This window comes from Zingiber officinale, chromosome 6B, assembly GCF_018446385.1.
Source record: "Zingiber officinale cultivar Zhangliang chromosome 6B, Zo_v1.1, whole genome shotgun sequence".
In the NCBI taxonomy this organism is placed as follows: Eukaryota; Viridiplantae; Streptophyta; class Magnoliopsida; order Zingiberales; family Zingiberaceae; genus Zingiber; species Zingiber officinale.
In genome coordinates, this window is record NC_055996.1 from 107694532 (window position 1) to 107766620 (window position 72089).

General features: G+C 36.9%; 4 protein-coding genes across 30 annotated transcripts; all 4 read left to right on the forward strand.

The window, feature by feature from the left end:
- Nucleotides 1–23547: 23547 nt before the first annotated feature.
- On the forward strand, nt 23548–29284 carry LOC121988770 (KH domain-containing protein At4g18375-like). Of its 4 annotated transcripts, none has more exons than XR_006114098.1 (8): nt 23548–23694; nt 24180–24801; nt 25265–25684; nt 25790–26047; nt 26136–26405; nt 26534–26602; nt 28689–28758; nt 28910–29284. XR_006114098.1 is itself a non-coding variant. In XM_042542381.1 (8 exons), the coding sequence occupies exons 2-7, from the start codon at nt 24220–24222 to the stop codon at nt 28732–28734; spliced, it is 1635 nt and encodes a 544-aa protein (XP_042398315.1). In that variant the 5' UTR covers nt 23548–23694; nt 24180–24219; the 3' UTR covers nt 28735–28758; nt 28910–29284. The 4 variants fall into 4 exon arrangements, 2 of the variants coding, with proteins under 2 accessions (XP_042398315.1, XP_042398316.1); XR_006114099.1 differs by having other exon boundaries at nt 28915–29284; XM_042542381.1 differs by having other exon boundaries at nt 26544–26602.
- Nucleotides 29285–31373: 2089 nt separating this feature from the next.
- On the forward strand, nt 31374–33540 carry LOC121988776 (peroxidase A2-like). 2 transcript variants are annotated; one of them, XM_042542429.1, is made up of 5 exons: nt 31374–32231; nt 32319–32501; nt 32666–32828; nt 32916–33055; nt 33128–33540. In XM_042542429.1, exons 1-5 carry the CDS (start codon nt 31827–31829, stop codon nt 33344–33346), a joined length of 1110 nt encoding a protein of 369 aa, XP_042398363.1. In that variant the 5' UTR covers nt 31374–31826; the 3' UTR covers nt 33347–33540. The 2 variants fall into 2 exon arrangements, with proteins under 2 accessions (XP_042398363.1, XP_042398362.1); XM_042542428.1 differs by having other exon boundaries at nt 31378–32231; nt 32916–33540.
- A 912-nt stretch (nt 33541–34452) lies between these two features.
- LOC121988772 (tropomyosin-like) lies at nt 34453–42280 on the forward strand. 23 transcript variants are annotated; one of them, XR_006114101.1, is made up of 7 exons: nt 34453–35118; nt 35221–35267; nt 36570–36711; nt 36893–36903; nt 38658–38695; nt 38774–38894; nt 40111–42280. XR_006114101.1 is itself a non-coding variant. In XM_042542418.1 (6 exons), exons 2-6 carry the CDS (start codon nt 36474–36476, stop codon nt 40171–40173), a joined length of 378 nt encoding a protein of 125 aa, XP_042398352.1. In that variant the 5' UTR covers nt 34453–35650; nt 36396–36473; the 3' UTR covers nt 40174–42280. The 23 variants fall into 23 exon arrangements, 22 of the variants coding, with proteins under 22 accessions (XP_042398352.1, XP_042398355.1, XP_042398356.1 ...); XM_042542418.1 differs by lacking the exon at nt 36893–36903 and adding an exon at nt 36396–36487 and having other exon boundaries at nt 34453–35650; XM_042542421.1 differs by lacking the exon at nt 36893–36903 and adding an exon at nt 35475–35650 and having other exon boundaries at nt 34453–35267.
- A 10411-nt stretch (nt 42281–52691) lies between these two features.
- LOC121991342 (pectinesterase inhibitor-like) lies at nt 52692–53213 on the forward strand. Its single transcript, XM_042545354.1, has one exon. It carries the CDS (start codon nt 52692–52694, stop codon nt 53211–53213), a length of 522 nt encoding a protein of 173 aa, XP_042401288.1.
- The last annotated feature ends 18876 nt before the right edge of the window (nt 53214–72089 follow it).

The following is a 72089-nucleotide window of genomic DNA, read 5'->3' on the forward strand; positions in this document are numbered from 1 at the left end:
GAGTCAATGCCTCAAGGGGAAGAAGATGGTCAAGGCTCAAGGAGGCATTAGTCAAGGGGGAGCCTCCAAGGTAAAGAAGAAGGTAACATTTATTGAGCCTACTCCTTTACATTATGGTAAAAAGCATGATAGTTCTAATTTTTATCATTTTAATGCGATTTACCATAAGAATAGGAAGCATGAGGGCTTTAAGGAAAAGCATGTGGCCCTACATGCCAAAACTACTACACCTAAGGCTAGGAATGTAGGTAAAAGTCTAGGCAAGAACTCTAAGGATTGTAGCTACAAGCCTAGAAACAAAAATGCTCATGGACTTAATGGAAAACCAAAAACTAAGGACTTAGTGATGGAAAATCAAGTCTTGAGGTCAAGACTTGATAAAATGGAAAAGACCCTAAGAAGGATGGAAAATATCTTATTAGGCCAAAATGAGCATAGCCTAGGTCTAGGAGCACAAAGGTCATCCAATGGTCATAGAGGTTTGGGATACAAACCCAAAGCTAAAAAGGATGTGCCTAGTTATCATAGGGTTCCATATAGCTATGGAACAAACCCTAAGTCTAGAGGTCAAGTCCAAGATACAAGGGAAGATATCCCTAGAAGTATCTTTGCAACCAAAGTGACTAAGACTTCTAAGAAGTCTAAGAAAGTCACTAACAAGGTCACAAGAGAGGCTATCCCTAGAGTTGACCTAGAAAATGTGACCAAGGCTTCTAAGAAGCTCAACAAGGTTACTAGGAAGGTATCTAGGGAAGTTATCCCTAGTGAGTACCTAGAGCATCCAAGGAGCACCAATAGGTGTTGGGTTCCTAGGAGCATCTTCTCTACCCCATAGATGGGTTAGAGAGTGTCAACTCTGATTAGAAGGGTAGTTAACCCAACTTTGAGGAAATTGACACTCAAGGAGCATTTTCAAGGTTTTTTGTTAACCTTTGAAAATGAAATGAAATTATTATTTACTCCTTGAAAGAGTAAAATGTGCCTAATGGTGGAAAATTGATTTTATCTTAAAAAGGCATAAATTGGGAAAACCTAGAGAAATCCCAAGTTGGGATTTTGGTATTCTCTTATAAATTTTAAGGCACTCCGGGCCTTGATTTATGTGATTACTCTTGAGGAAAAATGGAATATGCCAACATTTGAGGATAAGCTTAATTTCAAGTGGCATAAATTAATCAAGAGAATTAGAAATGCCCATTTAGGTTTTGGCACTCTCTTGAAGCACTTTGGGCAATCTAGGGTTTAAGTTTTAGGATTAGCTAAGATTAACGATACTTAGATAGGTAATCTAGGTATATTTTATTTATGCTAAACCTTGCCATGATTGTTTGCTCATAATATGCCATGACATCATATTTTATCTTATTTGTATTTTGCATTCATGACTTATCATGAAAAATACAAAAATACCATGTCATGCCATACATACATCATGTAATTATAGGATATTTTCTTTTGAAAATTATTTCTTTTTGATGTATGCCATAACATTATCATGCATTAAGTTTAATTCCTTGTAATTAAGGACAAAAGGCATTTAACAACACTTATTAACAAGTGACATCCTAGGTGGGTGTCTAATATCTCCAAAATGCCTAGATAGATATGCATGATCCCTAGATTAGGGCAAAAACCAAAATCTACATCTCACAAAGACCTATAAGATGACTTGTATGTGTTTTTAGTACACATTAGATACAAGTGAGATGTTATGATGATGAACAAAACTCAAGATGTTGATTTAGTGCATTCTTTTGAGTTTTAGGTTCATCAAAACACATAGTTATGTATTTTCCCATCATTGGGAAAGCTAATGTACGAGTCATGTGCATTATGCCCAAGGAACATGATGGGATATTGGTTTTGAAAATGTTTTTAAAATGTTTTAGGAAAACCTTGGTGAAGACTATCTTTTGATAGTAATCACCATTGAATAGTTGGACACAAACTTGAAGAAAACGCTAAAGTTTTTGCAAGTTTTCAAGTTTGTGTCAATCTTTGAAAATATGAAGTATTTTCATAGAAAACTATTTTTCCATGATTAAGTATGCCCTAAATAATGTCTACACGAAATTTCATGATTTTTGAATTTTTGTAGAATTTTCTAGGGGTTTCTGAAGTTGGCTGAATTTGAAATTCAGCAACTATCAGAGGCTCCGATCGATCCATGGATCGATTGGAGTGCCTGAATCGATCCGTGGATCGATTCAGAAGGCAACTCTTGCGAGCAGAAGCTCGCTGGATCGATCAGCCGATCGATCCACACATCTGAATCGATCAGTGGATCGATTCAAATAGGTTGAATCGATTGGAACCCAACTCCAATCGATCCAGGACGCTGATTTTGGCTGGGAAGGTCTGATTTCAGCACTCTAAACCTATTTTAGTCTAGGTAACCATTCCAAACCCCTAAAAATATATTTGTATACATAAAACGGGTGTTTTCGTGTGGAAAACAAGGATGAATTGGTTAAGGAAGGCTAAGTTGAAGTTTAGGTTGAGGTTTGTTTCAAATTTTGAATATTTGAACCTCAAAACTTCTAAATTTGGGTTTCCTAAAGGTTTAGGGATTCCAAGTCATTGTTGGTGCAATGACAGAAGTTACCACCATGTCTTTAGGGGGAGGGACTCTTTAAAGGCATGAAAATTATTTTTCATGAACCTTGGAAGGTGGTTAACCTTCTTTAAAGAAAATGCTCATGGATGAGCTTTTGAACTTAAAATGAGGAGTGGATATCCTCATTATTTCAAGTGGGAACTCAAGAGGTTAGAAAATGCTCAAGGTTGGGTATTTGTCTACATTGAGGAAGAAGTTAAGGATAAATGAAGGGTATGGGACCTTCATTATCGTGTTGATCACGACGAGTGATGTTGTGAACAACGATGAGCAACTCTTCAGGGGGAGAGTCGTTAACAAATGGATTTGTTGATGTGTACCCAAAATTGGGGCATGGGTTGATGTGTGCCCAAAGATGGGTTGATGTGTGCCAATAGGGGGAGAATGAAAAGACGTGTGAAAGGGAGTAAGTTAGGCTTTCATTATCTAAGAGGGAGTTTTCCCTCTTAGGGGGAGAATGAAAAGCTTAACTTATGCTTTCATTACCTAGTGGCATGAAGAATGAGGCAATGGGATTAGCCTAACTTACATGTGGCATTGTAAGTGTTATTGTGGTATTGTCAAACATCAAAAAGGGGGAGATTGTTGGTGCAACATCCCTCAGGTCAAGGTTGACCAAGCTGAGTCTTGGTTTGGGTTTAGATGTTTGACAATAAGATATTGATTGAAGAAGAGTCAAGTAGGTCAAGGATGACCGGATACTTGACTGGGAAGTCCTAACTGGGATGTTAGGCAGGAGGAAAATCCTGGTGAGTGAAGCCAGGTGAAAGACCTAGTGAGTGAAGCTAGGCAATTGGGAAGTCTTAGTGAGTGAAGCTAGGCAGGAGAAAAATCCTGGTGAGTGAAGCCAGGTGAAAGACCTAGTGAGTGAAGCTAGGCAATTGGGAAAGTCCTGGTGAGTGAAGCCAGGCAAGAGAAATCCAGATGGGTCAAGGTTGACCAGACATCTGGTGAGAGTCCAAGTAGGTCAAAGGGATTGACCGGATACTTGGCACGAGGAAGAAAAGTCCAAGTAGGTCTTAGGGAGTGACCGGATACTTGGCAAGAAGAGAAAAGTCCAAGTGGGTCAAAGGGATTGACCAGACACTTGGTGAGAGAGTCCTAGCTGGCCAAGGGTGACCGGATGCTAGGTCTTATGTACCAACAAGTCATGCTTGACTAGATGTTGGTTTAGGGGGCTTTGAGCTTGGTTTTGGGCAAAAACCAAGGTTTGGATTGATCCGTGGATTGATCCAGCAGGTTTGGATTGATCCGTGGATTGATCCAGCAGGTTTGGATTGATCCGTGGATTGATCCAGCAGGTTTGGATTGATCCGTGGATCGATCCAGCAGGTTTGGATCGATCCGTGGATCGATCCACCGATCGATCCGGTGAGTCCCTGCGAACAGAACCTCTCTGGATCGATCCGTGGATCGATCCAGAGGTCCCAATCGATCAGTGGATCGATTGGGATGCTGCTGCTTCGCCCGATAAGTGCTGGATCGATCCATGGATCGATCCAGAAGTTGTTCCAGAGCACAGAGGCGCTCTGGATCGATCCGTGGATCGATCCAAAGCCTCCCCAATCGATTGGGAGCAATCCAATCGATTGGGATTCGACCGTTGGCGTCGTTTATAGCTGTTGGCGTGCGATTTCTTCACCGATTCATTCCAGATTCAACACAGCTCCTCCCCAGCACTCTCTAAGCTCCTCACCGCCAGTTCTTGAAGGTTCTTGGAGGTTCATCCAAGTCAAGAGGCGAGTTGCAACGAGAAGAAGAAGAAGCTAGGGTTTTTACTGCATTTCTTGTAAGCTTTTGCTTATTCTTTACTACCCTTTCTTCTTCTTGTACTGAGAGTCTTGTAGGGCTTCTCCGCCCTCGGTAGTTACCGAAAAGGAGTGTTTTCATAGTGGAGGGTGCGTGCGTGGTGTGGATCCTTGGATTAGTCATCTCCGTTGGAGGTGGATACCAAGTAAACTCCTAGTGTTAGCGTGTTTGTGTTTGTTTATGTATTTTCCGCTGCGCATTCTTGAAGAAACAAGCAACACCGAGCAACGAGCACGCGACGAGCTATTCACCCCCCCTCTAGCTACTTTTGGTCCTAACAGGTTTAACATGACAATCCTTATGAGCTCCTCTTGGGAACATTATCAACCTAGATTACTAGGACACAGTTTTCTTTTATAATCAACAACACACACTATAAGTAATATCATTTCCCAACTTATCGGCCATATTGATTTAACGAGCTAAATCTCACCCTTTGATAAGTCAAAGAAATAAATACTAAATATATGTGTTTATTATTATATTAGGATTAAGAGCACACACTTCCATAATAACTAAAGTCTTGTTCTTTTATTAAGTCAGTATAAAAAGAACTTACCTTAAATAGTCCTGCTCAATACACTCAGAGTGTACTAGTGTAATTTTATAGTTAAGATAAACTAATATCAAATTACACTATGACTATTCCAATGGTTTGTTCCTTTCCATCTTAGTCATGAGCAACTATTTATAATTTATAAAGAACTGATAACATGATATTCTGTGTGTGACACCACACACCATGTTATCTATAATATAAATTAATTGAACAACTATACTTAACAAATAAATGTAGGTATTTGACCATTGTGATTCTTTATTTCTAAATAAATGTTTATACAAAAACTAGGCTTTTAGTATACACTCTAACATTAGGGGAAGTTTTCATGATGAAAACAAGGATGGATTGGTCAAGGAAGACTAAGTAGAGGTTTAGGTTGAGGTTTGGTTTCAATATTGAATTTTTGAACCTCAAAACTTCAAAATTTTGGTTTCCTAAAGGTTTAGGGATTCCAAGTCATTGTTGGTGCAATGACAGAAGTTACGTACATGTCTTTAGGGGGAGTTACTCTTTAAGGACATGAAAATCTATTTTTCATACACCTTGGAAGGTGGTTAACCTTCTTTAGTGAAAATGCTCAAGGTTGGACATTTGAATATAATGGAGAGTGGATATCTTCATTATTCAAGTGGTGTATGCTCACTGATGAGCATTTGATAACAATGAAGGGTATGAGACCTTCATTTGAATCGTGTGTGAATATACCAAGTGGTACATGCTCAAGGATGAGCGTTAAGAATAATGAAGGGTATGAAACCTTCGTTATTGTGTTGTGAACAACGAGTGAAGTTGTAAACAATGTTGGGTAACTCTTCAGGGGGAGAGTTTTTGATGTGTGTCAATAGAGGAGAATGTGTGGTTAAGTTAGACCTTCATTACCTAAAGAGGGAGTTTGCCCTCTAGGAAAGGGGGAGAATGAAGGAAACCCTCAGTCATACATTGACATGAAGGAAGTTGAGGCTATGAGATTAACCTAACTTAAAGGAGATATTGTCAAACATCAAAAAGGGGGAGATTGTTGGTGCAATATTCCCTAGGTCAAGGTTGACCTGGTTGATTGAGCTTGAATTGGGTCAAGCTCGAGTCTTGATATTTGGATTTCGATGTTTGACAATACATGGAGACAAGACATGGAGATTGCAGGTGCAATTGTTCATGTGGGGAGATTGTAAAGAAGAGTTAAGTAGGTCAAGGTTGACTGGATACTTGATTGAAAAATCCTGGTAAGTGAAGCCAGGTGAAAGTCCTAACTGGGAGGTTAGGTAGACTAGAAAGTCCTGGTGAGTGAAGCCAGGCAGTTGTGGAAAATCCTAGTGAGTAAAGCTAGGCAGAAGAAAGTCCTGGTGAGTGAAGCCAGGCGGTTGTGGAAAGTCCTAGTGAGTGAAGCTAGGCAGTAAGGAAAGTCCTGGTGAGTGAAGCCAGGCAGATGAGAAGTCCTAGTGAGTGAATCTAGGCAAAAGGGAAGTCCTGGTGAGTGAAGCCAGGCACGAAAAATCTAGGTGGATCAAGGTTGATTGGACACCTGGTGGAGATAAGTCCAAGTGGGTCAAGGATGACCGGACACTTGGCACGAGGAGAAAAATCCAAGTGGGTCAAAGGGATCGACCGAACACTTGGTGAGGGAGTCCTAGCAGGTCGAAGGTGACCGGATGCTAGGCATGATGTACCAACAGGTCATGGTTGACCGGATGCTAGGCATGATGTACCAACAGGTCATGATTGACCGGATGTTGGTTTAGGGGACTTTGGACTTGGTTTTGAGCAAAAACAAGGGGCTGGATCGATCAGCTGATCGATTGGCTCATGCCTAATCGATCAGCTGATCGATTGGGTGAGTCCCCTCGACAAAGGCTTCCCCAATCGATCAGCCGATCGATTGGGGAGAATTCCCGATCGCACAGAAAGCTCGATTGGGAGCTGCGATTTCGCGGAATAAGCCCTGGATCGATCGGTCGATCGATCCAGGCAATTCCAGAGAGCAAAGAGGTGCTCTGGATCAATCGGTCGATCGATCCAAAGCCTCCCCAATCGATTGGGAGCAATCCAATCGATTGGGATTCGACCGTTGGCGTCGTATTTAGCTGTTGACGAGCGTTTCTCTCTGTAGATCTCTCGGCTTTCTTCTCCAGCGACAACAGCGACCACAGAGCTTCTCCACAGTCACTCTCACGCCAGATCTTGAAGGTTCATGGAGGCATTTCCAAGTCAAGAGGCGAATCTACAACAAGAAGAAGAAGCTAGGGTTAGGGTTTATTATGTAAACCGTGTAAGCTTTCCCTTGTATTTGTTTCTTGTTGTATTGAGAGTATTGTAGGGCTTCTCCGCCTTCAGTAGTTACCGTAAAGGAGCGTTTTCATAGTGGAGGGTGCGTGAGTGTGTGGATCCTTGGATTAGTCACCTCTTCTTGAGGTGGATACCAAGTAAATCCCTTGTGTTAGCGTTGTGTGTTTGTTTTCTTGTATTTTCGCTGCACATCATCAAAGAAACAAAGCAATGACAAGCACGAGATTACGCCGAGCTATTCACCCCCCCTCTAGCTACATTTTCGGTCCCAACAATTTTTGTTAGTACCCCAAGGTTGTTTTGATGTGATCAAACAAGTTAAGTTAGGTCTTGTAGTGTTTAACCTTGTGTCTAAGTGTACAGGAACTTAGGAGGATACGGAGTCAAGCAAAAGACGCAGCTAGCGAGAAGGACGGCACGGGAGAGAGCCGACGGGCTCGGTGCGTCTGAGGGACGAGGTGCTGCGGAAGAGTACATAGGCGGACGAGAAGGAGGTGCGCGGTGTTTCCGAGGGACGAGAAGCCAGAGGGGAAGGTTGCTCGAGAAGGTCGGAAGTTAGGTTCGGGTGATCCCTATTCCGGATGGCCGAAATCACCAAACGAGCAGAACCGGAGCAGAAAATTCGGACTTAAGCAAGCGGAGCAGAAGATAGAGGCCCGGAGAGAAAGTCAACAAAATGTTGACTTCCCCCTTTCGGGGCACCTGGAACCCTTCCAGGCACCCGAAATATAAGTTTTAGTCATTTCGACATGGTCTTTGATTGTTGCGTCGGGGATAAGTTTTTATCCCACTCTAAGCACATGGAACCCTTCCAGGCGCCCTGACCAAGGTTATAAATACAGCCTTGGTCCAAGAAGCTAAAAACAATAAGCATTCTTGCAACAACACTTGTACGCTTCCAGGTATTCATTTAGCTTTCTATTTTTTTGCGATCATTGCTGTAAAGAGGCTTCTTCGCCTGAAGGAGATATTAGTGCACTCTACTTTCTTGAATTAAAAACTTTCCCGGTTGTAACCAAGTAAAAACTTCTATGCTTTTGTCTTTTTTGTTTCCTTATCATTTTTATGCAAGTGTTTGTCTAAGTTATAAGTCGAGGAAGGTATTTTTGTTTGATTTTGTGCAGGGGTTATTCACCCCCCCTCCTCCCTCCCCCCTAGCCGGCCACCATCAGTCCTAAATCTGCAGATCTGTTTGATTCCTCTGAAAAAGTCAAAATATACAATAGACGACACTATTTGATTCCATGTAGGCTCAGAAATCTGCTGGACCTGAAATGATTGCAATCTGAGGTATTCAGCCGATGAGTGAGTTTTGATCAAAATCCACTGATGGACCTAGACAGATCTGTTTGAACTCATTTCAGGTTCTGTGGATCTTTAAGACTGTAAGGAGTCCAACAGACCCACGTTTGAACTCCGAAGGTGTTGAAATGCTATCAGAAAAATAATCTAAACCTTGACTCCCGTAGGCCTGATATGAATCATATCCGACCCACGTTGAGTCTGATATGGAAAAATATCAGACCGAACATGTGTTAGAGTGTATACTAAAAGCCTAGTACATTATATCATAAGTCGTTGGTAAGTCCTGATGCTGATGTTGCAATACATTTGACATCGAAGTCAAAATGTAACACCACGCCATCTCATTTGCCTTTACCCATTTCTTATGATACTCAATCTCCTCTTCACTAGAATTACTATTAGGTGCATCAGGGCAAACCTCTGTTAGTACAAACTTATAACTTTCAGCAGTTAGGACAATATCTAGGTTTCTTTTCCAATCTATGTAGTTTGGACCAATAAGTTTGTTCTCTTTCAGTATAATGGCCAGTGGGTGAAAGTTATCCTAAGAATCACAAAATAAACTTTGGTCAGGACTCTAAATTTAAAATAATATTGATTTCTCAAACAATACTATTTAAATTTACCAACACCTCTAAACACCGGGAATATTGCAAGCCACGTTAGTGTGGACGTATACAAATTCAACATTTGTAAGAGAAGGTTTTACCCATTAATTTTATTATCTTGTCATCCTAACTATATGACAAATAAAATTAATAGTTGGTATCCCTTTGGTCACACAAATAATAGCAGTGACTCCGTTGGGAAGGATACTATTAAATGTGTCTAAGTGTATATCATTACTTGATACTAAGTTCATTAAATAGAATTATGCCCCTTCAGTTGGAGAAGATCACACACATCCTAAATAATTTCCTATAACCATCCATAAAGGAAGTTTGATTTAGTGATCCGCAAACAAACTCATCTGTTGTGGAGGGAGACACTCAAAGTCAGCATGCAAGCTTGTCGTATCACTTACAAACCAGTAATGGAGACCGTGGAATTAATATACTTAATCCCTCTCCCACTTGTAGGACCGTTGTGACCGGCTAGAAGGGGGGTTAAATAGCCCTGAGGAAATAAAAGCAAAAACACCCTCCTCGAACTTTAAACTAGCACTTGCAGAATAATAAAATAAACAGAAAATAACAAATGACGAGGCATCGGATTTGACATGGTTACAACCGGGGAGGTTGTTAATCCAAGGATGATGATGACACTATTATCTCTTTCAGGCGGAGAATCCTCTTTTACAGCAGTGTAGGCACAAAAAGACAGAAGCTTATCTAAACAGTGGAAGCATACAAGTGTTGTTTACAATTTCTTAAATTGATTTCAAAGGTTCTGGACCTAGGATATATTTATAGCCTTGGTTGGGGCGCCCTGGGGGGGGGGATAAATTTTATCCCCCAACGTTCAGATCGAGATTTGACTCAATCTGGTCAAAGTTCAATCTCTGAGCGCCCGGAAGGGTTCCGGGCGCCCCGGACTGCTCCGGGCGCCTCGGACTGCTCCGGGCGCCTCGGACTGCTCCGGGCGCCTCGGACCCTAAGTCAACTCCGGTTGACTTTTTTTGCCTCGGTTGGGTGATCTCTGCCATCCGGAAAAGGGCTCACCTGAACCCAACTTCCAGTCTTCTCGAGCGGGCTTCCCTTCGGCTTCTCGTCCCTCGGAATCGCCGCGTGTTTCCTTCTCGTCCGCCGGCGTACTCATCTGCAGTCTTCGTCCCTCGGACGCACTGCGTGCCGCCCTTCTCGCTAACTGCGTCTCTTGCTCCCCGAGTAATCTTCCGCTCCGGCTTTCGCCCCTTGGAACCACTGCACGTTTCCTTCTCGTCCGCCGGTGTACTCTTTCGCAGCACCTCGTCCCTTGGACTGTCGTCCTTCTCGCTACCTACGTCTTTCGCTCGACTACCTGTGTTTCTAAGCTCCTGCACACTTAGACATAAGGTTAGAAACACACAGGACCTAACTTAACTTGTTGTTTACACCAAAATAACCTTGGGGTTCCAACAATCTCTTCCTTTTTTGTGTGAGCAACCCAAGTTAAAATAGGGTAAGAATAGACATAAAATAAATTTAACTAAATTTGTAATTAAGTGCAAAAAATAAAACAAGTTAAATTTTGGTCTATCTCCCCTTAGACTTATACTTTTCCTTCTCCCCCTTTGATCACATAAAAAATGGGGTTCAAGAAAAAATCTAAGGATAAAAACTTAGAAATTTTGAGTTTCTTTAAAAAATTTGCAATAATAAGTAGTCTCTTTAAAAAAAATTTTAAATAAGAGTTAAAAAAAATTTAAGTGAAATTATAAGAAAAAAAATTCTAACTTAGACAGTTTTGCAAAAAAAAAAATTCTAAAAACTTTAAGCAGAAATTTTTCAATTTCATAATAACCTTTAACTTAAAACATATCTTCTGAGAATTTTTCTAAGTATTAAAGAAAATTTTCTAAGAGAAAAATATAAAAAAAAAATCTAAGTTTAAAAAATATTTTTGAAAAAAGATTTTCTTAAATCTTTAAAACAATTTCTAAGTACTTAAATTTCTAAGTCAATTTTATGTAAAAGTATTTTTCTAAAAAAAATTTTGAAAAAATGTTTGAAAAAACTTTGAAAGCATTAATTAATTCTAATTTTAATGCTTTGACAGAAAGTTAATTAAACATTTATTTCAATATTTTGGCTTTCAGGTCATGGCGAGGCACTAGGCCTTCTTGGTTATTGGAGCAACAACCACTTCCTTAGACAAAGCCTCATAGAGAAATTCATTGTTTAATTTTCTCACTGAAAAACGCTAATTTTAATTTTAAAACTTAGACTATGCAAGATTTAGGAACCCAATAAAGGTTCCAGCCTACTAGATTGATTAAAAATTTCTTAGGGACATATTTTCTAGAGATATTCCTAATTTGTCCCTGGTGATATCTATAATACCAATTCAAATTTTTAAATCTTCTAAAATTAGATGAGCATGCATAGTTTTTCAAGTTGTCTATTTGAATTTTCAAATCTTTATTTTCTAATTTCAGTTTTTCATTTTCCAATTTTGATTTATCTAATTTTTCTAACGGGTAGGATTTAGCTAAAATTATTTTTAAATTTTTTATTTCTTTTTCTAATTTACAACAGTCTTTAGTTAAAAACTTAACAAACTTAAAAAGTTTGTTGGGAGGAAGAGAACGTACTGACTTACCTTGTCGAGTTCGTTGTCTGTGTCTCCCCCTGAACTGCTGCTTTCTTCTGACGAAGCTCCCCCTTCATCGATGCTCTCGATGCTCATCTCGGAAGAGCTTGAATCGCAGTCGTCGTCTTGATGACTCGCCATCAGTGCGAGCCCGGAGAATGCCTCGACTTCCGATTCGGACGACTTATCGTCCCACGTCGCCTTTAGGGCCTTTCGCTTTTGGATAGGCTTCTCACCCTTCTCCTTGTTCTTCAGCTTGGGGCAGTTGTCCTTGACATGCCCTTCTTCATCGCAGTGGTAGCAGCGGATCGTCCTTTTCTTCTTCCCCCTGCGGATGGTTAGTAGATCTAGATTTACAATGTTTCTTGAATATTCTTACCATCATTACCATTTCCTCGTCGTCGAGAGAAGATTCCTACTCAGATTCGTCTCTCGAAGCTTTGAGGGCGATGTTGTTCTTGGGCTCCTTCATTCCTGCACATCTTGACTCATGCACTTGCACTTCAAATGTTGAAAAGAATTCTTCTAACGAAATTTTTTCTAAATCTTTAGAAATGTAAAAGGCATCTACTAATTATGCCCATTTGGTATTTCTAGGAAAGGAATTCAGTGTGTACCTGAGCGAATCTCGGTTACTTACCTTTTCTCCGAGATTCGAAAGTCCGGTAATAATTTCTTTTATTCTCGAGTGCAGATGCGCGACTGACTCGTCTTCCCCAAGTCGCAGGTTGTTGAGCTGATTGCAAAGTAGATCTCTTATGGCAAGCTTGGCTTCGAACGTCCCTTCGTGCAACTCGAGGAACTTCTCCCAAAGTTCCTTTGCCGAGTCATAGTGCCAGATCCTGTTGACTTCTTGAGGTGGAAGAATGCTTAACAGATGGTATTCTGCTTTGCCGTTCACCACGAATTCAGCCTGCTCCTTTTTTGTCCATTGACATTTTTCCTTACCTTCTGGAGCTACAAAGCCAAATTTCATTGTTAAAGTTAATTCAAAGTCTGTTGTAAAAAATACCTGCATCAGATTCTTCCAGGTAGCGAAGTCCCCTTCGTATTTCGGCGGGTGGATGCTTGGTCTGACCATCTTGTTGCTTCGTTCGGTGGTTAGTCCTCATGAAGCGCCTTGGCTCTAATACCACTTGTAGGATCGTTGCGGACGACTAAAAGGGGGGGTTGAATAGTCCTGAGGAAATAAAAGCAAAAACACCCTCCTCGAACTTTAAACTAACACTTGCAGAATAATAAAATAAATAGAAAATAACAAAAGACGAGGCACCAGATTTGACTTGGTTACAACCGGGGAGGTTGTTAATCCAAGGATGATGATCGCACTATTATCTCTTTCAGGAGAAGAAGCCTCTTTTACAGCAGTGCAGGCACAAAAAGACAAAAGCTTATCTAAACAGTGGAAGCGCACAAGTGTTGTTTACAATTTCTGAAATTGATTTCAAAGCTTCTGGACCAAGGCTATATCTATAGCCTTGGTCGGGGCGCTTGGAAGGGTTATGAGCGCCCTGGGAGGGTAAATTTTATCCCCCAACATTCAGATCGAGATTTGACTCGATCTGGTCAAAGTTCAATCTCCGGGCGCCCGGAAGGGTTCTGGGCGCCCCGGGTTGGTCCGGGCACCCCGGGCTGGTCCGGGCGCCCCGGACCCTAAGTCAACTCCGGTTGACTTTTTTTTACCTCGGTTGGGTGATCTCTGCCATCCGGAAAAGGACTCACTCGAACCCAACTTCCGGTCTTCTCGAGCGGGCTTCCCTCTGGCTTCTCGTCCCTCGGAATCGCCGCGTGTTTCCTTCTCATCCGCCGGCGTACTCATCCGCAGTTTTCGTCCCTCGGACGCACCGCGTGCCGTCCTTCTCGCTAGTTACGTCTCTTGCTCCCCGAGCAATCTTCCGCTTCGACTTTCGCCCCTTGGAACCACCGCATGCTTCCTTCTCGTCCGCCGGTGTACTCTTCCGCAACACCTCGTCCCTCGGACTACCGTCCTTCTCGCTAGCTGTGTCTTCCGCTCGACTACCTGTGTTCCTAAGCTCCTGCACACTTAAACACAAGGTTAGAAACACACAGGACCTAACTTAACTTGTTGTTTACACCAAAACAACCTTAGGGTTCCAACACCACTTAGTTATTTAATGTGAGGAATTTTAACCTAGCAAACATACATCACACACATAACAGTAAATAAAAGCAATAAATATGAAAATTAATTTTCTAACTATTATGACATTTTCCATCACTGTCCTTCGCGTGCTGCCTGCCTTAAGGTTCATGTCGTCGGGTCCATCGAGCTTCCTTTTCCGCTGTGCCTCTGGTCCTCAAATAACACCACGCCTTGCAAAGATACGATCCACAACAAAAATAAAATTTTTACATATATCGATCCTATATTCCACAAGGGAATGTACATCAAGTCTAGATCGAACATAAATGTAAAATCCTAGGGCTAATATAGCTCCTACTATATCAGTTAAATACAATCATGCACACACAATAATATGCCCTTGACATGTCCAAGGGTCCAATCACACACAATATCTATAAGCCATAATAGTTGGAGCCTACAACCACAGAGTTAGCACATCCTACTATTATCCTGCCTAAATTATATATGACATGTGCATAATTAAACTGAAAATCAAACACACAGAGGCAACCCCTAGCTCTGATACCAATTGTTGGTTGATCTTAGGAAGATCGTATCGGTTCCACTGTACAAAAATTTTATACAAGTGTCGAACCTTTCATAACAACCTATTGTGTTCTTTAGAAATTAAATTAGGAATCACAAACGGAACTTAACATTATTGATTCCAAATTAACTTATCTGTTCTTAATGGTTTAGACTTGGATCGCAAACGATGCTTAACATTATTGATCAAAATCCACCTATGTTATAAATTCAATTAAATATTAATTTCAAAAATCGACTTCCAGGTTAAAGATGGCGAGGCACTAGGCCTTCTTGGATATGGGAGCAACCACCACTTCCTAGATAAAGCCTTTTAATGAAATCTAATATTTAATTTCCTTATATAACTCTAGGTTTAACCAAAAAGAACAATCGAATCACAAATTTGGAAAACAAAAAAAAAAAAAACAAACTCGAATCATAAATTCGAAACCTAGAATTATATGCCTCTTGTGTTTGGAATTCATACAAAGAAAAACTAGTATGATGCGGAAAATAATTACTAGTTATACCTTTCTTTGTAAGCAACAACCTCTTGATCTTCTACCGTATTCCTCTTCTTATCTCGGACGTTGTGTGGGCAACGAACTACCGAGATGAGAACCACCCAAGTCCTTCTTTCTTCTTCACCAAGTTCCGGCCACCAAAACTCCTCCAAGGATGTAGAGGTTCGGCCACCACCACCAAGCTCTAAGGGATGCAAGAAACTCCTTCCTCCTCTTCTTCTCCAAGTAGGATCCGACCACCACAAGATTCTCCTTGAGAGTGATGAGGTTCAGCCACCAAAAAGAAGAGAAGAAGAGAAGAGGATGGCCGGCCACACCAATGAAGAAAAGAGAGAAAAATAGAATAGAGTTGTTACCGATGAAGGCACCCCTACCCCCTCTTTTATAATCCTTGGTCTTGGCAAATAAAGAAAAATTAAATAAAATCTTCCTTATTTTCTTTGCCATGAAAAGAAAATTTTAATTGATTAAAATCAATTTCCTTTTCTTAAATATCATGGCCGGCCACCTCATTGCTCCAAGCAAGGAAAGTTTTAACACAAAATTAAAACTTCCAAATTTGTTTCCGGAAATTTTAAAATAAAAATTTCTCTAATAATTTTTTCCTTCATGGTTGGTTATAAAAGGAATTTTATAAATTAAAATCTCTCTATTAAAACATGTGGATGTTTTTCAAAAAGGAAAGTTATCTTTTAAAATTAAAATCTTCCTCTCAATCTACAAATAAGGAAAGATATCAAATTTTTTCTTAATCTTTTGTAGAAACTTATAAAAGGAAATATATAATTTTAAAACTTTCTTTTTAAATCATGAACATGGTTATAAAAAAGAAAAGTTCTATCAAAAATTTAAAATCTTCCTTTTAACTACAAATAAGGAAAGATATCAAATCTTTCACTTAATTTTTTGTAGAAAACTATAAAAGGAAAGATTTAAATTTTAAACTCTCTCTTTTAAAACCATGATATTCACATAAGAAAAGAATTTAAAAAATTAAAATCCTTTTAATATGATGTGGTCGGCCACACCAAGCTTGAGTTCAAGCTAGGGCCGGTCACACCACTTAACTCATCCTCTTTACTTAGCCGACCCAAACTTGAGTTCCAAGCTTGCTTGGTCAGCCCCCTTTAGGATGGGTATAAAGGTGGGTAAGAAGTGGGTATGTGGTAGGTATAAATCTCTATATACAAGAGGCTACGATAGGGACCGAGAGGAGGAATTGGTTTTGGTCTCCCGATGAAATTAAGCTTCCCGTGTTCGCCCCGAATACCCAACTTAATTTCATCAATAATAATTCATACCACTAAAGAATTATTATTAAACTACCGCACCAATCCCAAATTACATTTTGGGCTCCTTCTTATTATGAGTGTGTTAGTCTCCCTGTGTTTAAGATGTCGAATGTCCAATAATTAAATGAGTTACTTACAACTCTCTTTAATTAATATCTTAGTCCAAGAGTAGTACCACTCAGCCTTATCGTCATGTCGGACTAAGTCCACTTGCAGAGTTTAACATGACAATCCTTATGAGCTCCTCTTGGGGACGTTATCAACCTAGATTACTAGGACACAGTTTCCTTCTGTAATCAACAACACACACTATAAATAATATCATTTCCCAACTTATCAGGCCTATTGATTTATCGAGCTAAATCTCACCTTTTGATAAGTCAAAGAAATAAATATTAAATATATGTGCTTGTTATTATATTAGAATTAAGAGCACACACTTCTAAAATAACTAAGGTCTTGTTCTTTTATTAAGTCAGTATAAAAAGAACTTACCTTAAATGGTCATGCTTAATACAATTAGAGTGTACTAGTGTAATTTATTAGCCAAGATAAACTAATACCTAATTACACTATGACTATTCCAATGATTTATTCATTTCCATCTTAGTTGCGAGCTATTGTTTATAATTTATAAAAAACCGATAACATGATCTTCTGTGTGTGACACCACACATCATGTCATCTACAATATAAATTAATTGAACAACTACACTTAGCATATAAATGTAGACATTTGACCAATATGATTCTTATTTCTAAAATAAATGTTTACAAAAGCTAGACTTTTAATATACACTCTAACACCCTATAGGTGGACTTAGTTCGACATGACAATAAGGTTGAGTGATACTACTCTTGGAGCTAGACGTTAATTATGTGAGTGCCAGTAACTCATTTAATTAATGGACATTCGATATCTTAAACACAGGGAGACTAACACACTCATGATAAGAAGGAGCCCAAAATGTAATTTAGGATTGGTGCGGTAGTTCAATAATAACTCTTTAGTGGTATGAGTTATTATTGATGAACTTGAGTTGGGTGTTCAGGGCGAACACGGGGAGCTCAAGTTCATCGGGAGACTATAATCAATTCCTCCTCTCGGTCCCTATTGTACCCTCTTATATAATGCCTTATATCCACCCAAAGCCTAGCCTCTTAGCTCATGCTAGGGGTCGGCCCCTATCCTTGCTTGGAGCCCAAGCAAGGGGCCAGCCAAGCCAAGCTTGGAGCTAAGGCTAGGGCCGACCAAGCCTTGCTTGGTGCTCAAGCAAGGGGTCGACCAATTGTGAAAGGGAAGAGGGATTTTATTAAAAATAAAATTTTGATAAAATCTCTCCTTTTATGTTTTTATCCATATGGTTTTAAAAGAGAGTTTTTAATTTTAAGATCTTTCCTTTTATAGATTTTCTACAAAGAATTAAAAGAGAGATTAGATATCTTTCCTTATTTGTAGATATATCTATAATGTTAAGAGAAAGATTTTAATTTTTAAGAAAACTTTCTTTTTTTTGTAACCATGATATAAAAGGAATTTTATTTTTAAATATTATCTTTTATAGATATCCATAAAAGGATTTAAAAGAGAGAGATTTTAATTTATAAAATATTTCTTTTATAGCTAACCACAAAAGAGATTTTTAAAAGAGATATTTTAATTTTTGTTTAAAATCTTTCCTTATTTGTTTAAACATGGTGTGACCGGTCATAGAGAGGAATAAAAGGAAGATTTATTTTTTGTTATAAAACTTTCTGTTGGAACCTTGACGCCCGCTAGAGGGGGGGTGAATAGCGTCTTACCCAAATCGTCGCTTCCTACACTTGTTAGTGCACAGCGGAAACAAAAATACTAACAAACAAAAGGAAAGCTAGCCCTAGGAAACAATAATCAAGAAGCAAACCCAATGACACATTGTATAACGTGGTTCGGAGATGAAGCTCCTACTCCACGGCTGTCCATAAGGTGGACGATCCCAATCCGTCGGTGAATGACTCCCTGGAAAATCTCCGGCTAGCACGTGTAGCTCCTTGTGGGTGGAGAAACTTCGCCACAACCTTGTACAAACACGCTAGATCACTTGGGCACTAGGAGACTCTAATTAGGGTTAACCACCACTAATTTCGTCAACTTTAACCAAGCTTTCAGTGCTTAGTTATATAAGCTACGGTTTGGAAAACCCCGCCTACCAATCGACTGCCAAAACATACAGTCGACTGCCCTTCGTGGAAATTTGACCGTTGCAGCCCAACGGCTCGATACCAGCCCTCTGTTCGCTCCCGACTGATAAAACCACCAGTCGACTGCTACAGTACTGCTACAGTAAACCCTAATTCTAGGATTTTACCCCGAGTACATTAACTCAGCACTCGTTCTCGCCCGACCAACCTAGATCTAGCCTTCTAGCCTCCTCCATCAGCCTTGCGTCCCTCGGATGCCTCCCCATCCTTCACGTCTTGCCTTCTGGAGCTTCCATCGGCCTTGTCATTATTGTCGGGTCTTCATTTGCCAAGAGGTCGCACCTCCGGGACTTCGTCCATTGCCAAGTCACACTTAGACTTACGTTGCCAAGACTACATGCTTGGACTTATACCGCCAAGACTCATCCTTGGACTTTCCTCCTTTGCCAAGATCACACTTGGACTTTTCTTGTTCTACCTGTATCCTGCACACTCATAATGCATATCAAATATAACAATAAACCTAACTTAAACTTTTACCCAAACATCAAAACCTAGGGTACCCATGTTGCTCCAACACTTTCCTTTTTTGGATTCACCAAGGATTATAAAAGATAGGGAGGGGGTGCCTTCATGAGACATACAACCTATTCTATTGTTTCTCTCTTCCATCCTTGGTGGCCGGCCCTTCCTCTTCTCTTTCTCTTCTTCTTTGTGGCCGGCGGCTTCATCTCTTGTGGAGCTTTTGGTGGCCGGTTGCTTGAAGGTGAAGAAGTAGAGAAAGGAGGCATTATTTTCTAGCATCCCTTGGAGCATTGTGGCGGTGGCCGAAACTTGGAAGCAAGGAAGGCTTTGGTGGATTTCTTCTTGGTAGATCGTCGCTCACACGACGTCCAAGAGAAGGAGAGGAATACAATAGAAGATCAAGAGATTTTTGTTAACAAAGAAAGGTATAACTAGTTGTCTTGTTCCGCATCATACTAGTTTTCTTTGTACGGATTTTGAATTACCAAACACAAGAGGCTAATGATTCTAGGCAATTGAATTTATGTTTCGATTTTGTGTTTCTTTTTTTTCGATCTTGTGATTCGATTGTTCTTAATGGTTAAACCTATGGTTACTATAAGGAAATTAAATATTGAATTTCGTTGAAAGACTTTGTCTAGGAAATGGTGGATGATCTCATACCCAAGAAGGCCTAGTGTCTCGCCATGTTTAACTTGGAAGCCGATCTTTGAAATAAATATTTAATCAACTTTGTAACATGGGTGTATTCGGATCAATAATGTTAAGCATCATTTGTGATCCAAGTTAAAACTTCTAAGAACAGATAAGTTGAATTTGGAATCAATAATGTTAAGTTCTGTTTGCGATTCCAAATTTAATTTCTAAAGCACACAATAGATTGTTAGGTTGTTAAGTTCTGTACAAAATTTTTGTACAGGGGAACCAGTACGATATTCCGAGTAGCAACTAACAACATGGACTTGAGATGAATGAGTTTTACTTTAGCTGATATTTTTGATAAAATTTTAACACCTTAGGAGAAGCCGAAATATACATCATTGAACTTCTTGCAATCTCAAAAATTCATAAGACCTAAAATGGTTGCAATTTGAGGTCTCTAGGTCGATCAGTAGATTTTGACAAAAAAATCCACTAATGGACCTAAGCAGGTCCAATTTGACTCATTTCATGTCTTGTGAATTTCTAAGGCTGCAAGGAGTCCAACAATACATCCATTGTATATTTTGACTTCTCCATAGATATTAAAATATTATCAAAAAATCAATTAAACCTTAACCCCCGTGAGCTTGGTATGAAAAAATATCAGGCATGACGTGGGCTTGATATGAATAAGTTTTACTTTAGTTGATTTTTTTGCTAAAATTTTAACACATCCAAAGAAGCCGAAATATGTAATGGACTGTACCATTGGATTCCTTGCAAGTTGCAACCTCAAAAATTCATAGGACCCACAATGGTTACAATTTGAGGTCTCTTTGTCGATAAGTAGATTTTGACGAAAACCCACTGATGGACCAAGATAGGTCCAATTGGACCATTTTCAGGTCCTGTGAATTTTTGAGGTTATAAGGAGTCTAATGGTATCGTCTATTGTATATTTTGGCTTTCTGGAGGTGTTAAAATGTTATCAGAAAAATTAGCTAAACCTTAACCCCCATGAGCTTGATATAAATTATATCAAGCTCATGCTGGGCCTGATGATATTTATATCAGGCCCAACATAGGCTTAAGGTGGATTTGATATAAATGAGTTTTACTTTAGCTAATTTTTTTTGATAAAATTTTAATACTTCAGAGAAATCAAAATATGCAATGGATAACACTATTAGACTCTTTACACCTTAAAAATCCACAGAACCTAAAATGATTAAAATCTGAGGTCTATAGGTTGATTAATAGGTTTTGACGAAAATCTACTGATGGACCTTGACATGTCCGATTGGACCCATTTCAAGTTTTGTGTATTTTTAAGGTCACAAGGAATCCAACGGTACCATCTATTATATATTTCAACTTCTTTGAAGATGTTAAAATTTATCATAAAAATCAGTTAAATCCTAACCCCCATGGGTCAACTTCTCCGAAGGTATTTTCTTTCTTTTCTCCAAAGGGGTTACATTTTTCGACCATAATTGGTTGTGATCCTTCTCTAGGTTCACCGTCCCTTCCGGATTATAGTTTGGGTCGGGGTGGGTAGCCGGATGTCACTCGGAGGCCACCCCTAACTCGACACTAGACTACCTGGCCACTTGCCCACTGTCAGTGTCCCGATTCAAACTATAATCTGGGGAGGATAATAAATTCAGAAAAAAAATAACAATTAATTACGATCAAATTGTGAGTATCATCTTACTATACTTATAAGTAGTCCATTTTTTAATCTATTTTTTTCTTGTCAAGAGGATTTATCCTCCTGATATTGAATTAAATGTATATATGCATTAAAAAAAAAACAAGAAGGAAAGAGAAGAGAAATTGGGAAAAACAAATAACAGAGAGAAATGATGGAGAGGTAGAATACTAAGAGTCCTTTGATAAATAGATATGCTTTTTGATCCATTCACAAATCTCAGTGCGCCATTGATAAATTGTAATTTTTACTGACAGAAGGATAGAGTTTTAATTTAGTTCTCTTGTTTGCAATATTACCTTCGCTAATTTCTTAATAAATGTATTATAACTACTGTTCGAAGACATTAAGAAAAAGATTTGGATATTTTCTGAAATGACAAATAGGCCCTTAAATGTACTTTTGTAAAAACATCTAGATATTTAATGCAATATTAAATAGATACTTTAATGATTTTGCAAACAAGGTCCAGATATTATTTGAAATTGTAAATACACCGTTCTAAAGTACTTTTATAAAAGGTCCGGGCGTTTGTTTGCAAAAACATCTGAATAGTTTCACAAAAACATCTGGATATTTTTGAAATCACAAATAGACACTTAAATGCATTGTAGCAAAAAAGTTTGGATATTTTCTGAAATTTCAAATAGACCATTTATTGTGCTTTTGCAAAAAGGGACTAAAATTTTCTAGAATCACATAGGCACTCTAATATAATTTTATAAAAAACTTAGATACAAATGTAGAGATATTTTTATAAATATGGTAGAAAGCACGTGAAATTAGGACAGGATCACGGCAATGGGAGCTCCGGGAGCCCAAGGACTTTATTTTTAACTCTTCCAATCTAGTCAACTTAGCAGTTGACTTTAAACTAATTTCATAATTTATTTTTTTTATATAATTTGAAAATAGACTGTGGAAGATTTGAGTGAGTATAATCATCTTAATATTAAAAAAAACCTTTATTTTTTAATTTTTTTATTAATTGTTTTTATTTTTTTGTTAAAAAATAGAATGTAAAAATATAATTTAGTCTTTAATATTATTCCATGTTATAGGTTTAAATTTTTTAAAAATGTAATTATATATAATGTAAAATATAAAAGAGATGAAAAATATATATAATAAAAATATGAACTCATATAATAAAAGATTATTTTAATAGTAGAGAGATATATGAGATTTTTTATTTTTGGCATGATGCTAATATTGAGGAGTGAGATTGAGAAAGCTAAGAACTCTTGATGCTCTTAGGGCATCTACCATGATTAAATCTCTGAATTAGATTCTTTTAACTACCATATCAATATCACATCAAAAATATAAAAACATATTATTTTTCCTACAATAAAAAAATCTCCCTATAACTTTTTTAAGTCCCACGTAACAAATTATATACCACCCTATATTACAAATCCAGTTCAGATCTCCTGATCTATAATTTCTGATCCTCTCTTGGTTTCTATACACATCAGATGCTATTTTTTTATTGAATTTATTCAAAAAAAAAAGTGAATATTTAAAATGCCCCAATTTCATACCTAAATTATGATTTATTATTATTTTTTTACCTTATAACTGTATTTAATGAGATTTTTTTTTTCTTTTTCAGAGATCAAAGTGGGGAAAAATCCTCATTAAATACATTTCTATGGTAAAAAATACTAAAAAAAAATCATAATTTACATACGGAATTGATGTATTTTAGATTTTTAAAAGGACTAAGAATTATAGACCAAAAAATCTAAACTAAATAAATAATAATATAATATTACTTTATCATTAATTATGAATTCCATTTCAAGAGATAAAGCACAGATTTAAATTTTTATTACTATTCTTAAACTCAACTTCAAACCTCACCTTTACCGTCATTCAAACTTTTTTATTAAACTTTTTTAATTTTATAAACTGACGACCTTCCATCGTAGATACTCATAATTTTACTGATAGGTTTGTCGATACACCTGCCAGCGTCAACGATCTCTGAATGGAATTGCACGCATTACTTTGTATGATGTACATGATTGAATCCGCACATCGAAACCGAATTTCAATTTTCATCTCTTTTCTGATGCAGCAAACAGGATTTTCAATGACATTATTGCAGAAAATGTGGACCCCTTCTGCTTGCTGCTATTCTTCAAGCAGTTATAGGATAGCTCCGTGTTTGGTGTCTCGGCTAATTTTCGAGAACAGCAGTTAATGGGAGATTTACGGGCCCGCTCTTTCGTTATAAATAAACGAGGTCTGCTTCAGTTAAAGGAATCGTCCGCCACGCGCTAGGGTTTCCGCAGTGCCCAAGGATTTCCTCAGAGCCAAGCAAGATCTTGGGGTACGGATCCTCTCTCTCTCAAATTTCCTCCCTAATTTTATAAGATGCTTTCATTCTTTGATATCCTCGTGATCTCTTTTTTGTCATTCTTTCGCACAAATTCGAATCACTTCGGTGTTGGATCTAGGGATTTTTATGTTGGTGACAAAGGTGATTATTGAGGCTTTTTGCATGCGCCGTTAGTATTGATTGATTGGCTAATTGATCTCAGTTGGTCTGCCAGGAAAGATGAATATTTCTTCTGTGATAGTTCTGTTCGTCAAGACATTGGGTTAATTTAGTAACTTATTTGCAGCAATTAAATTGATCCCCTCGCCGCTGCTATTTTCGTAGCTTGTTGTCTATATGAGATTGGATTAAATTTTACTATCTATCCGCACCTTCTCCGGCTTTCTGACATTTTGTATGCCAAAAATTTCCATTACCCATTTTTTCCATTAGATTGGCGGCACTTTCATGTTATTTGATATGAGGTTATTTTACAGTGACACTTTTCCTAGAAGATAAAAACTCAATTTAAAAGCAATGGCTGGACGCAGAAACAATAATGGGAAAAGATCTTACTCTCACTCTGATCATTCTGAAAATGGAGGAAGCAAGAGAAGAAATCCCGGTGATGAAAGAGACACCTACATTCCTGGGCATGAGGATACTGTTTTCCGTTATTTATGTCCAGGAAAGAAAATAGGAAGCATCATTGGGAGAGGTGGCGAGATTGTGAAGCAACTGAGATCTGATACACAAGCTAAGATTAGAATTGGGGAGACTGTACGTGGTTGTGATGAGCGTGTCATTGCCATTTTTAGCACAAGGGAGGAAACCAATATATTTGAAGATAGTGATGACAAAATGTGTCCTGCTCAAGATGCTCTATTCAAGGTCCATGAGCGACTTGTTACTGATGAGGTAGTGGCCGAAGAAGATAGTGATGGAGATAGTCCTCAAGTTACTGCTCGACTTCTTGTGCCTTCTGATCAGATTGGTAGTATCATTGGGAAAGGAGGACAAATCATTCAAGGAATTCGTAGCGATACTGGTGCTCAAGTCCGCATTCTTAAGAATGATCGCCTCCCAGCTTGTGCCATTAGTGGTGATGAGCTACTCCAGGTATTCAAATCAGCCTATCATTTCAACTGTAAGCATTTAATCATGACATGGTTGCCTAAGATGTACTATCCACTTTAGGTAAGAATGATGATTAGGATGTTCTTGCTTCTTAATCATAGAGCTTTCCTATGTGTTATATAGTTCTGTTTTTCAGGGAGCTTTTTATTTATCATGGTGGTCGGCAGTAGATGTTCATTTGTCAACTGTGTACTGGTTTCCGTATGCCACTGCCATCCTCAAATGCTATATTTATAAACTAACTTTGGATGCTTTTCAGCATTGTCGAGTCCTCTTATAAATGTTTTCTCCATGCCTGTGTGATGCAATAGTATTTTTTTAATAATCGGTTACATAGGTTATTTGTTCTCCTCCTTGATTAAAGCACATAAAAAGCTGTGAGCCAGTATGTATGATGAATTTGAGTTAAGTTTAAGCTTATGTACTTTATCTTGTTTGGAAACAGATCAGTGGAGAAGCATCAGTTGTGAAGAAGGCTCTTCTTCAAGTTTCATCACGTCTCCATGATAATCCATCTCGTTCACACCACCTTCTATTTGCCGGTTCACCATCAGTGTTCCCTGGTGCTAGTCAGTTTGGAGTCTCAAGCAATGCTGGCCCATTAATTGGTATTGGCCCCTTGGTAGGCTCTTATAGAGGTTATAAAGGAGAAGCACCTGTAGATTGGCTTTACCCACCTTCAAGAGATGAAGGTGCTGCAAAGGAGTTCAGCTTACGTCTTCTCTGTCCTGCTGCAAACATTGGAAGTGTAATAGGAAAGAATGGTGTGATCATTAACCAAATAAGGCAGGAATCTGGAGCTTCTATTAAAGTAGATAGTAACTCTGTTGAAGATGACTGCATAATCACAATTTCTGCTAAAGAGGTCCAACATCTTTTTTTGCATGCATGCCCTAGCTTGTTTGTGTATTCTCATATAGTTATTTTTTTCCTTATGCTTATTAGTTCTCTCCTGATATTTGTATTTTAGTTCTTCGATGATCCAATCTCTCTCGCAATAGATGCTGCAGTTCGCTTGCAGCCGCGTTGTAGTGAAAAAAGTGAAAAAGAATCAGGTGAATTTTCATATACCACCCGCCTTCTGGTATCCACTTTGCAGATTGGTTGCCTGATTGGTAAAGCTGGATCAATCATTTCTGAGATGAGGAGGGCTACAAGAGCCAACATACGTGTGCTTTCAAAAGAAAATGTTCCGAAAGTTGCTTCTGAAGATGATGAGATGGTTCAGGTAAGCTATTATTATTTTTTATTTCCCCACGTGTTTTTCGTAATTTCTGCACATTCTGTTAATGTGCCATTATACTGGTTTTATACAGATTAGTGGAGAGATTGACATTGCAAGAGATGCACTTGTCCATGTGACAACTCGTCTAAAAGCCAATTTATTTGAAAGGGATAGTACATCAGCTGCACATGGTTCTTCTGCTCCTCACCATCGTTTTCCAGTTGATGCTTCTGATGGTCCAAAATATCATGGAGGCAGGGATAGTAAATCACATGGTCATGGGTTTTCATATTCTGGTGGATATGGTACTTCCCGTAATTTGCTACCGTCTGATACTTATGCAGGCTATGGCAGTTCGCAAGTATGTTTTTCCCACTTCAAATATCTTGATACCTTAATTTATAATAATTATCTCTATCTATATTCTATTCATGTTTTGTTTGGTCAATCTGCATGTTAGCTTTCTGAAATTCCACTAATGATTTGTAGCTACCTTCAGGGTGGTGGTAGCAATTATAGTTCATATGATGGATACTCTTCACGTTATGGAAACATTGGGTAACAGTTTATTTGTTTTTTTTTCTTATTTCATTCACAGTTTTTAAATGTTTGCCATTAATGCTTTGCAAGGAACCTTATGGTTGGAGGTTTATAGAGATTATTAAAATATGTCCATTCAGGATCATTGAAAACCTAAAACACCTTTTTTAGTATTACCCCAACTAATTTAGTTTGGACTGTAGCAATCAGTAATTTTGGAGTTATCATTTAGATGAGTAAAAATTTGATGATCTGCGGATAAGGTCATGGATGTTCTGAATGTTGGAAAAAATAAGAATTTCTGGGTGTCTTAGATTGTTATTTATAACAGTCGTGGGTTGATGGTTTTGCTAGAATTCGACTGTAGAATGGGGGTCATCATAGGTTTTTTTTGCTTTGAAATATTTGTGGAGCTTACAAACGCTACGGAAGAAAAGGTTGTGTACTATTGTATTGAAGTAAGGTAGATTGCTTATTGCCCTAGAGTTATATTGGTACACAGGGAGAAAATAAAGAGGAAATGTAGAAAGCAATATCAGAACTCTGATGTGGCAGTTAAATTCTGTATCTAGCACGAAGAGAAAAAAAATAAAAATGCAAGGTCATGTACAATTTCCTAGTCAAACTTAAACTCTATCTGTTTTTTTTTTACTATGTTTTACGTTTTATAAGAGAATATGGTGGCTTTGCACTTTTTATCCCGTTTGAAATCTCATACCATTAGCATGTGCTGGTTTAGATAAAGGCCAACATAAATCGCCAGAATATTGGCAGTTGTGTGTATGCCACCTGCTGCCTTACTCCAGTACAAGGCAATCTATTGTCTTTTGTCTTCTGTATGCAGTTTCTAGGCTGTGGGGTTTTATTCTAAGAATGGGTAGTTTTAGTCAAATTTGTTTTCTTTGCAATAGAGAGATGATTGCTTGATAAATTAGTTGACAATTATAATGTGGATATGTGACATGGTCATCACAAATAACTTATTAGTATGTAAAGGGCTCCAATTATGGGAAGCTTCAGACTCTTCTGCAGCAATCAATTGAGAAAAGAGACGATTCAAATCGGAATCCTAACTTTTGGCCATGGTATTTGCAATGATTATTTGACATTTCGGTATTGTAACGAAAAATGAATTTGTAATTATGAGAGCCAACAATGTGTGAATCTAATAGATTAAGTTTCAGAATATTCTATTACAATTAATTGAGAAAGTTCCCTGAGAGTTGCCTAGTAGTGTTTAAATGTCAATAAATTATCAGAATCTTGGAACATTTGGTTAGCAGAGAAAGTAATGTACTATGGATGGAAGAGGGGAGACCATGGATAACACTTGGTAAATGGCACCATGCCTTGTTATACTAGAATTGTGAGTTTAGTTGGCATCCGACACTCAACAATATGCCAAAGTAACACATATCATTATGCCATGGCAGTAGGTCTTTGGTAGAAAAACAAGTAAAACTTTAGCTATTGTGAAGGTAAACAATGAACTCGAAAATTTGGCAGTACTTAGATTTGGCTCATCATTTTTGGATTATTCCACCAGTTCATGCTGTACTTATTATCTGATGGTAGACAACGTTGATTTTATCTATATAATAGTTTAAGTCTCCTCAAAGCTTGCACTAAGCACAAGGGTAGGTTACATCTCAACAGTTGTCATTTTGCCAATTAAATAGTGTTTCCATATGATTTTCAGGTCTGAGTCCTTGTTCTGATACTTAGTTTCATATGCCTTCCATTATTGTGCATGTATTTCTTTTACCTACAAAACTCTCACGTTAATAAACTTGAGAATCAATTGCTAGTTATCCAATGCTCTTCTGATTATCATTTTTCACTATACCTTGCACATTAATCACCAATGGTGTTTAAACAATTGCACATGACATTCGATATTTGCTAGTTATGCAATCCGCTTCTGATAAGTTCTCGACCTCTTTGTGGCCATGATTTTAACTCCATCTTAAAGATGATTTAGATAGCCTAGTTTCTTTAGCGTGCTCATTACTGACAAATTGCAAGTGTTCAGTATCTGTGCAGCTTTTCATATTATCCAAAGAAAATTGTTTCTGTTGCCTTAATCATGAGCATGCTTTACCAGGTTATCTGGTCCCAACAGATCCCATGGGAAACATCATGATTATTAAAACCTCAGTGAGTAGGACCAACAGGTAGAACATCCTTTTTGATTCTGAAATGCATGAAATGGTATCCAACATACTTTTGGAAGCTTTGTTGCTTCATGACCCTAAAAACCTATATCAGACTTCTAATGCAGCTAATCTTTTTCACCTTTGTTGACTTGCTCTCCTATTAAAACAGTTTAGGTCTGAGAAGCCTGGAGCCAGCCTATATATGAAGCCTCAAGCCTAAACCAGACGACCAGATGAACAAGTCTGAGATGTTTATCTCTCACATAAAATGATGTTACCATTTATCTCCTACCTGCCCCTTGCTTTATACCAGAACATTACTGCATAACCATGGACCTAAGCTTGAAGCTTCCCAATCAAGCTTTGTCTTAAGGATTATTCAGCTGTTTGTATTTTGAACCTCCACTGTCCTCTGTTGGTGATCACTGAGTAGCGTGCCTATATTTTAGATATTGTTTCTTATTGAAACCATTTGTCGAAGGTTCCTACTGATCTGTACCTTATTGATGTCCTATTACAACGTTTAGATTTACTTCCGCTGCTACCATATGGTCTGTGAAAATTTATTCTGTGCCATTAGATTGTTATCTTGCCTCTCTGTTTGTGGGGTCCTCCCTCTATTAGTGTTATCGCCATACGTGAACTATAGGTTTTTCTGTACTTCAATCAATAATTTTTTTTCGACCTCTTTTTTTTTCATTTTGATAAAAAATTACTGATATTGATCGGTTCTTGGAAACATCTATACTTCAACATGTGGGACCCTGCTTCTCCATGTAGGTTCATAGAGATATATATCTGTGCCTATGTAAGAGTCTTTCCTAATGAGTCTGAAAGCTTATGTAGATATCTTAAATCACAGTTAATCAGTTCAATTACCTGTTCCACTGGACCATCCTTTTCTTAATCTTGGAATACAATTATTCTTGTTATTTTCAATATTTTGATTTGATTCATTCATTGAACTTATGGTTCTCTTCTCTCTTATACTTTGGTGTTGTGTTTGCTATTTCAAGATTTTAGTCAATGCCTTTATGACTCATCTTAAATCTAACTATATAACCAATAATGCACTTATTTGTTTTGTTACATCGATCTGGATTGCGTTGGTTTATATTTTGGAGACTATGATATTTCAATCTGATCATACTGTGCCCTTTTTATTTAGCTGTACAATAAATTCAACTTCTGTGTACTGTGTCTCGGTATTTGGAGAATTATGACAGACTGTTGTATCATTTAGATGTTGTTGTTTCATTGAGATAGATGTAATCTTTCTTTTACTTTGTCTGATTCATTTGATAGTTTTGTAAACAATTATTTTTAGTGCGAGAATTAATCAGTCGTCTCCTTTTATCTTTGAAATTGTTACATAAACTAAGTTATTATTTGATTTAGTGGTAGTTAAATCTGGAACCTTTTTGTTCAGACGTTAATTCATATAATAATAATGATAGGATGGCGTAACATTGTTGCACTTGCTAGAAAATAGTGTCGTCCATGGGCTTTGTGGGCATTTCAACAAATTGCTAGTAAAGAAACAAAAAACTTGAATCTCTTTTCCTTTTTACTTTTTTGTTTTTCGAAAATGTGGTTATGATATTCAAGACTTGATTTCTCAAGTTTCAGAGCAAGCTGAGGCTGGAAAGTGCTACTAAATATAAATTCTTGTATTATTTTTATATTATTTGCTTGAAAATAAAACAGAGTTCCAACGAATTCATGCTAATCTAACAATTTTATTGCCATTTTAATCAAGTCATCAGAAACGAATTACGTGCTGATAAGCCATCCTTTTTTAGATTTGCACAAGTCTTACAGTTGCAATTAGGATATCACCATTTCGAAATTCTCAACTAATCCTCGACGGCTAAATCTTCATGCCCACAACTTTCGTCCGTGTCGCTTTGGCGCTTAAATAAAAGCAGGCAGCGACTCCATTAATTCAGATCAACGCCTTACATAAAAACTCTTTTATAATTTTTACTACAATTGCCATGTTCACATTTATAATTGATGGTTGTCCCCTTTTGTTCCTTCAAAAGGAGATTATACCTAACCTTGACGACCAAATATTGATCGCCATTGGCCCTTTTCTCACTTATATATATATATAAGGATTAATACGCATAAAGGAATGTCATATTGTATTGCCCTTTTCTCATTTATGTATATATATATATATATATCTATGGATTAATATGCATATATATTGGCCCTTTATTCATTTAGGTACACATATAAAAAAGGATTAATATTCATAAAGAAATGTCAATGTAGGCCTCATCCTTGTCTTTCATGTCTATAGTTGTGAGGTTGAATCAAACTCAACATTCTATACAAGGACTTGTCCCAAGATGTTAGCTATTGTGCTTGGGCAAGTGCAATCGGCTCAGATTTAATCCATGCATCAACTCTTCTTATCTATATGCTTTGTGAATTTGTACATCTTCACATGAAGACACACATGATTACTCTTTAACATTAGTTTACATTATATTCTATGTATCCTTTTTTTTTTTATCCCATAGGCTCGAGTGACAAAACTGAAGCTCCCCTACCACTCAATCTTATATTCAGTCCAATACATCGATCTTAATTATGGCGTACCAAATCGCATCGCTTAACAATCACAAAGGACTAAAAAGATCCTCTTTAGTTGCTCATTCTTAATGGTATTAATTAATGAGAACTATATTGATGTCCCTTTGAATTACTAAAACATTTATTTATTGAAATTTTTGTATCCGTCAATCTTATTTATCTCATTGATTTTTTCCCCTTATTGTTTTACGTTTCAAACGGTGAGCAATTGCTCGAATATAATCATAAATTATTATCTTACTTTTTACATAGACAAAACATGACACGTAATTACGTTTTAGATGTTTGTGATGGGAAATGACAATGACGTCCAGCTCATCGCCATTCCTTGGGGCCCCCATTTCTTACACCGTCACGCATCACATCTCACCATATTTCGACACAGCAAGCAACTTTTCCAAAGACCTCCCCTCAGAATTAGGGGATGAGATCTCTGATCCGCGGTAAAGACTGGGTCAATTTTTGATTCAGCCTTGGTATTGATGGGGACAATGATCCCCCACTTATTAACAGATGAGTATCATTATCTCCCTCTTCTTTTTTCCTATTTCAAAAAGAAAAACAGGCTATCCATCGTCCCTTCTACGCTTCACTTCATTATAAATGACACAGAGCAGAGTGTCTCGTTAAGAGATTTGCGCAAGTTAGAATTTAGTAGCATGGCTTCTTTCTTCTCCTTTTCGCATGCTTTCTCTTCCTCTCTGTTTCTTACGTTGTTGTTGTTAGGCTTCTACGAGTGCGAGGCTCAATTAACCACGACGTTCTATGACACCTCTTGCCCCAGCGTGTCGACTATCGTGCGTGACCAGGTGAGACAGGCACAGAGCTCGGATCCACGCATCCTCGCGAGCCTCACTCGCCTCTTCTTCCATGATTGCTTCGCCAACGTATGTTGCTCTGTCTCCTCTTAACTAGCTTCCTTTCATAATCGGCATGATCAAATCTAAATTTAATCACTATGATGATCTTCGTAGGGTTGCGATGGATCGATATTGCTAGATAATAGCAGCACGGAGAAGGGTACTGCCCCGAACAAGAATTCTGCGCGGGGTTTTGACATCATAGATAAGATCAAAGTCGCGGTGGAAAACAACTGCTCCGGCATTGTGTCATGCTCTGACATCTTAGCTATTACCGCTGAAGCTTCAGTCAACTTAGTAAGAGTTAATTATAATTCTGTCATTTAATAAAGTTTTGAATTCGAGAGCTCAAATTCACCTTTCATTTTCATTAATGATTAATTAATTATGTGATGAATCTTCAGTTTATCCTTCTCTTAAATCAATTTCTATCAAAATTTTGAAAACTGTTAAAACTTAAGGCAGGTGGGCCTTCATGGAGTGTCTTACTTGGAAGAAGAGATGGAACTACAACCAACATAACTGCCGCGAATAACCTCCCTTCTCCCTTCGACAGTGTGACTGTCCTCCAACAAAAGTTTGCGGCTGTCAACCTTAACGTCACAGATTTAGTCGCCTTATCTGGTAATTGAACAACTCTCTTGAAGTATGACAACGTTTACATACATACATGAATATCGACTTTAATTTTAAATAGATTGTAAATTGTAGGAGCTCACACCTTTGGGCGCGCACAATGTCGGACATTCAACCAGCGGCTCTACAACTTCGGTGACACAGGCAACCCAGATCCATCGTTGAACACCACATACCTCTCCGCATTGCAGCAGAGTTGCCCGCAGGGCGGAAACGTCAGCGCCCTCAATGACTTTGATGTCTCCACTCCTGACGCCTTTGATAACAAATACTATACCAATTTGCAGAGCCTGAGGGGGCTGCTCCAAACCGACCAAGACCTGCTCTCTGCTGCCTCCACCAATGCATCTACTGCCCCCATCGTCAACGAGTTTGCCATGAATCAAACTGCCTTTTTCGAGAGCTTTCTCGAGGCTATGATCAAGATGGGCAACATCAGTGTGCTCACGGGGAGCAACGGGGAGATCAGGAGCAATTGCCGGCAAGTGAATGAAGCTAGTGGCTGAATGAAGTTGGCGCTAAAAGAAGTTGCTCTGTTGTGCCAATTTGAATTCAAACTCAATAACATGTCTAGTGTCTTAATTACCAATCGATAGAACCGACTAGTCCGGTTTGTTTATTAGTTTTAAATAAATAAATATGGTAAATCACAAAACTTGGTGCTAACCTAGCTATATTATAAAAATCTCTTCTTCTCTAAGGTCACAGAGCTTAAAACCCTTTACCAGTTTCTTTGTTTTTTGAAAAACAAAAAAACACAGAAAATTCTGATGTTGTCACTCGGAGCCAGATACGGTCACCTCCATGCCCAACAGGAGCTCTGGAGGGAGAAGATGAGGAGGAAGGAAAGAGGGAGGAAGGGGAAAGAAGAGAAGAACTAGAAGGAGGAGAAGTAGACAGAGGAGAAAGGCTGTAAAGCAAAAGCATACAGTCGTTCCGACTTCCGAGGCCAAAGCAGAGCAGTAAGTAAACAGTAAAAGCGAAGGCGCCTTTTTTTTTTTTTTTAAGATTATTTTTGTTTTTCACTTTTTGGAAACTAAATAAATAAATATGTGTACGGTTTAATTTTTCTTATATTTTTGTTTTAAAAAAACCATTAGATTATGAATAATTTTTTACGGGCCGGGCTAACCCAGGAATCGGACTCTCCTACCGACCGTAGCTCTCCACGTGAGGCCCACGTTTTCTCCACGCCGCTCGCGCCGCGTGCAGTTAATTTATAATACGACATAGTAATTAAAGATCAACTCCGATTTTATTAAAATTCCAAAAGTAGGTAAATCATATACCAAAATTTTAATCGACATTTTTTATCAAATAAAAAATATATATTTTTCTATGTTTGTATAATGTACTCAAATCTCAATTATAGTAGTCTGGTGGTAGTTGTTGAAGAATGCAATCACAAGAAAGAGTAGGCTTTAATTCATGCAATTGTATCATTATTTTTTCCCCATTAAAACAAAATTCTCGAGACAATCTTATAAATGTTTAAACATGTTCAAATATAATTTATTTATGTAGATTAAAATTATTTTTCTAATATTATATTATATCGTTAATTCAATGATTAGTATTTATAATTATCAGTGAGACATCAGGCTTTGGCGCGACGTCCCTTTTCTTAAGTTAAAACCCCTTCTCTCACTCTCTTTCTCTCTCTGGTTTTGGTGAGTTCGATCGACCGCTAGGCGATCGAGCTGCATTGCGATCCGAAGGAGTCTCTTTAGTTGCACGTTCCTATAAGTATCGTTGCCCCATCACGCCTTGGAGCCTCGTCAGCGGCAGTCTCCTCCGCCCTCGCTTGCTCGCCAAGCGCGATCCGGAGTTTGGTGAAGGCGTCGGTTGAGCTGCATGCTCTTTTTGTCTGCCCCTACGCACGCGCACTCTCTTCTTCTTCCTTGCTTTGTTTATACCAGTGTATTCTCGGAGCTTAGGTTGATGGTTGGAACAAATCTCAAGCGGCTGGGACTTTTCCCGAAAAGGATCGAGTTTTGGCTAGTTGACTGATTTCTTTGACTTTTCAAGGCGAGTTAATTGGCCGGTCTACTGATCTCCTTTCTTAATTAGTGAATTATTCGGCGTACTTGCGTCTCAAAGGTTCGCATTTTGTACTTTGCTGGTGAAATGTATTGATCTTTAATGCAAATCTTGGTCCGCAGTTAGAAGTCTTGAGCGATTGCGTTGGAGTTCCTTTATGGGTTTTATTTCAATTTGATTTGGAATAGCTTGATATTTAGTGGATCGCACCGAGATTGGAGCCGTTGGATATGAAAATGTGTCATTTGTAGAAAATCTATTGTTGTTCTCCGGATTTTGATCTGAGTTTCTTTGTCTTGTTTCTGATTCGTGGTTACTGTTTGGTTTTGTTTTTATATAGATATCTCTTTTGTGAAGAGTTGCATTCAGTTGGATCCGTGCATACTGGTATGTTTTTATATACATCTCTTTTGGAAGACTTGCATTTAGGTTATTCAGTTGGATCTGTGCTTGCTGTTATGTTTTTATACACATCACTTTTGGAAGAGTTGAATTTAGGTTATCCACATGGTAATTTAATTCATTTTCAAATTATATTGGTGAAATAAAAAAGAGCATTAGATTTTTCTTGATGCATTAATGTTTTGCTTAAAGGGACGCAGTTCATGGTCTTATACAAATTGATTCAAGGGAGCAATTAGGAAGAAGAAAGGTGTTTTTTTATTCGCCTGATATTTAGTGATTCAGGAAAAATGTTGAGGATTCCTAAATGGAAGATTGAAAAGACAAAAGTGAAAGTCGTCTTCTGCCTACAGTTTCATGCAACACATGTACTCTCTGCCTTTCCCTAGGGTTTTTTTTTCTTTATTGTTTCTTTCAATGAATTGACTAGCTGGTCAAATGAAACTTTATTTATTTGAATCTTTTGTTTATCCTTATTTTCATTTGATGATACTTTATCTTTATCCTGTTTTGCATTCCATTTTCTTTTGTTGATTCCTTGCTTAAGGAGATTTACTTCCTAAAGTTTATATGGCAATGCCCTTCACAAAATAGCAGACTATGGTGATATACTATAAAAAATTATTAGTTTTCCGTAAGTGATAGCATAGTTCTTGTTGGTTTTTTCAGCTTGTGTTTGTTACTATATTCATGTTGCAGCTTATCAGACATTGCAATGATATATAATTGCACAATATTAAATTAAAATCTTTCTTTGACTGTCTATTGCTCAACTGTCTCTCTATCGCCTCCAAAGGAATTTGTTGCCATATGATAAAGTCAAAAGGACAATCAATATAACAGCACAAACTAGTTATGGTTTTGTACATTGTTTTCAACATATCTAGATTTCTAGGGAAATTGTGGTCAATTTAGTTGCAATATTTCGTTTCCTCTTTATCAGGTAAAATGCCTATAAGTTATTGTTTGCAATCTCACTAAATTATCATATTATGGAATATTGTTCAACTCATGATCTGCAGCTGTTTTACATGTTTAATTTGATGTCAGTTGTAGAGTATCTAATGATTGAAAAAAGTGAATTTTAAGACTAACAAGTTACTTATGCTCCAGTTAACCTGATATTAGTGCTGATACTGGTAGCAAAATACTTGCTCTGGACAAATTATATTACACCTGTAGCAAGTAATAATGAGCATGTTTAGGTAACATAAGAGATATTTTCTTTTTTAGAAACTTAGGGTGGGACAAGTTGTTTATATCTCTTATCCCCATCGATGTGGGCAGAACAACTGCGAAAACAAATAAAGTTAATGTCAGAAATGGGAGCTGCAAGTGGCCAGATCCGATCTATGAAACTACAAGACTGCTCCAGGATGCAAAGACTAAAACATATGATGAGAAGCTGTACAAGCTTCTGGTGGCTACGGTATTTAGTTCTTTTTTTACTTTGTATTTTTTACTTTCTGTTCCTGGTCAAATCACAAACTTAGACAAGCTTGCCACTGAATGCCACTGCTACTTGATTTACATACCTTTTCAAATGCTACATGTCATGTGAGGTATACATCTCATCTTTATTTATTTGCTTTCTGGAATGTATTTCACAGGGGTCTTCCAGGTCAAGTTTCCTTGGAGAAGTTAATATCAACCTTGCAGACTTTGTGGATGCACTAAAACCTTCATCTGTTTTGTTACCTCTTACTAATTGTGATTTTGGAACAACAGTGTTTTTATTATTTTTGAACATGTTTGATTCTCTACCATTTGGTATGTCTTTATTATCAAATTTAAGCCAAAAATTGTGAATCAGCACTTTTCTAGGAAAATGTTAAATTGGCAGTCCAGAAGTTGATATTTAGCATTTGGTCTTTAACATTTGAGACATGAGTTGACAATACATTTCAAGTATATCTTCAAATTTTTTTAATAGTTTTGGTAGCTTATATGAGGCATACTGGATTCTTTGTTAGTTCTTGGTGGAGGGACATTCAAACTTTAGGGATTATAACTTCTCGACATGCTGAATCTGATGGAAGAAGGATAAACATAGATTATCAAAGTTAGACAAATATATAGCATACTTTTCTTTGCAATATTCTGTGACAAAATTTTACACATGAAAATAGTGATCCATATTTATTTTTCTTGTATTCTCTCTCTCCTTCCTCTCTTATCTCCTATTATCCTCCTAGTAAACTAGCTATTTATGCTAGATCTTGAAAGTTTCATCATGAAATTTTTGACACTAGAATTTGGAGAAAATAAAATTTTATCGTATTGCACATAAATAAGATAACCACTATATAAGCACCTTGACTAGACACAAATGAATTTTTATTTGAATAATGAAACCAGATGATTTGAATACTATCTGAGATCAGAACCGGGGTTTATGCATCTTTTAGTTAAGCTCAAATATTTATTTGCAGAATACTAAATCAGCAATACCATCATGACTGACACTGAAGGTATCAAAAAATATGTGCACAGAGATGCATGGGATACTGAAAGGGGATGACAGAGGCTATATATTCTTTCATTTACCACAACAATGTCTGCAAAATGTATCAATGTAAATTTCAATTAATTAAATCCTTATATTGGGATCATTTCTATTGAATTATGAAAAACTCATAGAAACTAAGGGCTTTAGGTTAAGAATTAAGTAGAGGCAAAGAGGAAATTTAATATCAACTTAAAACCAATGGAGAAGTTAGTAAATATTTTAGGTATTTTATATATATTGTTCCAGAAGAAGGAAAAATGTGCTATTGAAGTTGACAACTTTTGTGGATCTATTGAAGTTTAAAATTTGGTAAGAAGTTACAAGAATTATAGGTTGGAATAATGATCAGTGAATAAAGAATCTGTACAACAGATGGCATGAGGATGCGCAGTGGGTTTGTGGTATTACTAGAAGAAATTTAATAAAGAAGATTCTTTGTACACAAGGATTAGGTCTGTCAGCTTGGAGAATAAAATGAAGAAAAATCATGAAGGATGGTAGACCAAAAAAGGACTGGTGGATGGTGTTTGGTGAGATTAATTGAGTATTTAGGGTCAAGGGGTAAGGAAGACTCGAGAAGAACTTATAATATGGAAGTTGCCAGGCTGCTGGTTAATATGATTGGTAAAGGGCTTTGGTCTGTTTGGGACCAAACCTCACCTTTATTACTGAAATGGGGTTCTCCTCAAATAAAAGAGATTATACTACACTACAAAAATAAAATAAAATCTCTGCCTCTTTGTAGAGCCAGCCTTAGGCTGTTGGGTCATTGTGGCTTGCTTTTTTTATTAGATTCATTTACTGCTATTTTATCCTTCGTCATTGTAATGGTACTTTTTCTCTGTCTTTTTTTGGGTGTATTCCAGGTCACAGTACAACTTCTTACTTCCAAAACTGGTTTCAGGTGCCACTTAACAAGAAACATTTTTTTTCTCTTTTGTTAGCATTTGTAACTTTTCTCACTTGTTGCGTTGCTATTCAGAGAATTTGAGCAGCAAAGGGAACTGAGTGTAAGGGGGATTCAGATGATATCTAGCAATAAAAATTATCCGGTTGATACTGAAGTTGCATCACCAGAGATAGTTAATGAAGTAGCAGACAAGGTTGAGTTTTGTATTTTAAGTAGTATTATTGTTGGCTCCCTTTGACTATGTTATGCTTCCATTTCTCAAATTAATATTGTGATTTGGAGGAACTCTGGAAGATTCATGCAGTGTTTACCTTTTCTGAGACATCAACAAGGAATTTCAGTTACAGTATCTCTATGTGCAGATTACCTATTGAGTAGACAGTGTAACTAGCAAGTTAAGTCATACATAAATATGTGATTTGGCCTGCCATATTTATGTCCAAATAATATGGAGTTTTGGAAGATCTGACACTCTATCATCTACAGCTCTAAATTAACCTCAACTCAGTGCAGTGCAAACGATATGAACACATTAATAAGAAACAATAATTCCATTCACTTTGGAAAAATGTGGCTCTCTAATTTGAACATTGAACCTATCGATCAAGACTCGAGAGAAATGAACATAGTTCATGGTAAAATTAGGTTTGATTTAATTTATTCTTGGTTTTAGTTGAAACCTTGTTCTTACTCTGCAAGGTATAATCAAGAGAAAAGAACATAGATTTAGTTAAAATTAGGTTTGATTTAATTTATTCTTGGTTTCAGTTCATGGTATAATCTTTTTATTGTTTTTTACTTCTTCATGGTGTGGTGACAGTGCACATCACTTTTTGTAATTTAATGGTATTTGATTGATTCTTATGAAAGTCTCAATAACAGTCGTCTAGATGTTTGTGGGCTTTTATGGGCCAGTAAGTAGTACATGTTACATTTTTTATCCAGGCATTCATCACTAAGTACAAGAGTGCTAATAGGAATATCTTACTCCTAGATTCTGCTGTTAAATAGTCTTACAACATGGATTGTAGTTTTTTCATTTGAAAGGAAAAGATATACAGTTCATTCTATTGTCTTAAGAACTTGATCTTAAATAAACTATTTGGTTATTACTGATTTGCCTTTAGCAACTCATATACTAAAATCTTAGTTAAGTCAACTGGCATTGTTCCTGCACATAACACCAAATTTTTGCGAATAACTTTTTTTTTTTCATGTTTACCTATAACTTCTTTTAACTTGAGGAATTTTGTAGATGACTGCATGCATTTTTATTAGTTCTTCTAGATCTTGCTTTTACAAAGGCTTTTGTAACTGATACGCATAGGATACAACTATAGCAAAGTTGCCTTTGTGAATACATTCTTGTACATGAGGTTCGATCCATCTCATTTACGCACTAATTTCAGGTTGTACATAAATCCCTTTTCAACCAGGAGACCTACCGTCTGAACTTGCTTTCAAATTCTTGAAATCAAGTTAGTTCCACCAACACATTATAAAATGCAAGTGTGGAAATTGTTGTAGCTTCATAACTTCTCAATTGGAAAGCTTGGGTACCTTGGCAGCACAACCCCAATTTTGGTACAGGCGAGTGTGATAGAGTGATCCATTGAAAGACTGCTGTGCTAGCTAGTTCTATGATCCAGTCTTGAAACATCTAAATGATCATGCCAACTTGATTTTTCTGGCCCTAAAGATTTTCAAAACAATTGCATGCCTCATTTTGGCAACTGCTCATGGAACGCCTTGTTATATCTTTAAACTCATTTATACAACAACAACCAAGCCTTTTCCCACTAGGTGGGGTCGGCTTTTAAACTCATTTATCTGCTTTGATAATTTCTAGCAATGAGCAAATAAATTGTTTTGCTCTTGATGACATCTCTGTATCACATCAATTGGAAGCCAGAAACTATATGCAAGTTATTGCAAGTCTGGAACAGTTCAAGCAAGAAGCGACAGAGAACATACTTCAGTTGCTTAAAGAGAATATGAATAATATAAAGGAAGAGAGAGATATTTCTCAGAGATCTCAAAACAACACAGAACTAAATTATCTGAATATGAAGCAGAAGTTTGAATCTGATATAAATGCAGTAACTGAAAAGCTAGTAATGTCCAATGCTTTGGTTGAAAAGCTTCAAAAAGAACTACAAAATGCTTCCGAGAAGCTTAAGATCAGTTCAGATACTGAAGAGAAAACCGAATCTATCAATAGAGAACTGTCATCAAAATTGGCAACCTTAGAAATGGAATTGCAGCAGACTGTTGAAGAGAACAAGGATCTAGTTAACCAGCTAATTCTACTAGCAACTGTTAAGGAGGATCTTGCAAAAACTCAGATCAGTCTTACGTATTGTATGGAAGAGAAGAGGAGTTTGTTGTTGTCTATACAGTCAAAGAATGAGGCTTCCGTCCAAATGGAAAATGAGATTTACAGTTTGAAACAAAGTCTGCAACTCATCCAGAGCGACATGCAGACAGAGAAAAGAATGAGAAAGGGACTTGATGATGCAGTTGCAAGCCTTTCAGCACAGTTTGAGGAAAAAGAATGTCAGCTGTTATCTTTTTATGAAGGAAAAATGGAAGTGGCACAGCTGCAGGATATGATTTTGGAGTTAGAAAGAACAAACATTGGGTATAAGGATCAACTTATGAAGAGTGAAGAAAGCCGAAGTAGTTTAGAGAGTGAGAACTCATCCTCGAAAGTTGAAGTTGTGGATGTGAGAAATCAATTGGCAGAACTTCTCGAGACTTCACTGGCCTCTGAAATTGAAGTTACAGTTATGCAAAGTCATTTCTGTGACAGGATGCAGGATTCCTTTGCACAACTTAAGACAGTTGAAAGAAAGCTTGAGGAGATGACCTTAAAAAATGCAGATCTTATTGCTTCACTTGACACACTTGCTGAGAAAGAATCACTGTTAATAGACAAAAATGGAAAGTTATCTATAGTTCTTCAGTCATTACAATCTGATTTTGATATTATTTTTCGGGAGAAAGAGAGCCTTATTGATTATGTAAACAAAAAAAATGCAGAACTTGAAGAGGTGCAGCTTAGAGCTGCAACAGTGGAAGCTGACAGTAATTGTCACATGAAGAAATATGAAGGTGAGATTTGTCAGCTGAAAAACATTATGATCTTTTGTGAAGAAGAAGTGTGCAACTTAAGGTCATCTAGGGATGCATTAGAAATTAAAAATGTGGTACTGAAATCTAAACTAGAGGAACAACATAGAAAAATATAATTGCTTGAGGAATGTGAGTCTCAGTTGAGAGCCTTGCAAGAGCACAACGAGGAGTTTAGTTGTAGACTCTCAGAACAGGTATTGAAGACAGAAGAATATAAGAGAACCTGTCCAACCTTCTAAGGGAACAAAGAGATAAAGCAGAGGCAGAGTGTCTTCAGGCTCGAGAAAAGAAGGAGAATGAGAGATCATCATAGGAGTCACTGAGAATTGCTTTTATTAAAGAACAGTATGAGTCCAAGATCCAGGAGCTGAAAAATCAGTCGTTTGTCTCCAAGAAGTATGCAGAAGAAATGCTATTGAAATTGCAAAATGCTCTTGATGAAGTTGAGAGCAGAAAGAAAACTGAGGTTTATCTAGTGAAAAAGTTTGAAGAGTTGTCAGAGAAAATATCTAATTTGGAGTGTGAGCTAGTTACAGCTCTGACTGAGAGAAAAGAATTAGCCAAAGCTCATGATAGGATAACCAATGAACTGGAGTGCACTCTCCTGAACCTCGAGTGTTGCAGGGAAAAAAGCCTGAAGCTTGAAAACTCCCTGAAGAAATGCAATGCTGAGAAGCTAAAGCTTGAAGATTCCTTAAAGGAGTGTAATGAAGAAAAAAATAATGTGAGAGTTGAGCTTGACCTGGTTAAGAGGTTGTTTGAAAATTTGGCCTTAGATGTATCTGTTAACCATGAAGGCAATAGTGACTCTGATTTCCCTTCCATAACGTCAATCGAGCAAATTTTGCAAGATGACAGCTTTGAATTGTCAGCAGTCTTCCAAGAATTGCCAAATTACAAAGATACTAATTTGGGAATAGATGCTTCAACTGTGGATTTCACAAATTCTCCAAAGGATACAGATGTTGGAGTTCTGCTGCCAACTATTGCTGATGAGAAATCATGCTCTTATTCCCCTCCAAATTCAACAGCTTTTAAGCTAACTGTAGTTTCATATTCGAATAAAGTTTCTAGTATTTTCTTGGGTCTATCTACATAACGTGTTACTAAGTTAAACTAATGTGTCGATCCAAAAGAAGACACCTTAGGTAGGATTAGTACATTTTATGTTGGTAGACATATATTTATGCTAAGAGTAATTGACCCAAAGGAATGTTACTTTTATGTCAGATATATGCACAGGTAGCTTACAACTATGAAACAAAATTATTATTTTATTCAGATCATGCATAAAATATGTTGACCCAATGGAAGACATATTATGTGGTTGATTAAAGTTGTTGTGAGCTATTGACCAAAATATAATTCATATAAAGTATCATATTGTGTGCACAATGGGTCGGCTATGGAAGAAATCAAATCACATGTGTTTGAGTATCATGTGATTTTCCATATTGACATAAATAATGGGCTTAATAACAAAGGGAAGAGATGCTAGGAGTTTCTTGGACCAATTGTCATACCGATTCACCTTAAATGAAAAGGTCGAGACTACCACACTTCTTACAAAGTTGGTGACCATGCGGTACAATGGAAAATAAAACATAAGGGAGTACATTATAGAGATGTCTAATATAGCGATAAGTATGAAAACATTAAAACTTGATATGTCTGAGGGTATGTTAGTGCATTTCGTCTTGATGTCTCTGCCTGTACGGTTCACTTCTTTTAAGATATCGTATAATACTTAAAAGGAAAAGTGGACATTGAATGAACTTATTGCTCAATGTGTGCAAGAGAAGGGGAGACTAAAGATTGAAACATCTGAGAGTGCTTACTTAGCATCTGGTTCTCAAAATGCGAGCAAGAAGCGAAAGAGGATCAATAACAAAAGAAAAAGAAAACAAAGTATAAATTTTGGAAGCAATGGCCATAAGGAGCACAAGAATCAAGATAAGTAATCTACTTGTTTCTTTTGCAAGAAGAAAGGTCATATAAAGAAAGACTACCTCAAGTACATCAACTGGCGTGTAAAAAAAAGTAAACTTCTTAACTTCATTAGTTCGGAAGTCAATTTAGCTATTGTACCCACTAACACTTGGTGGATAAATACTGGTACTATTACTCACATAAGTGTCACTATGCAGGGTTATCCTAGGAGCTGACTTCGGCTTGATAGTGAAAGATACATCTATATAGGAAATGAAAAGAAAGCTAAAGTCGAGTTGATTGGTGTTTTTAAGTTTTGTTTAGGAACCAATGCATTTTTGGATTTAGAAAATATATTTATTATATCATCTTTTCGATCGAATTTAATTTGAATTTCTTGTTTGGACAAATCAGGTTATTCTTGTTCATTTAGAAATAGAATTTTCAGTATTTTCTTTAATTCAGTGTTGGTAGACAATGGTTTCTTGGTTGATAAGCTTTATGAATTGAACATCTTTACTCTTGCGGTTTACAACATAATAATGCATAATGTAGGTACAAAACGTAAATTGACCGATAAGAATTCTTTCATGTTGTGGCATAGGCGTTTAGGACAGATATCCAAACAACCCCTAGAAAGGTTAATGTTATATGAAATTCTTGATTCCCTTAACATATCAGACATTGATGTCTACATAGAGTGTGTTAAGGGATAGACCACTAACAAAAAGAATAAGGGAGCTAGCTGTTGTAGTGACATTTTAGAGCTAATACATACAAAGGTATCTTGGAATGAACACACATATTTTATTATCTTCATAGACGATTATTGTAAATTTGGCTATTTATACCTTATTAATGAGAAATCATAATATTTGGACATATTCAAAATTTTTAAAGCCGAAGTTGAACTTCAACTAGGTAAGAAAATTAAAGTCGTCAAATCTGACCATGGAGGTGAATATTATGGTCGATATGATGAATCAGGTGAACAACGTCCAGGACCTTTTGTGAATTACCTTACTGAGTGTGAAATTGTGCCTCAATATACTATGTTTGATACACCCAGTCATAATGATGTAGTTGAGCATCACAATCGAACTCTAAAAGACATGGTAAGAAGTATGATGATTTTCACTTCTCTACCAGAGTATTTGTGGGGTGAAGCACTCAAAACTATAGTTTATCTACTTAATAGAGTACTTAGTAAATCAATAACTAAAATCTCATTCAAGATGTGGACGGATAAAAAGCCTATCATTAAGCATTTACATGTCTGGGGTTGTCCAGCTGAAGCTAGGCCTTACAAGAATAATGAAAAGAAACTAGACTTAAGAACAGTTAGTTGCAATTTTATAGGATACTCTGGGAAGTCAAGAGGGTATAAATTTTATGATCCCTCTAATAAATTCCTCTTTGAAACGGGAAACACAAGTTCATTGAGGACAGTGGGAGTGATAAGGTCAGGAAAGTATCTTTTGAGGAATGTGTTGGCAATCCTTCTATGGTCACTACTAGTACGATCAGTATCGATGTGGTTATCATAATACACATTATGGGTATCACAGATCCAGTGAGCATAGTGAACTAAGATATTTCCATATCATCTCCAATGTAATTGAATGAGTCTACCACTGAAATTGAAGTATTGCCTCATATTGATGAACAAATATCTCAACCACCTCAAGCATAAGTACCTTTAAGGTGATCCACAAGGGAACAAAGAACTACAAATTCTCATGATTATGTTTACTCAAAGAACATGATTTTGACATAGGGTTGGAAAGTGATCTTACATCTTTCCAAAAAGTCAAACAATGCTCTAACCTTGAAAGGTGGATTAATGTCATGCTAGAAAAGTTGAAGTCTATGACAGAAAATGATGTTTGGGAACTTGTCAAATTTCCTAAAGGTAAGAAGCTCATTGGTTGTAAATGGATATTTAAAACCAAGCGAGATTCAAGGGGCGATGTTGAAAAGTACAAGGCTCGTCTTATTACCAAAAGGTTCACTCAAAAAGAAGACATTAATTATAAGGAGACTTTCTCACCTGTGTCAACAAAAGACTCCCTTAGGGTAATCATGACACTTATAGCTCATTATAATTTAGAGCTACATCAAATGAACATAAAGACTGTATTCCTCAATAGAGACATAGAGGAGTCTATATATATGGTGCAACCAGAGAACTTTGAGTCCAAGGACTCAAAACACCTAGTATATAGATTAAAGAAGTCCATTTATAGTTTAAAACATGCATCCCGTTAGTGGTACCAAAAATTTGATCAAGTGGTTATCTTATTTGGATTTAAAGAGAACCCAGTTGATTAGTGCATATCTGTCAAGTTCAATAGAAGTAAGTTTGTTATACTTATTTTGTATGTGGACGATATATTGCTTGTGAGCAATAATAAGAGTATGCTGCTTTAAACCACGTCATTTCTATCTGGTAATTTTGAAATAAAAGATCTTGGTGAAACATCTTTGTTTTAGGCATACAGATCTATTGTGATCGTTCAAGAGACATTCTTGGAGTTTCACAATAGACCTATATTGAAAAGGTGCTTATAAGGTATGACATGTAGAATTGTACACCTAGTGACACATCTATGTTAAGAGGTGACAAGTTCAGCTTGCAGCAGTATCCATGACTTGAACTTGAAATAAAGGAGATGAAATAATTTCCATATACGTCGACAATGAGAAGTTTCATGTATGCACAGTTCGAATCTCGGCAAAGCCGAGGTAAATACCTCCCTTATATGTTAGTCACTATTCCAAAGGCTAATAGCCACCCGTGATTTACCTCCTCCGTGTTGGCCCTAGGACAGGTTGGCGGGGGCGCTGGAGGCGAGTGTATTCGCCTTTTTGCCATAATGTATGCACAAGTTTATACTAGACCAGATATAGCATTTATAATGAATATGTTAGGCAGATATATTAGCAACCCAGGACCATCAAACTGGAAAGTGGTAAAAAGAGTGATGCATTGTTTGCAAAGAACTAAAGGGCATATACTCACGTATCGAAGATCAGATCACCTAGAGGTGATTGGATATTCAGACTTTGATTTTGTTGGATGCTTAAATAGTAGGAGGTCCACTTTGGGCTATATCTTCATGCTTACTGGAGGGGCTATATCTTGGAAGAGCGTCAAGCAGATGCTAGTAGCCACTTCTACTATGGAGGCAGAGTTGGTAGCATGGTATAAAGCATCCAATCATGGGATTTAGTTGCGGAACTTCATCACAACATTGTAGATAGTTGATGGTATTGACAGACTACTAAGGATCTACTGTGATAATAAAGCTACAGAACTTCATGCTAAGAACAATCACAGTTCGTCGAAATCCAAGCACATCGATATCAAATTTCTAGTGATTAAAGAAAGAGTTCAGAGTTGTCAGATTATGGAAGAACACATTATCACTGTAAAATATGATACCCAAATAATAATTAAATAATAAGTATTATTGTAGGAATAACCTCGTTGGAGTTTTAAGAATTTTTAGAAATTTTTCAGAATTTAAACAGAGTCCGTATGATTCATTTTAAGGGGGCGGGTTGGTTGGACTAGAGAAAGCCTATTTCGAATACCCATTTTAGTTGGGAGTTTATTGAGAAGTTAACTTAGGGTCAAGTTAATTAAACCCTAAGTATATTAATAGATTGCTACAATAGCTTAATCTTTAATCCTAACCCTTTTCCTCTCCTTTCCCGATTTCTCTCCGTTCCTTGCATCTCCGTTGCGGACTGCTCGATCACGCCGGCGATGTGCGGCCACCGAGCCTCCTTTCTCCTCCACTATTTGCCCTAGTCCATCCAACCACTCGATCTCCCCTCTCGTGGTCGTGGACACCAAGTGCTCTCTGGAAGCGAGCATCCAAGTCCTCTATTTTTCCGTGCCCTAGATTGTTGGATCGTCGATCCACCATCGTCGACACTTGTGCACCGCCCCGATAACCACCACCACTGCTCAGTGACGCCATTGCCAGAAGGGAAGGAGCCAGTGCAAGGTGGTTATGCCTACCATTCGTGCAGTCACTACCCCTTTCCTCCTCTCTCTCGCGGGAAGCCGCAACCCTCACGTCGACGCCACCGATCGCCTAGCATTGGTTGTGGAATTCATCGATCTCCATTCTCCCTGCAATTAATTTGAAGGTATGAGGTACTCTCTATATCTCTGTTCTTCCCTTTTTGTCTGATTGCCCATACGATGGTTACACGATCAGCACAATTGGGTGCAGATCCAAAGCTGTATCAACTACACCCTTGTTGAATCCCGACCACTATAGTTGGCTTGTTGATTTCTGATATAGAGGCAAGCAACTTCACCTAGCTTCGGCCACAATATCCAGCAGTAATCTCTAACCCAGGACCGTCGTTGGTCACTTGGCTATCAGGACTTGGTATCTACTGAGAGCAATCTGCCGACACATTTAAGGTAAGGTTGTTGAACTGAGCTTAAATTGGATTACAAGGTTAATTGACAGATTCATTGATTGGAAATGTAGTTTAGCAGGAGAAGGAAGGGGATGGTAGTAGATCATATTCCGACCGTGAAACCTTTTTGGTCATGTGCCACCATTAGCCACCACATATTTGGTGAGTATGTGGAATAATTAGATTAATTCAATTAGGGTTTCCTAACCCTAATTGTGATTATGTTTGGTTAATAAAATTATGGTAGCTTGGTATGATTTGTATTTTATACTGCAGAGTTTTGATTCGAGTTGAAACAACAAACTCGTGGACTTGAAGAATATTCAACGCGACTTGCAATTAAAGGCGAGTACTTCTTTCTTGGCCTTTATAGTTCTTTGAACTTAGTGCATGAATTATCTTATATATTAGGTTTATCTTAACTACACTCGTATTTTTCTTGAGTTGATATTTATATGCTTAATCTTTGAGATGCTCTTTTATTGTTTATACAGTCTCACTATTAGATATTCCTATTCTGTAGGGTGCATATGTATATGATGTGTACGATAGGAATTTGCATTTATATTGTTTATTTACAGTAGTGCACACATGAGGTTGGTGTGTACTGTAGGTGATATCATGCTGATTATGCATATATTAGTGTGCACACGTGTATAGGTGTTGCTACGTATTGTAGATGTTGTTGGCATACACATGTTGGATCTTTTCATGTATATAGGTATATATATGTGATTGATGGATCATATTTTTGGATATTTATATGTAGTATGTGCATACATGTTAGGTGAGATCTATTGGGAGTATCTTGTCGATTATATATATTTTGGGTGTGCACATGTGTCCATTATGTTATATTGGAGGATTATGTTGATTATACTTAGGATGTATGTGTATATATGTTGGGTAAGTACTATTAAAGATGTCATTATTGATTATACCTATGTTGTTATGTGCACATGTGTCCAGCATGAATAGTTGGAAGTATTTTGTTGATGATACTCATGTTGTATGTACATACATGTCTGGTGAATATTATTGAAGATTTTTGTTGATTAAACCTATATTGAGAGTTCATATGCGTCGGGTGTATACTATTGGAGGTATCATTTTGATTATACCTGTGTGGTGTGTTCACACATGTCTAGTGTGTTCTATTGGAGGTATTATGCTGATTATACATGTGTGTTGTGTGTGTACACGTGTTTGGTGTGTACTATTAGAGGATTAGGTTGATTATATTATACCTATGTTGAGGGAGTTATTGCATTGATCATTATTGTATCAGTATCATGGTTATTTACATTATGTTCATCATTGCACTACATGCATGCTGACGACTATTACTCCTTAGTGGTATGAGCTAGTTTGATGACCATTGCTCCCTTTCGGTATGAGCGAGCTTGACAATCATTGCTCCCTTACGGTATAAGCTAGTTTGACGGTCATTGCTCCTATGTGGTATGCGCTAGTTTGATGACCATTGCTCCCTTGTAGTCAGAGCTAGTTGATAGTGATTATTATACACTGGGATTTGAATATATCCTATCAACCAGGGCTCCCTCCCATTGTGGGTTGAGGTCAGAGCCAGTCGACAGTGGTTGTTGTACCCTAGGCTACCCATGAATTATCTGTGGTAGAGTGTTCTCGCGCAACCAGTAGCTAGATAACTATATCCTGTCTACCCACATGTTATCTGTGGCAGAATGTTCTCGCGTAGACAGGGGCCCTGACATTTTGGACTGCCCACGGGTTATCTATGGTAGAGTGTTCTCGCGCAGTTCCTAGGTAGATAGCTAGATGTCTTGGTTATTTATATTTACCTGTGGTGGAGCGTTGCTCCCACATATGTTGTATTGCTTGTGGTAGAGCATTGCTCCCATATATATTGTATGGCTTGTGGTGGAGATTGCTCACACGTATAATGGATTGTTAGTAGTAGAGCGTTGCTCCAACATATATTATATTTCTTGTGATGGAGTGTTGCTCTCACATTTGATTATCTATTACGATTTTATCATACATGCTTATATATATATATATATATATATATAGGTCTATTACTGATCCCTAGTGATTTACTGATCGTTATACCATATGTGTTAGACTGATACTGGTATGTATGTTTATCATGTCATATATGATCATACTCTTACTTCCCTACTGACACTGTATATCTTTGATCGTCTTACACTTTTGTCCATACACTATCATGTTCTTATTACCCACTGAATGATCCACACTCACCACGCCTTGTACTGGTTTTCTTTCACTAGGTAGTAGGTAGAGGTGTAAGGAGTTGCTTCGAGAATCCTGGTTGCTAGTCCCACATCACATCTCAGATTGGCTTTCCGTGCTATTTGGTATTACGCTATCGGTACTCTGTATTTAGTCTTAGCATTGTATTATGTTGGTTTGTTTATGGTTTTGAATTTTTTTGGCCACATTTATTCGTTTTGGATTTGTATCGTGGTGTAAGTCATGTCGGCATGTAGTCAATGTTTTATTTTGTGTAGTTTGTGTTCTTTATGTTTCAGCCGTGTGGGCTTTCTATATAATTGTGTGATTGTTTTTTTGTTCCAGTCGTATGGGCTGAGTATATAACTGCATGGTTGTTGTATATGTTCTAGCTGTATGTGCTGTTGATTATTTCTTATGTGAGCTTGTGACCTTTTATACATGATTCATTTGTCACTGCTACAGGGGAGATGTTGTCCGATTTACATCGGACAACTTTACTCTCGGGGCATGACAAGCATAGATTCCATGTTGGCCGATCCACTTACCAAAGGCTTGGTGCCTAAAGTGTTTCATGCGCATATTGTAGATATGTGAGTCCTTCTTATAGAAGAAGAACTCATCTAGTGAGAATCTATATTTATTTTATTGCTCTATGTTGATTAATAAAGACAAATATTTATTTTGATTATTATACATACTTTAAATTCAAAACATTAATGGAAATTTATATGTTTGTCTGACACTGACTATAATATCATCATTTACTGTTGTTGTTTAGCATTTAATGTTTATAAATATGATACAGATTTTATTGGAATCAAACAGTTTGGATCATTATTTGATATTGTAGTTTATCATACGATATTTGCAAATATGATCTAACCTCTTTTGAGGTCATCTTAGGATAAGTTAAAAATTGACATGTACTAATCACTTTTCATGTAATTTTCACTCTACACATCTATATCTTGATTTATATCATTAATGATATTAGTATTATGATTATTATTGGGGTTTGTTGCGATCATATAAAGTAGCTATAATATCTTTGGTTCTATACCATTGAAGTTAATGGACCAGATTGTTTACAGGAGTATTCTGTACTCATAAAATTTGACATCAACTAAAGTTTTACTTGTATTTCATATACAACTCATAAGTAGCTCAAGTGGGAGATTGTTGGTTATTATTTCTAATTGATGAGCTTAATTGTAAGTTGCGCATATAAATACAAACCAAACCCATTAAAGTGATCTAAATTATGCTTATTAGGTTTCAGTTGTTGGATGTAGACCTTGTATGCGTAGAACCTATAGTCCCGCATTTATTATCATCTTCTAGATGATAATAAATATTCATTATATATAGGGATCTATAGTCCCACATCTATTATCATCTATGAGCTGATAATAGATATCCACTATATATAGGGTTGGTCCCAAAGATTTAGGTAATCATCTTGACCTAATTTCTTATTTTCCATTGATAAGAAGTTTTACGGTATCGTCATCTCCTAAGACCCTTCAATCAAATTCTTTGTCATTATATTTATATATTTACTTTCTTATATCATGTTTTCGATACAAATAAAGATTTATGATCATATATTTTTATATTTCTTATATACGAATTCTTATACGGTTCTTAAAATCCATGCGACTTAATTAGGTTTACAATAATTATCAAGTTTTTCAAGACTATAAGATAAATTAAGAAATATTCACGGTGAGTGATCTAAAAATCTAACATCCCAAGTTATTACGGTACTTTCTCTATCAATTCAATCCTTTATCCATGGAATATATATAGGCTTTATCCATTTCTTCTTAATTTTGATTCTTGTGAAATCTCTTTACTTGCTACCGCTGATAAAAGTTGCTTTAGATGACGCATAGGTAAAAAATCTATTTCATTCTAGTATTTACTAATTAATTGGATCGTCCCATTTAGAATAAAAATAAATAATTAAATACATTCATACCGACCATTCAATCACAATAATTTAAACAGCTAATTTTAAGAAAAATAATTAAAGAATTTTTTTTTAAAAAAAAATCAAAGTATTTAACGCGTCCCAATCAAATATGGTATTACGAAATAATAAATGGAAACATTACAATCTATCGTATGCGTTAATTATATATCTATTCGCTTATTCTACGATAAATACTGCTCACCTCCTCGGAACTCAGTCAGGTTCCGCCAGCAATTCGTGCGTCTAAAGCCTGCACCTGAAATTATCATGGCGCGTTACACCGCCCTGTCTCTCCTCCTCCTCCTCCTCCTCTTCGTCCTCTCCGCCGCCCCCCATCACTCCTCCGCCGCAGTCTCCGAGTCGCTGAAGAACGCTTGCGCCAATTTCGTCTACCCTGACTTCTGCCTCGAGGCGCTTGGAGACGACCCCCGCAGCGCGACCGCCGACCTCCACGGACTCGCACTCATCTCTCTCGACCTGTCCGTAGCCAGCGCCAACGCTATCAGCTACGATTATGCTCAGCAAAGACGCGACCCGTCCCACGACGCGAGCCGCAAGAACTGGCTGGATTCGTGCCTGCTCCTCTACCAGGGCAATCTCCCTCCTCTACTGAATTACACCCGCATGTTTCTGGAGAGCGGCAAACCGGGGGTTGGGATCGGGTTATTGACTCATGCGACACAGGTGGGATTGGTATGTGACGGAGGGATGAAGATAGGAGACAAACCTAAATTGGAATACCTCCTTCTCCTCGCAGGGAGGTTCCTGAATCTCCTCACTTCTCAGTAGCTGCCTGCCTCAATTATGTATTTCTATTTCGATCACAATAACGATGAGAAGAAGAATGTAATCCTCAATTTGGCTGCTAATAAGAATTGTCATGTTGAAATTTATGCAGTACATTTGTCTCTGAGCTATGATGAAATTTAACTTCACTAACAGTGAGCAATGTTTTCTAAATAGTTAGTCATGATTTTGATACTAACCATTTTATCAAAGTTAACAAATCTAAAAGAAATAATATTTTTCATTCAAAGTTAAATTTATCTTAATAATACTTTTATTACTATACCTTCTTTTATCTCGCCAATCTAAAATTTTTCTTCAGTTCAATAATTTATAAATCAATTATGTATATTAACTGAATTTTAATTTTGGAGAACGAATAGAGACAATGCTAATGTGTAAATTACAAAACGTTAATGATTTACGATCTTGTCTGAAATCTGAGTCAGACGAAGACCGGTAAAGGTAGCGTCGATGTTGACGGAGGGGTGACTTTGATGCACTCTAAGTATGTACGTCGGAAAAGCTAACCCCACGTGGAACCAGAGGTCTGTAATAATTAATGAAACCGGCGGTACTTGGGTCCTATACAAACTCAGACAAGCACACGGAGCATTAGAGACCAGAAACCAGGGAAAAGGTCCCTAGCGCAGGTTCTACGACGCTTAAGTCACATCTTTTCCCCCGGTGGAGCAATAAACAAAGGAAAAAAGAACTATTGAAGATATGTGCAAATGTGCACATACTTGGCCAATGAAAAGAACCTCCTTTTTTTATACGACTCTGTCTGTCTGCCTCTTGAGCCTGATCGCTGCCAGAGATGTTGGGTGTCAAGGTATGTCGGGGGAGGAAGGACGCCTGGCGACCTCCCATTGGCTGGAGGAAGGTTCCACCATCAATGTGGTAGACCACTAAAATATTCCCTGACTTATGATAGTTATTCTCTGACACTATTGTCGCTTAGTATTATCTGTCTCGCCCAAGTTTAGCTGCAGACAGCTCGGGATGACTGCTCATATGTGCTACAAGGATAGAGCCTTGATGGAGAGGATGAACCGTGACGATCCGATCGGGTCTTATCAGAGACTATGGCCAAGGATCCATCCTTTATGATCTAGCTATTGAAGGGTCGGTCGAGGATTGTCTAGCAAAGGTATCCAGGGCCACATATAAGGCTTGAACTGAGGAGATCTGATCAGTAGGGGCATGCCAGGAACTAATCTAAAGCTCGTCTTATGGCTCAAACTGAGGAACCTGCCCTACCTATGTCCAACCAGGAATTATGCGGTTGGTGACACAAGGCCGCCTTACTCCTGTCTTTCCTTAACTATTGATTGTCATGTACTTTTGATTATGAACTGTCATTTCATCTTGACTATTAATTATCATGTCATCTTGACTTTTGACTTCTTACCTTTATCGAATCCCTCCTTTATATACCATATCAATTTTTATTTATGTAGGGATACTTATTTTGACTAATATCTATGCTAAGTTCTTCATTATTTTCTTCATAGTAATATCAGTTTTAGTATCCTTCCATATTAAAAAATCATTATCTAATTATTTTCTTCTTTGAATGAATTTACAAATGAAAAATAACTCTTGAAATAATGTTCCATTAAATTTTTAATGTCGGGTCATGTCCTCAGAACGTAACGTAGACGGTAAACGAATGATATCTTTGACATAACAATCAGAAGTCGATTCTCAGAAATTGACGATATAAGATTTATCCCATCATTTGTCTATGACTTGTGTATCTATATATACCTCCCTCTATATCTGTATATAATAAGGGACCACTAAGATAACGGATCTATTTCTTTTAATGTCGGGTCATACCTAATAAATTTTGGATTGACGAGTAATAATTACTTTTTTTACATTCATTTTATATGTTTGGCAAATAATAATTATTTATTTTATTCCTTTAATCACTAATTTTTAATAAAATCTAAAACAAAATTATGCTAATATTTTTTTTTGATTTTCATATTAAAAATACACATAAATTAGTATCCTAAATTTATAAATTGAACTTATTGAACTTAGTAAAAATGTGTTAGACCCATACATTAGTACAATGTAAGTGACGTTTGAGGACCTCAGTAATAAGTTATTATAATGGACTCTTCTTCATAAAAAATTAATTTAATATCACACTTGATCGTAGACAAAAAAAAAATAGTCAAAAAAAATATATTTTTTAATATCGTCGATTCAAAATATTTATAGAAGCTTTTTCATTCACGGTGTTGATAATAATAAGATGTGAAACTAAATAAAATTATGACAGTATATATTTTTTATAAAAAATAATTTAAAAACAATTAATAAATTTAAAAATTATTTTTAATATGAAAAAAGGACAATAGCATAATTTAAATTACTAAAATTAATTATTAAAAGTATAAATTATTAATAAAATAGTAATACTTTTCATACTTAGAGATTGAGTAATTATTACTTCCAAACATATAAAATGAATGTTAAAACAAATATTACTTGTCAATCCATAATTTATTATATATGGCTCGATGTGAAACACAAAATGTTAAAATAATAATTAAGAATTAACTCTTATTAGTTATTACTATTTATTATCGACTTACATAACTTTACATTGGTTATTTTCCTTTTCGTCTTCTTCAACAATTTAATTATCTCCCCCAAAAAAGAATAGTTTGTAATTTATCAGAATACTTATCTAATAATTAATATTATTTAATTTAACATTTAGTTTCTTCCTATGTCATCGAATTGATAAATGATAAAATAATATATATCACTAAATTCTCATAATCTTTCCATATGTTTTAAAATGTTTATCGTTGCTTTATAAACAACACAGATCCACATCAAAAGCAGTCAAATAAAAAAAAAAGTCGTAATTAATTAAAGGGAAGATGAAAAAGGCGTGCGTGTTTCTTACGTTCTTCCTTCTCCAACTCCTCTCCTTCAAGCCCGTCTCTTCGGCCGTGATCGACGATATTTGCATTCAACTTGGCGCCTACGCGGACTTTCTCTGCTTAGACATTATCGCTTCTGACCCCCGCAGCAAGACCGTCAAGGACATCCGGGACGCCGCCCTGCTCACGGCCGACATCTCCATCGTGAAAGCCGTCAAGTACCAATCCTACGCAAAGACGCTGCTCGAGACCACCACCGACGCCGATACTAAGGTGCGGGCAGAGGCCGCCAACCGTATCATCACCGATGCGATCAATGATCTCAAATTCGCCAAGGAGTCGATCATCGCCAACACGCTCCCCGGAGCCAATTCGGTGGCGTTTGTTGCCAAATATTTGGACTATTCCGCTGGCAGCCTTATCGATTTGTCGCAGTTCGGGACCGAGTATTTCGATGTCACCCTCGTTCTCTCGACCTTAATAACTCATATGTGATTTCTTAGGGTTTATTTCCTGAAATGAATGAATTTTGAATAAGAATTATGATGGTCAAATGTTAAATCTGGCACTAAGAACTTTAAAGTGATTATTATGAATAAACCCGGCTGAACTACGTTCATCGCCCAGTCTAGATCATTGGCTTTTGTGTCTATTGGGCGTCCTTTTCTTCCTTTTTCCTTGTTTGTTTTTCCATCCAAACTATTTCCTTTTTTTTTTTTGTTCTTTAGTATCTATCCTTCCTTTATCTACCTTTGGTTTAATAATAATAATAATAATAATAATAATAATAATAATAAAAAATATTGACAATTCACCCTGGGCGTTAAATTTCTCAAACAGATTCTCATTCGAATCTTAATTACGTAGGGTATTTTCCTTTAATAAAATAGACCCAAATACTTGGATTATAAAAAATAATGTTGACAAGAGAGATGGAAAAAGAATGCGAAGTTATCTTAGCTGTGAATAAAAGGGGACAGGGATGCTGTTGACTGATATAGCAAAGCATTCTTAGAGGGGGAAAAAAAAATCAATAAGGGGTTTGAGGCGAGTTACGAAGTCATATGGAGTTATAGCAAGTTATTGGATGAGCAAGTCCATTATGGGTCTGATAGAGTGGGAGTTGATCGAGCCGAGTGGATGATATATAAAAGGGGAGACGGAGAGAAAATTGTGAATTACAGTGAAATGCTGCCTTGAGAGTAAAGGGAGAATCCATATAAATTATACATATAAATCCACAAAATGTCATATTAAATTGATCTATAAAGTCAACGCACTACAACAAAAATCCTCATAAACATCGGTTTTCCACCGATGTCTATTACATTTTCGACTGATGTCTATGAAGGCGATGTAAAAGATCTATCATTTTAGACATCGGGTTAAAACCAGTGTAGTATCACTTAACGACACCGTTTCATCAACGGTGTAAAACCGATATAATATTATATGGTAGTAACACCAGTTTTGACAGCGGTATACGATCGATGTAATATTAGTTAATTACACCGGTTTTGCAGCGGTAGAAAATCGATGTAATATTAGTATTTTTTACCAACACAAATTTGATTTCCGAAACAGTGAAAAACCGACAGTAACCAAGAAAATACACAAATATTCACAAATTACACAAATATTCTTCATTCAACAGTATCCATAAAATGCACAAATATTCACAAATTACATAAATATTCTTTTTACAACAGTATCCATATAATACACAAACATTCTTTTTACATCAAAAGCTAATAGATATCAAAATCAAGGTAGAACATTCTTTTAACAACACATCAAGGTAGAATATCGTGAGTCAAAAATCAAGCTGAGGCTACATTAAATTATGAGAATCAGAATCTGTTCAACTTGCTATACTGCTCCATTCTTCTTGCGCCTTTCATTCCCCTAATCTCACCACTTTTCACCTTCAAATGCCTAGTTTTCTGAGTTAAAACATCCACTGTTCTAATCTGTCAAACAAAAGTATCATTTGGTCTACTTAACTACAGCAAAGAACAAAAACAGAAAAATTATACATGCTACAGAAGTCCTAGAATATCACCATCAGAAAGAAATTGACATGGGACAATATACGCAATTTACATTCCATGCAAATGCATGCATCATCCAAAGTTTTCAAAAATCAAATACCTTTCCTACTCAAATGTAATCTAGCATGCATTCAGCCCACTCGAACCACACTTCATCAATTTCAACTCTGGAGTACTTGAGATTTGTAAACTGTAAAAACACATAAATAATATATTAGTAAACCAAAACCAAAAATCATAGTTGAAAAAGTAGTAAGAGCACCAGGTAACAAGATGACTAATTTGAATGCTTAAAAAGAGACACATTCATCATTTATCTCAACCACATCATATAGTGGTATATCTATCATTCCTGGGAACTGTTTATCACTAAGAGTACATGGAAATTCAATTCATTAGTAGTCGACCCAAATGACATAACTGTTTATCACTAAGAGTACATGAAAAGTAAATAAATTCCTCAGCAGCAATAAAGATGAGTAACATCAATTCATTTATATGATTTCCAATGATACAATAACATCAAATCAAGTTTTTATTTCAAGGGGAAAATAGCTAAAATGCTAACTAGTCAACATGAATTTCAACCATATATAGATGCAACCATATATATAAGTAAATAAATAAAAGAAAAGAAAAAAATACATCACATAAGAAAGTATCATGTTACTTACATTGATGGATTCCCATATCATGTTAATTCCAATATCGCAGTCATATTTTCCCATGTTATATCATAGGAACATTCGTGCAAATGTCTTCTTCGGAGTATATCAAACCAGCTGCACTTCATTAGTACTTAAATATTTTTTTTATTTACTCAAGAATTTAGTTTACTACATCATATATCCAGTATTAAGGGAAACTAAGAGTAGAATGTTTTTCTATAGAGAGAACACAACGCAGACTCTATATGCTCCTACTACATCTTATTCGAAATGTTAAGTTGCTCCAAGGTTCTTATAGTGCTCCAAACATGGACTCTTAGCAAACTCTTCAATCACCTGATAATTGAAAAGAATCAAACAATTTGTTACCTTCGGTTAGTGATCATGTTGATAGTTTTTCAAGTAGCACAAGTAAACAAGGCATGCTTACTTCAATGCTTGCAATAAGGATCTTCAGTGGTTCATAAGGTATCAGAAAGTTGAATTTGCCGTTACAAATGAAGTAAAAGAATCATATTCAGCTGTCAAAAGATAACTAGGTCCATGCTCTTAGAGAGAGCCATACAAAACAAAATGAAAGGTTTCGAACATAAAAAAATAAAAAAAAATGTTAGCCATGCCAAGACTGAGATCACTCATCCATCTATCATTTCAACCTAATAAATTAGTTACTTTGGTTTTGCAAAGTCTCCCAATTGTGTAGGAACCTCAGTAGCTTTTATCCCAAGTTCAGAGAAGAAGAATAATAATGAGGAAAATCAATTTCTGTATTTACAACACTATTTTGATGTTAAATGTTGTTAACATGTTTGTTTAACGTTGTTGTCTCCTTGTTTAGGAGCATTCTTCATAGCCCGCATGAATTTTTAAACAAAAATCATGTCTAGTACTATTTTTCATTTTTCTTATTGATGGAATTGAACCCAAATCTATTGCTAAGAATTAATTTGTCTCTGGAGCACAAAAAATTATGAATTTTCATAACCTCAATCAAAGCATTAGTTTACTTTTTGTTCTAGCATCTAAAGCAAAAGAAAGTACATAAAGGATAGAGGATAAGGAATAACCATGACAAGAAACCAAGAAAATATATAATAACAGTATCCCTTCAAAGACAATGAAAATCAAGTAACTAACTTAAATCTGAAGGTGATGCGTAAGTTCGAAAATCTTAATAAAATACTTTGAGTGAGGCCATATTGATAACAGGTAGTCGAAGATTGTAAACCTCAAATTTCATTCCCATGCTCTGATGAATCAAGGTATAGCAAGATTTTAAGATTTACGAACTACTAAACAAAAATATCACGATGAAGAATCTATAGAAGTACCTGGACAACATGGGAAAATTCATTAAGGAATACATTTTGTGTGGCTAGGGACAGATGACTACAAGCCAAAACCTCCAGCATATGCTTGATAGCCAAATCAAGAACTCCAATAAAAAAATACCACGTAAGTAAATGGAAGGAGATAAGGTCAAAAGCATCAAAGATAAATGCACAAATATACAAACAAAGCATAGAGAACCTTCCAACATTGTAGTGAACATGATCAGATATATAACTCCAACCATTTTCTCTGTAAACGAAGAGTGCATTCCTGTAAGCTCGAATCGCATGTTGTCTCTACATTTTACAGAATGAATGTTTTACAATTAGCACATAAAACTTTGAACATGCTTTAAATATCTGAGACACAAGTTTCAATATGAAGATGAATTTGACATGCAATCGAGTACCTGATCAGAAATGTAGTAACGGTTTCCAAACAAAACAAGATGAAAACCATACTTGTGTAACATTGGTGGGATGGAAAGCAAATAGCAGTAGGATGCTTGTTCAAGCATCACAGCTGCATGCAGAGAAGGCTCCTGATGAAATATGTACATTAGCTGCACGCTTAGACACTTAGGTTTAGTCATTTTATTTACACGCTTATCATTACCTCATTAGAAATGTGAAAAAAATATATTTGCGGCATCCTTGAACTGCCCCGTGGCCTTGAGCATTTCTGCCCACCATAGACCACACCTTAAGGCATTTCTTTGACTAGATGACCCAATTTTCTGAATAAAAAATTAAAAACATCAGACATCTAGCAAATAAATAAGAAAAACAATCAGGTTGTATAATTTTACTGAAAAAAATTCACAAGAAGATATGAAGTGCAACAAATGTGTAAAGATCTATACACAGCACAAACATGTAACAAAAAAACCTAGTTTAGATTGTTCTACAGTACAGTATAGCATAAACATGATATTAATCTTTTTGTATAGAGCACAATGATGAGGATAGAAATTTGATACTCAAAATACTATTTTTCATTTTATTTATTGATGGAATTGAACCCAAATCCATCGCTAAGAATTGACGCCAGATTTACCTTGTTCGCCAACATGCTTGAATTCTTCAACCTATTTGAAATTAAGCCATGTCCTCACCCACACTTTGGGCTCGTACAACTTCTTCTCCCCTCCCTCAACTGCCTCCACCGTCAAGTGATGCAGAGTTCCAGCGACAACTTGCTCCCTCGCCTTCACAACACGCGCAAACTCCAGAAGCGCATTCTGCACATCGACAGATCGAAAAACATTGGTCTGGAGAAAAAGCCCCAATTTTGGGAGAGAAAGAAAACAGTAATTAGGAGGAGTGCAAGACCTGTTTCTTGTTGTGCTCGTCGACGGCAAAGCGAGCGAGCTCCTGGATCTCGGTGTTGTTCTCTCTTCCTTTGGATTCCCTCACGTTGCCGACCAACCGTGCCATGGTGGTCGTGGGAGTCCTCTCGCTGTTCGGAGCTCGTCGGCCCCTACCTGAGCCGGGAAGAGCGAAGACAAGAAGGAGGAGGAGGAAGAGAGGATCAAACGAGGAGGCAGAACGGAACGATTTATGCTGCGATTTTGCTTAGGACCGAAGCAGGTGGTTTTGATCCTGCTCGGGAGAGGAAGGGACGTCGATCCAGTAAGGGGAAGAAGGAAGGGGCGTTGATCCAGGAAGGGGAAGAGGGAGATGAGGCTGAGAGAGATGGTCGGAGGTTTAGGTTTAGGTTTAGGCTGAGAGAAGGGGTGCGATATTGGTTTAGGTTTGGAGGGAACTTTGTGAAGTATTGTAAATTTTGGCTGGTGGAAAAATTAAATTATTTTTTTTGGTTCATTAACACCGAGTTTTAAAAACCGCTGTTAAAACCGATGTCTATTAACAAAAAAAAGGCACTCATAGACATCGATTAAAAAACTGATGTCTATGAGCGAAAATCTGTGCTCATAGATACAGGTTTTTGGAAAAACCGGTGTAAAATACTCAAAGACATCAGTTTTTGCTTAAAACCGTTGTTGTTCCACCGATGTCTATGAGGATTTTTCTTATAGTGTTCCTTTTGTGGGAGGACGAGATTTGGATGATTCCTGACCTTCTTGGAGGGATTTTTCGACGATCTAAGGGTAGATCTTCAACGAATCGACTCCGAGGACGAGGATTGGCTCCGAAGATCATTTTTCATCGTAGATAAGCTTTTCTTCCCTTTCTCTTCTTGGATTTTGGGATCAAGATGCTTGTATTCTTCTTGTCTTTGGGTTTCTTTTCTTGTTCTATGGATTAGATCTCTTTATTCTAGGATGGAGGGAGTAATTGTAATATGATTTGATGTAAACTCTTGTGGATTTACCAATTTTCTATTTCTATGATGTTGTTTTGTTTGTATCTATTTGATCTTGTGTGAATTGTTGTGATTGGACTTAATTGCCATACTTGATTGAATGTTTGAGTGTCTTGTGGATCTTGTAGAGGTAATTCCTCATTCGATTTTTCGAGGATGTACATGACAGACAAGCCCGTGTAAGGACGATTGAGGGATAATCTTGAAGGGGAAATAAGGTCATTCAAGGGGATAAGATAGATTGTATGCATTAATCTTTTATATCTTGATATGGTTGAGAAGCAATGAATTTCTATGTTGATTATCCGAGGGATGCACGTGACAGGCAAGCCCGTGTAAGGACATCATAGGATTCATTCCTAATTGATCACATTAGATATAGATTTTAATCCTAGGCCGGTTGTCTATTGCAAGAGAGAATCGATAATCTCCTACAAATGAAGGACAATTGAGGAATAAGATTTGGTAGATCATTTACATTGAATAATATTACAAAGAAACCAAAACTCCTAGAACACCCTTTTATCATAGCCATTATTCTTGTTTTTATGCTTTACTTTTCATAGTTGCACTTAGTTTTACAAATCAATTGATTAATTGTTTAGCTAATTTGTGTTGAGATATCTTTAGTGGTTATAACCAGACCCTGTGGATATGATATCTTTCTTTATTACTAACGATGTATCTGTACACTTGCGGAACGTTAACAAGTTTTTGGCGCTGTTGCCGGGGACTGCGCTATAACATTAGAGATTATCAATTGAGTTAGACTAAACATAACTTTTCTTTTCGTTAGCATAGTTGCAATCAATCTTTTGAATTCTATTTTCATCTTGTATGCCTTACTACTTCTTAATAATTCTTTTTGATCTTTGTAATTGCATTTGTATCTCCTAATTTTCTTATTTTGTAAGATAAACATGGCATTTAGATCATTAGGAGATTATGGAGCTCCAAAGTCTGCAAAGGAATTAGGGCCAATTGCTTACCCTGAAATTCAAGCAAGAAATTTTATGATTAAACCATCCTTTATCTCAATGATTCAGCAAGCTCAATTTGGGGGTCTGGAAATTGAGAACCCTTATTCACATCTCATGAAATTCTATAGATATTGTTATACTCAGAAATATGAGGAAGTTCCATTTGATGTCATACAACTACTAGTTTTTCCTTTTAGTCTAAAAGATGCTGCAAAGAGATGGTTTAATTCTCTACAATCTCAAAGTATCAAAACCTGGGATGAGTTAGAGCAGAGGTTCCTGGATAAATATTTCCCTCCACAGAAGACTATTTATTTGATAAGTTAAATCCTGAATTTTAAGCAACTTGTTGGGGAAGAACTGCATCAAGTCTGGGAAAGATATTCATCTCTTTTACAGTTATGTCTGCATCATGGTATTGAGAGATGGTTAACAATACATTTATTCTATGTTGGGCTCTCTTTCTCAAACAAAAATCAATTAGATGTAGCATCTGGAGGATCTTTTATGAAGAAAAGTTTAGAGGAAGCCTATGAGATAATTTGCACGATTACATCGAATTTTAATGCTTGGTCAGGGCAAAATAATACAACCATAACAGTTAATGCATTTGAGGGAAAGGAGAAGGATGAGGAAGGAATTACTCTAGATCAAAATGCTCTTCAAGTATTATTTCCTTGGTGTTGTGAGTCCCTTTCAAAGATATTTGATGAAGAGGTATTTTCAATCAAAAAGGAGAAATCTCTGAACGATTATAAAAAGGATGATATGTTTCTAGAAGATGAAGACGATTTAGAAAAAAAAATTCTAAAAGAAGAAGTTAAGTTGATAGGGCAAGAGCCAATTGTGCCAGAAATAGTGCCACCTCAACTTGAGCTTAAGCCATTACCACCAAACTTAAAATATGTATTCCTTGGGTCAAATTCCACTTTTCCAGTTATAATCAATGTCAATTTAACTGAGTTTGAAACACAGAGACTGATTGAAGAGTTGAAGTTGCGCAAAAAAGTAATTGGATACACAATTGATGATATTAAAGGAATTAGTTCTTCTCTCTGCATGCATAGAATCTTACTTGAAGAGGGTTATAAAAATTCAATTGAACATCAAAGGAGGTTAAACCCAAATCTAAAGGAGGTGATGAAGAAGGATGTTCTTAAACTTTTTGATGTCAGGATCATTTACCCAATTTCAGATAGCGAATGGGTGAGTCTGGTACATGTGGTTCCGAAAAAAGGGGGAATGACTGTTATAAAAAATGAGGATAATAAACTGATTCCAACATGAACAGTAACAAGGTGGCGAATGTGCATTGACTATCGGAAGTTGAATAAAGAAACTTGAAAGGATCATTTTCCCTTGCCTTTTATTGATGAAATACTTGAGAGATTAGCTAAGCACTCATACTTCTGTTATCTAGACGGATATTCAGGATTTTTCCAAATTTTGATTCATCCTCAAGATCAAGAGAAGACTACTTTCACATGTCCCTACGGTACCTTTACTTATCGTCGTATGTTGTTTGGACTTTGTAATGCTCCAGCTACTTTTCAGAGATGTATGATGGCAATTTTTTCAGATTTAATAGAGAAAATCATGAAGGTGTTTATGGATGATTTCTCAGTTTATGGTAATGATTTTGATACTTGTTTGTCAAACCTTTCCATAGTTCTTCAAAGATGTGAAGATATGAATTTAATATTAAACTGGGAGAAATGTCATTTCATGGTTAAAGAAGAAATTGTTTTGGGACATAAAATATCAGAACATGGGATTGAAGTGGATCAAGCAAAAGTGGAAGCAATAAAGAAGTTACCCCCACCGATTAATGTAAAAGGAGTAAGGAGCTTTCTGAGACATGCTGGATTTTATAGACGTTTTATCAAGGACTTTTCTAAGATTTCTAAGCCATTAACAAATTTATTGATTAAAGATGTTGAATTTCGCTTTGATAATGATTGCATAGAGGCTTTTAATAAAATCAAGAGTGCCCTTACTTCAGCTCCAGTAATTCAAGCCCCAGATTGGAATTTTCCATTTGAGATAATGTGTGATGCTAGTGACTTTGCAGTAGGAGCAGTTTTAGGACAAAGAAAGAATAAGATTCTACATGCAATCTATTATGCAAGCAAAACACTTGATGTAGCTCAAGTGAATTATTCCACTATAGAGAAAGAACTTCTAGCAGTAGTGTTTGCATTTGATAAGTTTAGATCTTATCTAGTGGGTTCAAAGGTAATAGTTAATACTGATCATGCAGCCATCCGATATTTACTAGGAAAGAAAGATGCTAAACTTTGGCTTATTAGATGGATTTTATTGCTACAAGAGTTCAACCTTGATATTAGAGATAAGAAGGGAGCAGAAAATGTAGTGGTAGATCATCTATCTAGAGTATGGCAAAATAAAGACAAGGATGCATACTTTGATTTACCAATTGATGATGTTTTTCTAGATGAGCACCTGCTAGCTTTGTCAAGTGTAAAAGTACCTTGGTATGTAGATTTTGTCAATTTTCTGGCGAGTGGAGTTTTACCCCCAATTTTCTCTAATCAACAAAAGAAAAATAAAATCAGATGTCAAGAATTATATTTGGGATGAACCTCTCCTTTATAAGAAATGCAATGATGTGATTTTTCAAAGATGTGTGCCTAAAGAAGAAGTTAGAGATATCTTATTTCATTGTCATTCTTCATCTTATGGAGGAAATTTAGGTAGTTCTAAGATAATTACAAAAATTCTTCAAGTAGGTTTTTATTGGCCAACTTTATTCAAAGACACTAAGAAATTTGTACAGTCTTGTGATCAATGTCAGAGGACTGGAAACATCATCAAGAGGAATGAAACACCACTAAATTACATACTTGAAGTCGAATTATTTGATGTATGGGGAATAGATTTCATGGGGTCATTCCCTCTTTCATATGGGAATAGATTTATTCTTGTGGCAGTGGATTATGTATCCAAATGGGTAGAAACTATAGCTTCGCCTACAAGTGATGCGAAAACAGTTATCAAATTATTTAGAAGTATAATTTTTCCAAGATTTGGTATGCCTAAAGCAGTCATTCGTGATGGTGGATCGCATTTTATAGAAAGACAGTTTGAAAATTTACTCAGAAAGTATGGAGTGAGCCACAAAGTAGCAATACCATATCATCTATAAACTAATGGGCAAGCTGAGATCTCTAACCGTGAAATTAAAGCCATATTAGAGAAAACAATATATACTTCACGAAAGGATTGGTCATTAAAGCTAGATGATGCTTTATGGGCATATCGTACTACTGCCTACAAGACTCCTATTGGAATGACTCCATTTTGGCTAGCTTATGGGAAGCATTGCCATCTTCCAGTAGAATTACAACATAAGGCTTATTGGGCAATTACAAATCTAAATATGAACCTCAAGGAAGTGGGAGAGAAAAGGAAGCTCCAGTTAAATGAGCTTGGTGAATTAAGATTGGATGTCTATGAGCATGCTAGATCTTATAAGGAGAGGACAAAGAAATGGCATGATCAACACATTCTCCGCAAAAATTTCAATGAAGGAAATCTAGTTTTATTGTTTAATTCAAAACTAAAGCTTTTTCCAGGGAAACTTAAATCAAGGTGGACGGGTCCATTCGAAGTTAAAAAGGTTTATCCTTTCGGAGCTGTAGATATTTGGAATAAAGAGCTTGGGATGATTAAGGTAAATGGCCAATGGTTGAAGGAATATGTGCATGGTATGAATTTAGAGGAGAGACAAAGGTTGTATTTTTTTAAACCTCGCCCTCCAGATTGATTATTTAGCTAGTTCCATTTTATGTTTCTATTTTTCATTAGTTAGTTCTTTTAAACTTGTTTTTACTTTTGATTTCAGGTTAAAATTTTGTTTCCATGAGCTGGCCATAACTTCTTCATGGGCATGGAAGTGTTGGAGAAGCAAGGAAGGAGTGATATTACCTTTTGGTAGCAAAACAGAGCTTGGCCGTGTCATACACGGCCAGGTAAATCCTACAGAGAAGAGGGATGCTAGTGTCGTGTCTAGAAGACACGGCCATGTGGTGAGTCCAGAGGAGGAAAGAGTCTCGGCCGTGTCCCATACACGACCGTGTAATGATCTAGAAGCAAAATCTGCACTGCCCGTACCAACCAGCACGACCATGCAAGATTTCCCGAGAAGAATAAGGAAGAGGCCATGTCCTAGACACGGTCGGGCAAGCTGGATTGAGGAAAAGATGACTTAGGCCGTGCATATTTACACGGCTGTGTAAACTAACCCGATAAGGAAAAGGATGTGGTCGTGCCAATTAGCACGACTGTGCAAACTCACCTGAGACGAAGATGGACATGGTCATGTCTCAGATAGGGCCGTGCAAATAAAAAGTGAATTTGGTCGTGTGATAAAACACGACCCAGTCCATGCCCTTAAAAGCGGTTAGGGCACGGGGGTGTGGGCAACACACGACCGTGTCCACCGCACACCCCTTTCTTCCACCTTTTCCTTTCTCATTTTCTTATCTCTAGGGTTTTAAACTACCTTTTCTAATCTTTTCCTCTCATTTTTTTTCTTAAGGGCTCAATCTTTTCTACCATGGCAAATGTGATCAAGGAGATTTCACCCACAAGAAAAGGGAAGGAAAAGATGGTTGCAACAAAAGAAAGAAATTCTTGCTTCAAAGGTATCTCTAACAACTTTGGTATCATTTTTTCTAGCGATGAACAACAACTTAGATATTTTTCTTTATGTAAATGCTCTCTTTTAAGTACTAAATTTGTGGATGATACAACTTTGGAAACATTGGGGTTTAAGGATGATATAGATTGGTTATTTGGAAGAATAGGTTTGAGTGGGTTAATAAATATGAAATACCTAACTTACCCTAGAATTGTTTTTGAATTCTTAAGCTCTATAACAGTTGATAATGTTCAAAGTGGGGGGAAACTAAAATTTTGACTACTTAATGAAAATTATGAATGGGCGTTAAGTGATTTTAATACTTGTTATGAATTGCCAAAGGATGGTGTGTGTATGATCTTACCTAAATTTGTGAATTCATGTTTTTGACAACAAATTTCTGAACAATCACATTTCAACCCTCACAATTCTAGAGCTTCTCATATTATTAATCCCATTTTCAAATATATTTATTTAGTTATGAAAAATATTATATTTGGGAGAGAGAATAAAGAGGGGTTAGTAAGACTTCTGGACTTGTATTGTTTATGGGCAATGGTAAAAAATATTACAATTAATTCTGATTATTTCTTTCTTAAGCATTTGGTAAAATTGGAAAAACTAGATTCTATTGCACCTATTATTTTAGGAGGATTGTTAACTCAAATAGCTTTGGTGTTAGGGTGTGATTTAAGTGAATTAGAAATGATTGATAATTCTTGTAGATTAGACTTGAATTTATATTTAACAACAAAGATGATAAGGCGTGAAGAACATGGATATATTCTTCTTATTAAGAACAATTTCCCTTTGAGATTGCCCAATCATGATCTCACTACTATTCATAATAAAGAAAATTGGCGGTTAAAATTAGCAAGTCAACAATCTAAATTGGTGTCAAATTTTGTTTCAAGAAATGTTCCTTCGGTTAGTCGTGATGTTCATGGTTTTAATTTCAAAGAACTTCATTCTATTTTGGACAATATTCATAACGATTTGGATTCGACTAGCAATTTTATTACGAGTAAAGAATGCATGGAAGAGGAACAATTTAAAAAATTGCAAGAATGTTTTAAAAGTAAGAGAGAATTATGTGAAAAGATTTCTAGAATTATGAATTCTTATAAACCTCAAATGGAATTTAATGAAGATTTTAGATGTTTTATGAAATTTTTGCAGGGTGATATAGATAAATTGTTTGAATATCATAAGTTTTTTAGAGATGAAGTAAAGTGGTCTATTAAGGCCTTTCCTTTTCCCCTTCCTGATTTACCACCTTCTCCACCATATTGATTTCATCGAGACGATGAAAAGTTTAAGTCTGGGGGGGGGGGGGTTTGAAAACTTGAAAATTTTTGCATTTTCTGTTTTATTCTGTAGTTTATTTTGTTTTGCAGTTTATCTTATTTTGCTTGGATTGTTTTGATAGTCACTTGACTGTCTTTTGAAAAACCTTGTGGCATACATCTTGAGAACATCAAACTTCACTTATATGCTTTCTTGTCCTTTTAGTAAACATGTTAGCACGTTTATTATCTTGATTCATAATGTTGTAAATGATGCTAGTAGTATGCTTAGTGTATTTCTTTTCTCTATCTTGGATAGCATGCAATAAGCTAAGTATCATATAGAGATAAGTTTGAAATTTGGCTTGACCTTAAGGATCTTACCTTCACTATACTTGAGCTTAGATAGTTGATATCATTGAAATAGTCATGATTCATCTTGTTTGTTTAGTACTTGGTTTCCATGGTGATTTCTCAAACTTCATTTTGGTTACTGGATGATGCTCAAATCATGTAAGCTCATTTGGAAAAATCAAAATATCCCAACATTTGTGCTAAAAGTACATTTGTAAATAAGTTTTACACAATGCAAATACTTATATAAAAAAAAGTGAAAAAAGTGAATAAGGGATATAAAAAACGGTTGTCGTGAGTGAAATATGGCAAGTCACCCCTTTGAGATCGAGTTAGGTTACTGGGAAAATGACTGCTTAGCTTCTCTTGAGATTGAGCATGCCTTTGAGACCTTGGGTTGATTGAGAAATATGAACCAAGTGTGTGGCAGGTAAGTGTCTATTACCAGAAACATTAGGAACTCATCTGGATGTCGATTTGACTAGGACATAGATTGAAACTTGAAAAGGTTGGGTCACATTTTGCACTGTGCACAAGAGACTTATGCTTGAGCTATACTTGACTTATTTCCATGATCATGCTTATTAATGAAGCTTTTTGATAGAGTTGGGAAAGCACATTAGGGGTTACGAATGCATTGTAGAGCATATGAATTAAGATTGCGACATTTTTGTTGAGGACAAGCATAAGTTTAAATCTGAGGGTGTGATATGCGTAGATTGTATACACTTGTTTAACATGTTTTGACACACATTCACATATTTTGTGCATGCTTTATCTATGCATTTCCGTACTTCCAGCTTTGCTTTTAGCATATTTACTCTTTTTGTTCAGAGATTTGCTTTTGTGCATTTTCTGTGTAACGACCCGGCCCCTTGGGCGGCCCAACTGGCGGCCCATTTGGCGGCCCCTTGGCGGTCCCTTAGGCGGCCCAACTAGTGGCCCATTTAGCGACCCCTTATGTCGTTGACCAACGACCCTTGGCCGTGCCGTTACTCACTTGGTCTTTCCACCCCTAGCCAGTGGATTTTTGCCTTCCCCAGGATTCGAACTCTAGATCTCCAGGTTAAATACTAGAGTTAAATATTAACCACACAGTTTAATATCATCAGCCCACTCAGTTGGAATAAAATAAATACAATCACGCAGTTTAATAAGCCTACATGGATGAAAGTAAACATGCACAGCGGGAAACACAAAATAATACTAACATAAGACCAATAACGATACTAACAAAATGTTGGATCGTGAGGAATCGATAGAGGGGGGGCGGTGAATATCGAAAAACGTTCGAAACGAGTAAGCGCAGCGGAAAAGTATAACAGAAGGACAATGTTAACACAGGTTCTTTTTACTTGGTTCGGAGCCTGTGTCGACTCCTACTCCAAGGCCCATACTCGTTGAGTACTTTCGTTGGATAATCCACTAGCAATTCAAATAATGTATTACAATGATTAAGTACAGAAAAGCTAGAAGTAAAATACCGACAAATGTAACACAATACAAAAAGAATGGAGCTTGTCGGAGCAGAGTCGCAACGTTGCAGGAGCGCAAGAGAGCAGATCGTCAATTCAGAGTTGTGTATTAAGCTCCACCCCTGCCCCTTCTTTTATATGAAGCTCGGGGTGTCCCGGATCCCCTCCGGGCGCCCTGGTGGGACGTGGCAGGTCCAACCAGTGAGCTCCACATGGCGACGACGAGTTTGGATAAAATTCGCCTCCCGGGCGCCCGAACCACCTTTTTCCAGGGAGCACTTTTCATGCAAAACAAGGTTAGTTCGAGGCAAATATATAAATTATAATCTGCAAAACAGAGTGTTAGTTCAGTTTATAGTTTAGCAAAAAAGAGTATGACTTAGATTCCGTCTTTCCGAGACCAGAATCTAGTCACGATCTCGACTTAGATATCCGAAATGGATCTAAGCCGGATCGACGCCTAATGTTCCCTTCCTGGGAATGCGTCCTCACAGTCACTCCCTTCCAGTGACTTACCTTTACTTACCTGTCAGACGTCCGGTCAGCCCTTCGACCCGTCTGGACTTCTTGCCAAGCGTCTAGTCAGCCCGTCGACCCGCTTGGACTTCTCGCCAGCTATCCGGTCAGCCCATCGACCTAGCTGGACTTCTTGCCAAGAGTCTGGTCAGCCCGTCGACCCGCTTGGACTTCGTGCCAGACATCCGGTCAGCCCGTCGACCTGTATGGACTTCGTCTGCACACTTGGTCAGAGTGTTAGATCACGACAAACCTAACTTAACCAGATTTGTCATTCATCAAAACCTGAGTTAGACCGTTAGTGCTAACCGCACCAA

Coding starts and splice junctions, on each gene's coding strand:
- LOC121988770 (XM_042542381.1), top strand. CDS start 24,220: ATGGCTGGACGCAGAAACAATAATGGGAAAAGATCTTACTCTCACTCT. Junction 26,406..26,543: donor CAGGCTATGGCAGTTCGCAA/GTATGTTTTTCC, acceptor AGCTACCTTCAG/GGTGGTGGTAGCAATTATAG. Junction 26,603..28,688: donor TCACGTTATGGAAACATTGG/GTAACAGTTTAT, acceptor ATGCTTTACCAG/GTTATCTGGTCCCAACAGAT.
- LOC121988776 (XM_042542428.1), top strand. CDS start 31,827: ATGGGGACAATGATCCCCCACTTATTAACAGATGAGTATCATTATCTC. Junction 32,502..32,665: donor CTGAAGCTTCAGTCAACTTA/GTAAGAGTTAAT, acceptor TTAAAACTTAAG/GCAGGTGGGCCTTCATGGAG. Junction 32,829..32,915: donor AGATTTAGTCGCCTTATCTG/GTAATTGAACAA, acceptor TGTAAATTGTAG/GAGCTCACACCTTTGGGCGC.
- LOC121988772 (XM_042542404.1), top strand. CDS start 40,621: ATGCAAGTTATTGCAAGTCTGGAACAGTTCAAGCAAGAAGCGACAGAG.
- LOC121991342 (XM_042545354.1), top strand. CDS start 52,692: ATGGCGCGTTACACCGCCCTGTCTCTCCTCCTCCTCCTCCTCCTCTTC.